Consider the following 65,539-nt stretch of genomic DNA (forward strand, 5'->3'; position numbering starts at 1 on the left):
CTGCTCCCAGTCTCTCCAGTAGCCCCCACAACCCCAATGGCCCCAGTACTGCTTATACTGGTCCCAGTGACCCGGTACCTACTCAAGACGCGCTCCCGGTACCCGCCGGACGCCGCTCGCAGCCCCACTCCCGGCGCAGGCAACGGTGGCCGCGCGCTGTGCCCGGGGGGCGGAGCAGAGCCAGCCCGGCGTCGGGGGTGGGGGACGACGACGACGGACGACACCGGGACAGCCCCGCCCCGTCCGTCCGCCTGTCCCATCCCGGCCCGGCTCGGCATGGAGGAGCGGGCGCTGCCGCTGCCACTGCCGGTGCGGGCAGCGGAGGCGCTGCCGCTGCGGGCGCGGCTGAGCTTCGCGGCCGGGCACTTCCAGAATGACGCCTGCGCCGCGCTGTGGTTCACGTACCTGCTGCTGTTCCTGCACAGCGCGCTCGGCTTCGGGCACCGCGCCGCGGGCGCGCTGCTGCTGGCGGGGCAGCTCGCGGACGGGCTCTGCACGCCGCTGCTCGGCTACGAGACAGACCGCTCCGCCGGCTGCGGCCGCTACGGCAGGAGGAAGTCCTGGCACCTCGCCGGTGGGTGCCGGGGCGCGCTGGGGGTGCCCCGCCGGGGATGCGCTGGGTGGAGATGGGTGGCCCTAGGGAGCATTTTGGGATCAGCCCTGGAGGTGCCTTTCTGGGGTGCGCTGGGGGGTCGGAACTGAAGGTGCCTATCCAGGGTGCTCTGATTGGAGGTGGGTGGCCGCAGGGGAGCTTTTCTGGGTGCAGAAACATCGGGTGCCTTTTGGGGTGTCCTGATTGGAGATGGGTGGCCCTAGGAACCTTTCTGGGTTGCCCTGGGTGGAAATGGGCACCCTTGGGGAACATTTCTTGGGTGGGGGAACTGAGGGTGAGATCGGTGGCCCCAGGGGAGCTTTTCTGGGGCGTCCTGGGTGGGGGACATCGGGGAGCCTTTCTGGGATGCTCTGAGTGCAGATGGGTGGCCCCAGGGAGATTTTCTGGGGTGACCCTGGGTTGGGGAACAGAAGAGGCCCATCCAGGGTGCCTTGTGTGGAGATGATGGCCCAGGGGGAGCCTTTCTGGGGTGCACGATCAGCCTCTGTTACCTTTCTGGGGTGCCTGGTGAGAGGGGCAGACATCAAAGGTGCTCTTTAGAGATGCTGAGTGGAGAGGGATCCCTCAGGCACAGCTGGGGAAGGGACACTGTGGTGTCCCCATCCTGCCTGTGGGCACCATCCCCATCCCAGTAGGCTGTGACACAGTGGCTGGTGCTGCCCTGGGCTTCCACTGTCCCTCAGGCCATGCACTGAGTGTCCCTGTGCCCCCACGTGTGGGTGTCACTGAGTCAGGGTCAGAGCTTTGTGCTCAGTGAGTCGATTCTGTGGCAGTAACAAGACTGTTAACATCTGGGCTTCCCTATGAGCCCGAGGGTTCATCAGGGCCTTGCCTGTGGCCTGGCACCGCTGGGTTGTCCCTGTGGGTGGCCCTGGGGCCCTTGTCTGCACTGGGGAAGGCAACCAGCACATGGGGAGAGAGAGCCCTGTGGGAACACAGAGGAGTCACCAGTGGCTTGGTGTTGAGTTATTGACATCCTGCACCATGCCTTGGGGTCAAACAAACTGCGAGGAGGTGCAGGGGCTCATCGGGACGCTCGTGGTGGGGTCACTGTGACCTGGAGTAGGGTCCTTGGTATGCAGGAGCCTGCTCCAGCCCTGCAGAGCAGTTGTTGGGTAGCTGGCTTGAAGAAACATACATCCACAGGCAGAGATAAACCCCCTTAATGGTAACACCAGAGTGGATGCACACAGAGAGGACAGTTGTAGCATGGGGTGGTCTTATCTTAATCCCAGACTTATCTCAGCCAACCACTCTGTGCAGCCCAGTGATAGCCCGATAAGGTGCCTGATGTCCCCGGGGTACTGCTGGGTGAGTCAGGGAGGGTGTTGAAGCTTCACCTCTGCCAGGGCTCAGCTCAGAGCTGTCCCCTAGATTTAGGGAAGTGGCTGATGTTGTGCTTGCCCCCTCCCCGGGCAGCTCCGCTTCTTGCTGCTCCCAAAGGGAAGTCCTGGATCACCCTTCCCAGCTCCAGCAGCATGGCTGGAGGCTGCTTCCCTGGCCAGAGCAGGGGTTGTTGTCCCCAGAAGTGGGGTGATGGCAGTGAGGTCCAGCAGACCTGGAGCAGTGCTGCACTCCTCACACTGTGGCAGAGATGCTCCGTGTGGGAGTGCCCTGGCAACCCGCACTCCCAGCAGAGGAAACTTGTGAAACCACAGCCCGGGGGGTGGTTGTGGCGCAGACACCACGAGTTGCTATCGGTGGCATCTCCCCAACGCGGCACTGGGCTCCCGGTGCTGGTGGTGCTGATGGCTCAGCACCACACCGGCTCTTCCTGGGGGACAGTTTCCAGCCATAGCAGTCTGGGAAGGACGAATGTCTTTGCTGCCTCTCTAAGCCAGTCTGGTGGTGCTGTTCCAGATTCCCTGCCCAGGGAAGCCTGGTATTCCTGTGATCCTGCTTCTTTCAGTCCTCCCCCACAGGGCTGGTTGCTGGAAGCGGGGGCCAGGGGTGGGAAAAGGGGGTGCTTTGGGGGCTCCCATGGCCTGCCTTGGGCAGTGTGGGCTCCTCAGCATCCCTTTGGCTCTTGGCAAAGCCGTGTTCACTTGGGTAGATCCAGGGTATGTGGGTGCAGATGCATGGCAGTGGAGCCCAGCTCCATGTGGGTGGCCCTGGTGTTTGATGGTGGTGATGGGCCAGGGGTGGACATGGAGGCTGGAGCAGCCTGGGTGTGCAGCTGCTGCCCCAGCGTTCCCCTAGGGATGTCCTTAGGGGATGCAGAGCTCGATCCTTGCAGGGCTTGGTTCAAAAGGAGCCAAGGAGGTCTGGTGCAGTTGGAACCCTCTCAGACCCTTCCTGTCCCAGGGGTTCTCTGGGGCAGACACCGTGGTGTGGCCAAGTCCTCTGTGCCTCTGGGAGCTCCTGGAGCGCCAGAGCTGGGTGTGAGCTCTGGAGCAGTGCAGCAGATGTGCTCTGTAACCTTGTAGAAGAGGAAGGAGAAGCCATCCTGTCCCTGCCTGCTCCACGCAGGCGTCCCCCCGCCGTCACGCTGCTGCTGAGGGAGGAGCTTGGCTCCGCGGCCCCTGGCTAAGCTGGAACCGTCTGTGGTGGCTAAGAGCCATGGGTCACATCTGCTCCTGCCCTCCCAGTGCTGCCCGGAGGTGTCCCTGGTGCTGCGGGGCCTTGGTGTGAGTGTGGGGGGAGACCCCCGGGAGCAGGGAAGGGGGAACCCAGAGCCTTGCAGCCCCTTGGGGTGGCCCTGGCTCTGGTTATCGTGTGCGGAAGGTGAGAGAAGCTCCTGGTGCCTGCAAGGTGTGACCGTGTGTGAGGGTCTTGTCCTCTGGACAGAGCGGATGGGAGGTGGCTGAAGCACACTGTCAGAGGTGCTGGCTCGCTCTGTTTCTGTGTCTGAGCTGGCTGCGGCTGTTGGTGTCCCAAGGAAACAGGGCTTGCAGCCTCTCACTGCTCTGCTCTCTTCCCAGGCACCACATGCGTCCTTGTGTCCTTCCCCTTCATCTTCAACCCCTGCCTGGCCTGCAAGGAGAACACGCCACAGTGGGCAGCCTTCATCTACTACCTCCCCTTCATCATCATCTTCCAGTTTGGCTGGGCAGCCACACAGGTCTCCCACCTCTCCCTCATCCCTGAGCTGGTGACCAGTGACCATGAGAAGGTGGAGCTCACAGCTTTCCGGTGAGCACAGCTTTCGCCTCTGCTATGTCCCTTTGCATGGTGAGAGGTCCCCGGGTGCCATGGCACATGTGAGCCCTTGGTACGGCAGGACCAAGACTGGGCCATGTGGGTGTCCTGCAGAATGTGTCCAAGTGGCTCTGGTGCTCTGGGTTGGTGGCCCAAACCCTTTGCTGCCAGGAATGTTTTGGTGGCAGAGGTGTTGGAATGCTTCCTTGGGGGCACTTTTCCTTTGGCACTGGAGGGTGATACTCACAAGAACAGACACCCCCAGATGCCCCTGGCCTTGCACAAGCTGTGCCATAGTTAGGTATGGCCTCAGGGCCAGGCTGGGCATCATGTGCAGCTCTGTGCACAGAGCCGGCTCAGTGCTGCTTATCCAGAGGAATCTGGACAGGCTTGAGAGGTGGGACTGTGTGAACATCATGAAGTTCATTCACTCAAATGATTCTGTGATCTGTCAGGATCAGGCTGAGGGTTTATCAGATGGAGCAGGGGTGGGAGGAAGTCCCTTCTAGCAAGTGAGTGGGGACCAGCTGCAGTGCAGTGGGGCAGGGAGGATGTGGGGCAGTGCTGGGGTAACTGGGCTCCAGATCTGGGGGCACTGGTTCAGGTACCTTGGGGCGCCCTTGTGGCAGAGGTGAGCTGCGACTGGAGAGTGAGCAGGGTGGCTCAGAGGGATCATAGACTCACAGCTTGGTTTGAATTGGAAGAGACCTTAAAGCTCATCCAGCTCCAAGCCCCTGCCATGGGCAGGGACACCCTCCAGTAGAGCAGGTCCTGTCTCCCCTCAGGTATGCCTTCACCGTCATGGCCAATATCACTGTGTACGGCCTGGCCTGGCTCCTGCTGAACTTCCAGGTGGACCAGCCTGAACGCATAGAGCACTTAGGCCCCCAGGATATCCCTATATTCCGGGTAAGTGGCCTTGGAGTGCCCTCTTCCCTGGGTGGGACATGGCTGAAATGGGGAGGTACCAGTGGGAGTGAAATAGCAGCACCCTGAAACGTCACCCACTGCATGGGGCAGGGGTTGCACTGAGCTTCCCAGGGCTTTTGAGAACCTCTTTCTCCACCAGCTGGGGGTGGCTGATGGACAGGCAAAGGGCAGCCCCTGCCATGCTCACCCCCTCTGCCTCACCCAGAACCTGTCCCTCATTGTGGTGGGACTGGGGGCTGTGTTCTCCCTCATCTTCCACCTGGGCACCAAAGAGAAGCCGTACCCATGGGGCTCATCAGCCCAGCCAGAGGAGAGCACTCCCCTACTTCAGAAGGAGCCGAGCCCTCTGCGTCCGCTGCTGATCTGGAGGGACTGGCTGTGGGAACCTGCCTTCTATCAGGTACCTTCTGGGGGTTGGGAGTCCTCTGGCAGTGAGACGTCCTGTGGGGATAGAAAGATGAGAAAGAAACCTGGAGAGGGGCTTTGGACAAGGGCCTGTAGGGACAGGCCAAGGGGAATGGCTTTAACCTGCCAGAGGGGAGACTGAGATGAGCTCTTAGGCAGAAGCTCTCCCCTGTGAGGGTGCTGAGGCGCTGGCACAGGGTGCCCAGAGAAGCTGTGGTTGCCCCATCCCTGGCAGTGCTCAAGGCCAGGTTGGACACAGGGGCTTGGAGCAAGCTGCTCTAGTGGAAGGTGTCCCTGCCCGTGGCAGGGGTTGGAACTGGAGGAGGTCTAAGGTCCTTTCCAGCTCAAACCACTCTTTACTCTATGGGTGGTACTGGGCACCCACTACCACATCAGGGGCTGTCCCCTTCTCAGAGGACATCTGTGCCATGGCAGGGCTGGGCACAGGAGGTGCCAAGCCTCCTGTTTGCACGGGCTGAGCAGTGCTGCCCTGTCTGTCCCTCACAGGTCGCGGTGCTCTACATGTCCACCCGGCTCATCGTCAACCTCTCCCAGGCCTACATTGCCATGTACCTGACCAACTCGCTGATGCTGCCCAAGGTGGGCACTGGGCAGGTCCCTGCTCCTGTGTCAAGGTGCCGTGGGCAGGGGTCCTGTGCTGATGATGTGGAGCTTATCTCCTCCCTGTCCTCATTTCTTGCAGAAATATATCGCCACCATCCCCCTGGTGATGTATGTCAGTGGCTTCCTCTCCTCCTTCCTCATGAAGCCTGTGAATAAGTGGTTGGGTCGAAATGTGAGTCCTGGGGGCCTGGTGAGGCTTGAGTTTGACCAAAGGGAAAGGCCCATGGGCCAGATCCTGACCACACAAGTGTGCAGAGCACTTGGCACACCTCAGCCTGGCTGGAGAGCAGGAACCCCTCATGTATCTTTTGCCAATGATGCTCTGCTGCAGCATGGAGTAGCGGGCGGGGGGTGGGGGGGCATGGGTCTATCCTGTGCACTCTGGTCCGCAGTCACCTGTGGTCAGCCCCGTGGTGCCCGTGAGAGGCAGAGGGAGGGTTTGGCTGAACCACCCTGGGTAGGGATGGGGACACCCTGCTCCGTGCTGCAGCAGGCGCTGCTCCCCAGTACTCCACCTCTCCTGGTGACTGGGTGTCCCAGTGCCAGGCCCCACACCTGCAGCGCTGCGGGGCTTGGGCTGTAGAACACTCTGGAGCACCACAAGGCTCTTGCTGCCTGGAGGCTCCTTGCTTAGAACCAGCTGGAAAGGAGCCAGGGCTATCCCCTGGGTACCCATGTCCTCCCTGCTCCCCATGGCCGTGCTGGTGCGCGCTGGGCCGGGAGCTGAGCTCTCCCCTCTCCTTCTGCCTCTGCCCATGCTGGCCGGAGCAGCTGACCTACTTCGTGGGCATCCTGGTGATCCTCACCTTCGCCTCCTGGGTGACCCTGGTCAAGCAGATGGGAGCAGAGATCTACGGGGCGGCCGTGCTGCTTGGGGCTGGCTCTGCCACCATCCTGGTCACCTCCCTCTCCATGACCGCAGACCTCATCGGCACCAACACGGTACCTGCGCTTCTCCCGGCCGGCACGGACCCGGGGGATGGAGACCCCTGCCAGGGCGCTAAGGACGGGCTCTGCTGCAATACGAGCTGTGCCCATGAGAGGGCACAAGGCTCTCGCTGCGTTGTGCGGGGCCCATGAGCTTTCCTCTCCCGTTGCAGCACAGCAGCGCGTTCGTCTACGGCGCCATGAGCTTCACGGACAAGATGGCCAACGGCCTGGCCGTGATGGCTATCCAGAACCTGCACCCGTGCCCGTGAGTGTCCCTCACAGTGACGGCTCCAGCCGCATCGCCTGCATGCCAGGCAGCAAACACCCCTGCCTTGGAGCAAGGGACATGGGTGGAAACCTGCTCTGATTTGTCATAAATACCCCCCAACTTCTCCAGCCCCAGATGAGGGCTGCATCTCCAGACACACAAAGAGGGTGGGGATCTCAGTGGGGTACAGCCCCTTCTCCTTGCCTTGGACCTTTCCTTCACCTCCTAGTCCTAACACTGAGGACATGGGCCTGCTGTCAGGGCACTTTGATCAGCACTGGTCCAGCCCCTGCTCCTGCCTATGAGCCATATCCTTGCCCTGTCCCTGCAGGTCCGAGCTCTGCTGCTCTGAGTGTGCCAGCTTCTACCACTGGGTGATGGTGGGGGTCACCGGAGGTGTTGCCGTCGCCGCCATTGCCTCTCTCTGCTGCATCATGGTGTGGCCAATCCACATCCGCTACCGTGAGTGGGGCTGGGGGCTCCGGTAGTGCCATGTCCTGTGCCAGCCTAGGATGAAGTGTCCTTCCCGATGGGAAGCAGTGGGAGCCTGGCCCTGTGGCAAAGCTGGTGGTGGCCTTGCCGCATATGACTGCCATTGGGCAGGCAGGACCACCATCCTGCGCCCTGGCACTGGGAGCTGTCCCTGCTGTGTTTTGCCCTCCTGGAGGGCAGGACCCAGCACTGCCCGCTGGCCCCCTCAGGCCATCACTGAGGGGTGGTGGCGGTCATACGTGGGGTCAGAAGTGCCCCTTGCCAGGCTGGAGATGCCCACACCAGCACTCGGTGCTTCTATGACCTGCATCTTGCTGCGGGAGGGGGGAGAGCGTGAACCTCCCTGCACTGCCTTGGGAAGCAGCAGCGGCTCCTGACTTGTCCCCTCGCTCCCAATCATGCAGATGCCGTCTGCCTGCGGGGGCTGAGCAGAGCGGGGACCTCCTGCAGCGGGACTGAGAGCGCAGAGGGCGGGGGCCGCACCACCAGCATCAACTGAACCAGGGCCGTGTCCTGCACCGTGAGCTCTGCTGAGGCGACCCCGCTGCGACGGGGGCTGAGCCCCTCGGGGAGGGGGGGGTGACCCCGGCCCCGCCTCGTGTCCCCTGCACTGGACTTGTGGGTACCCCCCGCTCGGCCGGGCGCTCCCGGAGCAGCCGCCAGTGCTGGCACCGCCCTGGGGCGCGCTGCGGGGGGGCAGCGCTATGGTATAACCCCTGTGTGAGGGCAGTCCGGACACGGCCCCTGGGAGAGGAGTTAAAACCCACAAACACAGCCGAGCGCCCTGACCGTCACTGCGCGCCCGGGGCAGGACCTGCGGGGTGCCCCGCGCCCCCAGCATTGGCCTCCCGCGAGGGGGGGTCACCGGCACCGCAAGATGGCCGCCCTCAACAGCCATGGCGGCAGCGCCCGCAAACAAAATGGCTGCCGAGGAGGAGCGCTGGAGCGTGATGATTGGGTGCTGCGCGGATGTTCCGCCCCCCGGGATAGCCAATGAGGGTCTCCTCTGCAGCCGAGTGGAGCTCGGGGCAGAGGCGGCGGGGGAGGGGGCGGGGCCGGGCTGCCTGGACCCTCACGGGTCACGTGTGTGCGGCGGGTCCGGGCAGGCACAGCGTGTGTGTGCGCATGCGTGCGCGCGGGCTGGGCGGGAGGTCCTGGCTGCGCCCCAACATGCCATGGAGGCGGCGCGAGGCCGGAGTTGCGGGCCGGCGTCACCGTGTGGTGGTTGGCGGTCTGGAGGAGCGCTCCCTTGCAGTCCCCCAAGCTCATCGCGGGCTTGCTGCTGCCCAAGACGGGTCCCTGGGGATGGTGGGGTCCCACCAGAAAGCCCTTGAGGTCCGTCAACCTCCGCCTGCTCTGGTTGAGGGGCTCCCCAGGGAGGGTGGAAACTGAACCCCCAAGAGCTCCTCACCGCAGATGCGCCAGCTCCGCCCAGACCTGAGGCACAGGCTTCCACTCCCCCTCCATGGGGCAGACCCGTGGCTGGTGTCCAGGGAGTACTGGGGGTTCTCAGCCTCTTCATCATCACTCCTGACCAGCTCTGCCCTGCAGCAGATCAGTCTTCCAGGCGAGGGCCTGCTTGAGCACGGGAGCAGGTTTTGTGTCCCCACCAGCAGCATGTCAGGGCTCAGGCAGGGGGCACTCATGGGCCTGTCCCCACCACTTGGGGGGTGCCCTTGGAGGCACTGGGATGTGAGGAGGCTCGAAGGAGGGGGCAAGACCCCAACTGGTGGGACTGAGCAAGCAGAAGAGCTGCCCCATCTCCCCCCAGCCAGATTCCCACTGCTTCCCCCCCCCCTTCCTTCTCCTCCAGCCACAGCCAAAGCCCTTGCTCCCCTAACCTCATCCTGGAAAAGCAGAAGCAGAGCCACCCTGAGCCATAAATCCACACCTTGTTTAATGCCAGTTAGATTGTTTTACACAGACAAGTCACAACGTGCTTGCTGTGGGGTTTGTCCCCACCTTATATATAACAATGCCCCATGGCCAAGACTTTACAACCCAGACTCGGGGAGGCCCTTCTGCTCTGCCCTCTGCCTGTGCTCACATAGAACACACATAGCAGCATCGAACCCCCAGGGAGCACCTCTGGGAACACCACTGCTGGGAAGGAGGTTGTGCCAGGTCCATAGGAAGAGCTCATTCACTCCATCACCAGAAGGAGAGAAGCCAACCTGCTCCCAGTGCAACTCCAGGATGAGATGTGGGAGTCCCTGGGAAGAGAAGACCCTGATGCTTGGACAGACACACAAGTGGCCATTCCCAGTCAGCAGCATCCCCCTGGGCTCAGCTCCCTCCTGCTCCAGAACATACAAAGCCACCTGAATTTTGGGATTTCAGCAGAAGGGAACCCACAACAGACAGGAAAATCCACAGCAACAGCTACAACCATCTCCAGCCTGGGTGAAAACACCCACCCTGGGCCCAACTGCTGCCCAATATGGTGGTTAGCAGACAGGACAGAAGCCTTGGAAAGCCAGTGTCTTGCTGCAGGTGGCCTTTGACTTCAAACCTGCTCTCACCAACTTAATGATCCAAGTTAATTTTAATTCCTCCTCAGTGCTTTGAGTGCTCCTTCCACACACTGGAAGTTTAACAGCGCCTGTGAATGTACCTCACAAGAAGAGAAGGGCTGCGAGGCCATGGGGTGGTTTTTAAACCAAACTCCATGCCCCTGCACTACACTAAAGTCATTGTGTTGAAAAGGTGGGTCAGAAATCCCTTTGACATGACATTTTGGAAGCAGGTGAGGCTGTAAGACCACAGTGGGCTGCCAGGCTGGGCTGTGGAGCCTGGGTGCTGCTAGCCTGGCACAGGAGGGCCTCATACATCCCCGTGACATGCAAAGGGAGCAAGCACCAAAAGCCTGATCCAGGCACTGGTGAATGGCACCCATAGTCAAGGCTGCAGTGAACAGAGCAGCACCTCGCTGCCCTTCTCCGTGTGGAGCTTCCTACACATCCTTCCTACACCACGGGTACTGGTGGCACTGGGGAAGAGGCAATCATATCCCTATTACAGCCCAGTGCAGGGAAAGAAGGAAAAGGAAGAGAGAAACATTATCACTTATGCAATCTACAGAGAACAGATCAAGGTCTATATACACAGCCAGGAAAATCCAACTGGGAAGACGAAACAGCACTTGCATCCATTCTGGTGTGGCAGGGAGAGCATTGGCATATGGGCAGAGTGAGAGGGGAACAGCCTGCACAACAGCTTCTCTTTAAATTAAAAGCAACACAGACACATGAGCACTTCACAGCTCAGGCCATGGCTCACCCCAAGGTCATGAGCAGGCACTCTCTTCTCATTCAATTTAAACCCCCACAACAACCCCCCAAAACCCCCACAACAGGTCCCTGGCTTTGACCTGGGGGGTTAGAAAATAAAGCAACGCTTCTTGCTTTCAAAAAAGAACCCCTGTTCTCGTCCAGACGTGGGGTTATTCCCCTCTTCCAGCCAGAAGAGGCCATTGCTCTCTCCAAAACCACCCAGATCCACATGAGTGGTTTTGTTTCAGACACATCTCAACTGCTTTTGTCCTCAGGAAGACTCCAGTGCAACGAGCCCACCACAAACACCACTGTGGGGAGCTCCACCTGCACAGTGGTTGCTGGTTGGGTTTCTTCAAGCCATTGGTTTTCCTCTCTGTTAACTAAAAGGATCAGCCCAGAACATGCAACAGCAATTTCAGCACTTTCTGAATGTGCTCCCTCCATGATGGAGCCTCAAGTCTCCTCCAAAGCTGAGCTCCCCAAAATGGATTAGAAGGCAGATGTCAAGCATGCCTAAACCAAAGCAAAACTCAAGCTGGAATGACTGTATCGAGTCACAGCACCCCTGGAGAGCACAAGGAAAGAAACAGTTCTCCAGGTTCTTTCTCTAAGGGGGGTGCCAGGCAACAAGCCTGGAATCCAGCCCCCATGCATGAGTGATGTTGAACTGGTCTGGCTGGCTCCTACCTCCACCGATGGCATCCAAGGACAGCAGGACTCAGAGCAGCACATTAAAGTTGTTCCTACAGAGGCAAAGATGGTCTGGTCTCTCCCAGGAGGGGACAACGCAGCAGCTGGTCCCATCTCAGAGGTCCATGTCACACGTGGTTTCTCCAGTACACAACATGAGGGTTGGAAGATGCAGGTTTAACATTTCTCTTGTACCCTTTTATGAAGGATGAATCCATAAACCTTTGGCAGTTCCCTCCCCTCCCCAACCCTACCCCAAATACTGCCCAGCATGTTCACAAGCACGTATTTAATGATCATCTCTTGGGTCCGTCCTCCAGGCCCAATGGCACTCCCTCCCCTTCTGGTGAATCACTTGGGGGTCCATGCACACCAAGGTAGTGGTTTCATCCTGGTATGGCAGCCTGCAGTCTCCTCGGTCTCAGCACAAGGGTTTATCGTATCCTGGTGAAGAGGTTGAGAACGGATACTGACTCCTGAGAAGAGAAGACGAGGCAGGGGCTAAGTACTGCAGCACTACTCCATCTGCCCTTTGGGGTCTGCATTGAAACAACTGCTAGTCTGTGAGCTCCCCAGAATGGTGCTGTGTGCAGCACCCCTGTAGCAGCCAGGAGAAGGATGTCCTGTCCCACTGCCTTGGGCACACAGAGGCAACCTTCATATCTCTGCAAAGTTTAACCCTTCACTGCATCCAGCCCTCAATCTGCAGGATCTGGTGACAAGATCAGAAGCAAGGCAGTGGAAAAGAGCAAGCTTGGACTCACTTGACCCCCCAGGGCAGAACAGAGCTGCAGCCATGCAAACAACACACACATCTTTACCTTTGTTGAGCGAGTTTTGCTGAAGACATTCCAGAAACGCAGGGTTTCGTCTCCAGCTCCTGTGACTATGGCCTCCCCATCAGGGGACATTGCCTAAGGCCAAGAGAGAGCAACCTTTAGCATCTCTTTCATTTCTGAGGTTGAAAACGAATCTTCATTGGAATGAAAGAGAGATTTAACTCTCCTTCCTACTTGGTGAGAAACCAAGCAGCTACCTCTGCTTTCGTGTGCAGCGTTCAGTCTCAGTAGGTGCCAATTCAAGCACTTGCATATTATTTACGCAGCTATGGAACACATGGGTAGAATTATCATAAAAAGGATTATTGTATTAGGAACTCCAACCCATTTGTAATTGAGGCAACTCCTCCCCACACTATAAATATGTGTTAAGGCAGGAAGTGTGATAGGGCTGGCATTTGCCAGCTCTATTAGTCACTTTGGTTGGAATCCACTTCACAAAACAGTATTTGCCTATTTATCATCTCCGTTATGAATCCACCACTGAAAGCCCTGTGTAGCAGTAACAAAGCAGGTATGCGATCGATGGGGATTAACTACACCAAGCATTTTAATGGCAAATTAGGAAGACTGAAAGCATCAAATTCTTCCCCTGCTGGCAGTCACCAGTGAAAAAGCGTTCGAGTCTTAAGGGAACAAAAAGAGATGCTTCTGCTTCCTTAGAAATGTTTTGGCAGGCTTTGCTATTCATTAATAAAACCTCACATTTCCATAGCAGCAAATGAAAGGTAACCCTTGCAGGCAAGGAAACTAGATCCAGAGCATTTTCCGTTGCTCACAGGGCAGCATTCATATCTCCATCTATACTACAGGCAGCTTACAGTGCCACTGGCACTGTGGCTTTGGGCCTCATCTTCAGCACAGAAGAGGAGCTCCAACGAGATGCTTTATCTGCAGCCAGATAAAGCAGCTACAGAAGTTACAGAGGTTTTCAGAGACAAGGCCATCACTCACCAGATACAAGACTCTGTATGAATGCCCTGTGAGCTTTGCTACTTGAGTTAAGGAGGGATATTTCCAGACGAGGATCTGGTTCTGCGAGTAGCCATGGGTACTCACCTGGAAGGGGAGAGGGAAACATGCATTAAGCTTCTGAACAGGAGACAGCTCAGCAGTAGGACTGCACAGGAAGGAACTTACCAGCTCATTGGCATGTTTGGACCAGGCCAGGTTGCACACTTGTGACCCGGTGTCAATGCACTGCAAGGGCTGCCCCGTGAGCGTGTTCCAGAAGCGTATGCAGCGGTCAGCGGTGCCACCACCAGAGGCGAGGAGCCCGTGCTGGTGTGGAGACCAGGCAATAGCTTTCACTGCTGCCAAATGCTCGGTGTACTGTTGGACAGGACTCAGGCTGGAGTGATTCCAGACAAGGAGCTGGCAGAGGAGAGACGTGATCAGACTTGTGCTGCAGTGGGTGTTACGGGCACACAACAAACCACGATGTTGCACTGGGACTGATGAGGGCAGTTGGGCAACAAGGTCGTTTCCCACAGCCTTGCCCAAGCACATGCATCTCCACTCTGCACTTGGCAGCCCTGAAACCAGTCCTACCCTGCCACCACTTCAGCTGAGAAGCCATTCTGAGGGCCACAGTCATAGAATCCCAGACTGGTTTGGGTTGAAGCGACCTTAAAGATCATCCAGCTCCAAACCCAACATGGTAGGTCTATCTCTCAGGATGAGTGCTGAGTTTCAGGTAAGCTTAGGAAGCCAAAACCATGCCATCACTAAACATGACTCAAAACCTTCTTTTCCCTTTATGGCTGAATTATTCCAGAACACATTTAGAAATATGCTCAGGTTCATTAGAAGTTATTCTGAGCAGGAGGAACTGGGTACAACCACGCTGTCACACAGGCACTGGGCAAATTCACTACCTAGCAACCCGCTCCGAAGTGCTGAGCACTGCTTCTCCACAACAGATGCTTCTTCCATATGGTGCTCAGTGAACTACAAGCCTGCATTATAGGTATTAAAACTTCTAAAGCTCTAAACTTAGTTTCCTTCTGCATAGATAAACATTACTGCAATAAGCTACTATATTCCACCTAAATAAAGTCAGGAAGCACAGCTTACCAGTAGCTTTGTTGCACTCAAACCCCTGAGTCAAGCTCTAGATTTAATTAGCCAAATACAGAAGCAAAATTAAATTTGCGTTGTTAATTTCATTAGAGAGAGGAGTTTGAGGAGAGGCTCAGCATGGTTTGTTTGGACACGGTTCAACAACTGGAACAAAAGACCCTTTCAGAAAGGACATATATCCTTGAAGGAAGGGGGTCTGCTGTTTCTTGGTGAAGATGCAGAGACCCTGAGGCTCACCTGGCTCCTAGGCAGTACCATACCTTGTTGTCATTGCCTCCAGAGGCCAGGAGCTGGTGGTCTGTAGACCATTTAAGCCCACAGACCTCCTGCCTGTGGCCCTGGAGCCGCCGCTCAGACTGCAATGGGGGTGTGCGGATGTCCCTCTGAAGGATCATCCGGTCTCGACTCCCAGAAGATAGCTGGTCAGCATTCCATGCTAAGGCACCTTGAATGCAGAGAGAGCAGAAGAGCACATTGTGGGAGTCCTGCAGGAGTGGGGAGGCAGAACAGACCCCACAGTTGGCAAGGTTTTAAAAAGATAAAGAAAAATCAGTGCTGATGGATCTCCCTTATATCCCTCTGAAGTCCCTAGAGTAGTGTACAAAGGAAGATTAACCTGCATAACCTTACTGAATGTATCACTAATCCCATTTCACAGTGCAATAAAGCACGGAAACTTGGAGAGTGCCTTGACTTCCCAAATCTCACTCCAGCTTTTGGATTCATAGCACCTCTGAGCAAAGAAAAGAGTCCCCACAGAACAGGGGAACTGGAAATCTCAGTGTAAAGCTGCCTGCCTGCAGGGCTGACACAGGAAGCCAGGGGCAGTGAGAAAAGATGTTGTAACCAAACCTAAAATGCCTCAGAGATGGCAGAAACACCAGCTGCAAGACTCCACCACCACCACCACACCCAGGGTCAGAACACCGCAGTGATGGTATTTCGAAGATTACTGAAGACATAGCACTATCAATTCTGGTACTTTGAGTTCTGTTATTTCAAGCAAATCCCTCACACAGGAGAAAGTTCAATCATGAAGAAACAAAACATGTGAAACCTCTTCCTCCCACCTCCTTACCAACTCTGGCTGTGTGCCCCTCCAGCATGGAGAGCTTTTTTCCTGCAGCTGCATCCCAGATCTGTACAAAACCCTTGTGAGTGCCAACAGCTACCAAGTTCCCCTAGAGAAGCAGAAGACCACAATCAGTAAAGCCAATAAGTGCAGACAGACATAAAACAAAAGCTAAAAGCTGAGAAAAAGACTTGTGATAAATCCCACAAAAGGGAAAGCATACCAAGTTCTTCCATCTTACATCTTTTCCCTCCTGAGAGTGCCAAGCAGCCTGGCTGGAATATATTTATTGTAGCATTTTACTGTCAAGAACTGGAGAAGCCAACTGGCTTTTTCTCCCTCCCACACCTCTTTGCAAATACCTCGACAACCTCAAGATCCAAGAGGCTGCCTTCTATCCCCTCTCACTTAGCAAGAAAACCAGCGAGAACAGCAAACCGCATTTGATTTGTAATGCATACATGGAGTTTGGGAAAATACAGGAAAAACAATCTAAGAAATGAAACCTATAAGGAAGAGCTACCAGAAGAGTGTCTAAATGAAGTTTCACAGCTAATGATATTGACAATGTTGTACTGACCCGTTCTGACCAGCCCACAGATGTTACAGAATCTCCTTCCACAGAGAGATCACACAGCCGGGTTACCTTGGGAGTAGGACAGAATGGAGTTAAGGAACATTTGCTGTTGTCAAACTACACTATTAACTGTCTCACTGACTAGTACCTAGTCTGGGGCAGAGCATTGCGAGTGCTAGATCCCTAACACAGCATCTACTGTAGCTCTGGAAAATGCTACAGCAATGGGTGCCTCACTCTCTTGATATGGATGATCATTTACCTGGCTCGTACAAGCGCTCCACAAGTACACACAAGTCCCAAGGCCAACACTGAGGACGTTCAGAGAGGACCAGTCCACCAGGTTCAGGTAGAAGTCATCCTGCAGCTCTGGGGCATCCAGCACTTTGAAAGGAATCTTGGAGATTTTCCGAGTAGGTTTTCGAGGTGATCTGAGCAGTTTCTGGCTGTTTACAAAAATACAAAAACAAGGACAGGATCTTACACCTGGCAGCAGATGGTAGACACAAATGTAGCCACTCTTCAAAGCATACCGCATGGCTATAGAAACACATACAGAGGTTGCAACATTCTTTCCAAACTGGAAAGAATTAGGTTGTGCTGCTATAAAGGAGCTGGAGATCAAAGAGGTAAACTGACTACCGGAAGTTGGCCAAGACAGATCGAAGCATGATGGGCACCTGCACAAAATTCTCACAATTTTACTGTCCCTACTTATTATCTCCACAGATTCCTAAACCCACCTCACATAGCAACTGTTGGTGCCTTAATAAAAAGCCCTGGAGAACACAGTGAATCCTCTGTCCCAGCCCTTCCCTTCTTGCTGTCTGTGGAGAATCAGCATTACCTTTTGTTGCTGACAGGAGACAGGGAATACGGTGAGACCTCATTGCCATCATCTGGGCTAGAACGTTTTGTGCTGAGTGAATACTGTATAAAGAAAACATATCCAGTAAGAGCCCCAGCACAACCAGGACTTTGGCAGAACACATGCTGGTGCCCAATGCTAACTCTAACACTCACAGCCAGATTTTCCAGACTTTCCAGTTCCTCCCTTTCCCGTGTGCTCCAGAGTCACACAAAAAAAACCCTCATCTCCACTGAAATCCTCAAGTTTGATTTGGTCATTTACCACACTGCCCCAAAAAACTTGGTTCCGACTCAGCTTCCCTGCCAGCACAGAAATAGGAAGTATGTAGCTTGCTGCAGATCCCTCTGTTCACCTTGCAGGCCACCCAATTTTGTTATCAACAGGTTATCTCAGTCAAGGAACAGCACTACCTCACTGGCCCCAGGAGCCTGGCAGAACGAGGTGCTTTGTTCCAGTGACACACATGTGAAACCTCTGCTGGTTTTAATGTCAGGTAACCCACTTACAGTGAAGAGAGACTTCTTCTCTGGGGTGGATGGCTGCAGCCTCCTGTCTTCTGTCTGTGGGTCTTGCACCTTCTCGATCCCTGCTCCTAAAAGTTCGTTCTTCAACAAGGCAGAGTAGGCAAGGCCATCTGTGAACCCAAATGTGTGCTTAGGCAGGGAGCGCGGCAGCAGCAGACAGCTCCACAGGGAGCTGCAGGATCACACTTAACATTCACAGGGCCTCTTAATAAGCCTGGAGCCACAGTTTGGAATCAAGATTTGCAGCAAGCTTCCCCTCCCCACAGTCCATCGGAAAAGGACTTCCAAGGCACAACAAGAGATAGAAATAGCCTCATGCTTCCCACATGCTTGTCAGGAGCCCATTGAGGTTGACCCAGGACTCACTCTCATGATGAGGGCATTTCCTAACACGCCAGCATGTGTTTTTGCATAAGCATTGAAGTATCAGTGCTCCCTCCATTTCCAAACTTGCCAACAGAGCTTGGAGCAAAAGCTGTAGCTTTGGCACAAGCGGTAGGAGTGTGGCCTCACCTTTGCCGTTGTCTGAGGTAGCATCCTTTGCTTTTCTGTTTTGACTTGGTGATTTTTCATTTTCCTAAAGGGAGAAACACGCTTTCACCAACAGAAACATCATGACATGTGGTAAAATAACAAGTGAAGAAGTCTCCTGGACGACAGGGGCAGCCTGTTTGAAGACATGCCCTCAAAGGAACTCTTCTGAGGCAGCAGAAGACAAGCAGAGCAATTCTGCCAGCCCCTTCCTCACTTCCAAGACTGCAGGAGAGGGGAGAAAAACTTACATTTATTCTGTGGAAGTTGATGCTCCAGTTGGCCCCAGCTCTTGAGGGAATGAATCTGTCACCATGCTTACTGGGAGAAGACATGGGAGAATTGGAAGGCGTCAGGGTTCTTCTCATCTCTGCTACCTGAATTAAAAAGACACATACAAGAATGAGTGTTGATCATGGCAGGGGTCTGAAAAACATCAACAGGGTCTTGTCAAAGCTGACTAGGCCAAAGGAGAAGAGCCAAACACTAGTTTATCCTCTTCACAGAGCCAGTGAGCACATCAGAGTCCAACTGTCATGGAAACATCTCCCAAAAGAAGCAATTAAACAGCTTCTTCCTGAGTGCTCCCTCTCAAAGTGACCCTGTCAAGGCAGATCCAAGGCAGGCGGAATGGTACAGACTGCTGCAGGGTGAGCAGCACACTCCTTACCTTCAGCCACATGCTTTGGCATAGAATTATTTCTGTTGGAAGGGACCCCCAGCTCAGAAAAGGGCTGATTTCAACCATCCTGGTGGCCCCCACTGGACTTTTCTACCTTGTCAAGCCCTGCAGTTGGTTGGTTTGTTAGTTAGCCCCCAGCTTTTCATTTTCCACATGTGCTTACCGAGATCATTTATTTAGAAGGCAATACTAAGCTACATTAAAATATCTTAACTCCTTGTTGTTGAAGTTGCTCAGTTATTCTGGAACAGCTCAGGAACTCACAGTTGCTCACAGCCCAAGGGAACATTAAGGTTTGCTTCAAAGAGATCCCGTGTCTTTTAAAAGCTCAAGGGAAAACAGTCACAAGAAAACTTAACAGTCAGACCAAGAGCACTCAGCAGAGCCCATGTGTACTCACACAAGGCATTGTGTTCTCATTCTGTATGTTGATTTGGCGTAGAAGACGTCTCTCATAATCCTGGTCCATGCTGGGAAGCAGAAAGGTTGAGAGTCCAGCAGGCTCAGGATTTTGCGTGCATTAAGTCCAATCAGTAATTAGTCTGCTGCAACAGACAGGCCAAGAAAACCACCAGATTATTCCACCATTTCATATAGAAGCAGCCTCTTCCCAACCTCTTCTGTCTGTTCTTTCAACCTAAAACCACTTTTCCTATCCACAGCAGTGCACACTACGGTGCTGACACTGCCTGGGGTAACTTTTAGCTGTGTCAAAAGTCCTGCAGACTCTTAGTACCACACACTGCTATGGACTAGGCAGCCCCTTGGGTTAACATCCAATGGCTGATGCCCATGCTCTCCCAATTTCTCTTGGCTAGCTCCAAGCTCTGAAGGGCACAGAGCAGCAATGTTGCTGCCCAACTCACACACATCTCATGCTTTGCCACTAGGTTATGCTGACACAAATGCCAGAAGAGAGGTGCCAAGTTGGTCTTTAAACCCAAGACATCTCCAAAGGGAAAGGTGGAACCTAACACAGGCCTCAGCCCCCTCTGCAGTGGGAGAGGTTTGCTGCAGGGAGCTTTACCTCGAAGAAAAAAACAGCCACCCAGGGTCTGCATCTGGAAACTGGCACCAAGCTCAGAGGGGTTCAGTGAGGCATGACCGAACTATTGCAATATTCTCTGTAATTAGTTTGAAAGCTAAAGCACATGAAACCTAGAGCATGGCCTGGAGCAGAGATACCTTCCCTTTAGCTGAACTATTTCTTAGTGCTTAAACTTGGACTTCTTACAGATGCTGAAATGCAGAGGTCTTTTCCTCCCTGCCATTAAGCATCCCAATGCTTTTGCTGGAGCATCCCTGGGGTATCTCATGCCAACCTGATCAGCTTCCCCAGGTGAAGAGTCAGAGACTCCATTACTGCGAGGGAGAAATTAGAGAAGTCTGTGATGCTATTAACAAAGGAGGTTAAAAAAAAATGAATGCATCGCATGTCAAGCACTCCCCCTCCTTTTGTAATTCACTCATCACCAACCTGACCTACCCTTGATCTATGAAATCTGCATTAAAGGCTAACAGGGCCTCTCAAATCACAAAAAATGCCATGGGTCATCATCCCCTCCTCTTTCTTTTGTGACTTAACACCGTGAATCATCAAATTACAGAATCCCAGACAGCTTTGGGTTGGAAGGGACCTTAAAGCTCACCCAGTCTCACCCCCTGCCACGGGCAGGGACACCTTCCACTAGAGCAGCTTGCTCCAAGCCTGTGTCCAACCTGGCCTTGAGCACTGCCAGGGATGGGGCAGCCACAGCTTCTCTGGGCACCCTGTGCCAGTGCCTCAGCACCCTCACAGGGAAGAGCTTCTGCTTAAGAGCTCATCTCAATCTCCCCTCAGGCAGGTTAAACCCATTCCCCTTGTCCTGTCCCTACAGACCCTTGTCCAGAGCCCTTCTCCAGGTTTCTTGCAGCCCCTTTAGGCACTGGGAGCTGCTCTAAGGTTTCCCCTTAAGGAGCTTCATTTATACCTTTCCAAAGCAACCTACAGCCCTAGAGAGGTGACAAAGGAATGCTGACCAGCAACCACACAGCAACAGCACTAATTTAGGACACTCAGGTCATGGAGTGCTGCAGGGAACTGTGTGAGCCAAGGATGACAGACAGCTCTGCACGTGGTGTGAACTTTCACACCCAACACTCAGGGTTGTGAGAGCTTCAGGAAATAGGAAAATCTCTGTCTAGGGAGAAGCCTTCAGTAAATAATGCCCCTCCCTCCAATATTCAAACTTCCAGCACACCAGGACAAGACCAGAGGGTTTCCAAACATAAAACAGTTGCTCTCAGATGCAAACCCTTGCCCAAAGGAAACACTGCAGGAAGCCTACCAAGAACACTGCTACTGCTGCCTCTTAGATTGGCAATATTCAGGTACAGCCACTGCTTTCAGCGCAGATGTTTTCCCTAACCCTCCCCCTCTTTTCCCCATAACTGGAAAAGAAGGGAAGCCAGAGTCACGCCTGCTGGGCTGTACTCAAAGGACAAGCACATTTTCAACTGCTCAAGTCAAGGCTCAAATACAAGCATGACCATCAACCCCATGCAGCAGCCAGACCCCAGATGAGAGGGTTCCACATTTGCTCCAGCCAGCTTTTAGTAAGTTAGGAGAAGAAGTTTGGAGAACTGGAGGTTTGTTACTTCCTAGAGCACATTTTCATTCACCACACACCTCGCTGCAGCGGAGAGCAGCCTGTCAGAAGCACACAGTTTATCTAAGCAGACATGACAACAGTGTACCCAGCAGAGGATTTCTCAGGTTGTCACCATTATGATCATCACCCTTTTCATGGCCTGCAGGGAGGGATTATTTCCTCTTTCACTTCTCCACAAACAAGAGGGACACACCTGTTCCCAGGAAACCCAGAATGAAGTACAAAGTCTTCAGCAGGGCAAGAGAAACAGGAGCATGAACACACAATACACACTCACCGTGGGGTCACCTCTTGCCTCTGGGACAAAAGGCAACCTCTGCATTTGATTAACAGAACATCTCCCAGGAGGTTCATCTATTATCAAAGAAAACCAAATAAGAGACATCGGAAATACAACTCCAGTTTGAGAGATGCAATCATTAGCAGGTACCTATGTTAAACAGTGTTTGAACACCTCCTCTTTTCTCTCTGGCTGTTCCAGAGGCTCAAGCACAGCTCTGAAGGCTGAGTGCAGGATCAGGTTCAGCTCTGGCAGCTCATGTTTAAGAAACATCAAGTGCTGAACAAGTTTTGCTGCTCCTATGGATGTCAGGAACGGGTTCCCGCTGTGCTCAACACTATCCCTTTCTGCAGGTGCCAGAGGTTAGGACACACACTGGGGAAGGAGCTGGGTACTATTCCCTTGAGCTCCTACTTGACAAAGAGAGGAGAGGCATCGACCTCGTGTTCTGCTTTGACTTCACCTAACCACCAAATGGCCCCCGAAGACAAGAGCTGAGCCACGTGCAGCCACTGCACAGTCAAGAGAGGCTAAACTGCAGCCACTGCACCTTGGCTTCCATTGTCACCTGATGGCAGCTTTTGCCACATAAACACACATTTTGGACAAGCTGATGGATAGACAGGAGAAACGCAGGTTCTGATGTCAGCTGCTCACCAACCAGCATACAACAGCATTCCTTTTGGCTGTTACCTACAAGATATTTACTTCTTTTGCACAGAATCATTTAGGCTGGAAAAGACCTTTAAGATCATTGAGCTCTACCATTAACCCAACACTGTTGTGTTCACCAGTAACCAATGTCTCTGAGCACCGCTTCCTTTAAATACCCCCTGTGATGGAGACTCTACCACTTCCCTGCACACCAAGAGCTGATAATAAAGGAGTGGGGATGGATGAAGTGCCTGGATTTCAGCCTTTATACAGGTGTAGTTTTTCCATGTTACGCATTCCAGACTCAGAGGACTTTCTTAGGATCAGAAGGGATCACAAGAAAGGTCACTCACTGTATGTGTTTTGAAACGTTTTGTAGGACCTTCAGGCTCTTTTGCTTGGTGGGGTTTTAGCAGTTTATATACTAAAAGCCAAGATTAAGAACTGCCAAGAAGCCTTGGCCGTGGAGCTATTTCAAAGTCTGCTTCCTCATAACATCTAACCTGCTGGGGCTGCAATGGCCAACAACAGAAAGAGGATTCAGACAACAGAACAGCTTCAACTGGGGCTTCAGTCAACAGTCCCAGAAAACTCTGCTTCTGAGTCAATAATAAAGTAAATCAGGCTTTAGTATCTGATGCTGTTGCCAGCAAAGGGGTTGCACTGTGAAGAACCTCAGGAACAAAACATTCTGCAGGCATCATGGCTCAAAAGTCCTCATGAGCTTTAACAACTCTTCTTCCCCTCCAGCACCCCAGACGATGTTCAGGTTGGACTTTCAAGACCTCAAACCTGTAACCTGCTGAACATGTGACATCCCCACCACATTAACAAGACCCTAATGGAGGATGTGGTGACATTCTCCCTCAGACACCTCAGAAGCCATAGGGTGGACAACGGCACATCATGAACTTGTTCTGGGCACGAACAATCCACTGTTGACCCAAGTTTCTGTCACTGTTTGGGTGCTCTTCTACTAGAGCCCACACCAGACACACTCAACCACTGCTCATGGTGTCACTTTGGTCAAGAAGCCAAGAAAGGGTGAAGCCACAGTAGCGAAGCCAGCTCCGGTGTCAGCTCACCTGGAGCAGGGCCGGGTAAAGGCTCTACAGCCAGAAGTCTGAACCACCGGGCCTGGACACTGGCCCCCGCTGCCCCTGGCTCCAGCGCACCACTGTTAGCAGATGGGCCCGGTGCACGAAGGCCCGCAGCCTCCAGGCGCTGCAGCAGAGCCCTCACGCAGCATCGGCTCGAGCCGGAGGCAGCGCCGGCCCCGTCCTGCCCGGGCATCGCGGGCACAAGCGAGGAAGGAGCCGTTGGGGCGCCGGCACCACCCGCCAACCGCCCGCCCACCGGCACTGCCCCGGAAGAATGACACCCGGGCCGCGCTCCGCTCCCGCCGCGCCAGCCGCGCACCGGGCCCGCCCGGTCCGTCCTCAAGCCCGGCGGCCCACGGATGGGGACGGGCCGCACCCCGCGCCGCCGTGACACCAGCCCAGGCTGCAGCCCCACCGCCCGCCGAACCTGCCGGCCCCCCCCACCTACCTGTGGGCCCTGCCCGCCCGGCCCGGCCCCGCTCCGCCTCCTCCCGGCAGGCTCTGCCAGCCCGAGCCCTCTGCAATATGGCGGCCAACCCCACAGCGCTGACCCCGCCCCCCGCGCGCGGGGCACGACGGGAGCGCCCCCGTCGCCTCCTTTCGAATCAATACAGGAAGTGGCGCTATGGGCGGCGTGTCCGGGCGGCGGAGCCAGGGCCCGGCGTGGGAGAGAGCCGGCCGCACTGCGCCCATCCCGTCCCCGGTGCCGCCGTGACCCCGCCGCCGGTCGCCTCTCGCACGGCCCCTGGTCCCGGTTTGACCATGCGGGAGCGGCTCGTGGTGCTGCTGTGCGCGCTGGCGCGGCGGCGGACGGGCGGGCGGCGCGCCATGCCCGGCACCGGCGCCGGCGCCTGGGACGGGCCGCAGCGGCGGGCCTGGCTCCGGCACTACTACAGCCAGCGGCAGAAGCGGCTCATGACGGTGACAGCGGAGGGCGCGACCGGCGCGGGGGGAGGACACGGGGACACGGCCCGCGGGGCCCGGGAGCAGGGGAAGAGTGGGGCAGAGACACGGGGGGGGAAGCCTAGGGACAAGGAGGATGCGGGGGGGGGGGGGGCACACAGAACATGGAGGTGGGGGGAGCGCAGGGCAAGGGGGTGGGATGGGGAGGATGTGGGACATAGAGGTGACTAGGACACAAAGGGTGAGGGACGTGAGAATTGCAACAGGGAAGCAAAGGATGTGGCACACGAAGGACACGTGGGGACACAGAGGTTGGAAATGATAGGTAATGTGGTGTATGGCGATGAGGACATGAGGGGGTTGTAACCGGATGAGCTTTAAGGTGCCTTCCAACCCAAACTGTTTTATGAGTCTCTGAAGCACCGCCTCATTCCCCTCTTGTCTCCCCTCTGCACTGCAGCTCCTGATTGCTCGCCGGAGGAGAACCAGCTGCTACTTCTACCCCCGTGCTTGGCCCGGTGTCACGGGGGCAGACTGGTGGGAGCGGGTGGTGCTGAAGGAGTTTAGTCCCCGGGACTGGCTGGAGAAGTTCCGGATGTCCAAGGAGACCTTCTTCTACATCTGCAACCAGCTGCGTCCTGGGCTGGCTCCGCACAGCGCCCACTTCCACCCCACCCTGCCCCTGGAGAAGAGGGTGGCTGTGGCCCTGTGGCACTTGGCCACCAATGTGGAGTACCAAACTCTGAGCCCTCTCTTTGGTGTGGGGCCCTCCACAGTGCAGATGTGTGTGCGGGAGGTGAGCTATGCTGTTGTCTTGCTGCTGAAGCCCCTCTACCTCCGGCTCCCCAATGAGAAGGAGCTGGAGAACATGGTGCGCATCTTCCGTACCCGCTGGGGCTTTCCGCACTGCATTGGTGCCCTGGACAGCCTTCACATCCCCATCCACCCTCCCCTGCGCCTCAGTGCTGACTACTGCAATGGCCAGGGCTGGCATTCCATCCTTACACAGGCCACTGTGGATGGGCTGGGCCAGTTTTGGGATGTCTCCACTGCTTTCCCTGGCAGCATGGAGAACAGCGCGGTACTGGAGAGCTCCAGCCTGTGGGTGCTGGCCAAGGAGGGCCGGCTGTGCCCCAACCCTCCCAAGCACTTCATGGGGAAGGCACAGAAGTACGTGCTGCTGGGTGATGCCACCTATCCCTTGCAAGACTGGATTCTCAAGCCCTACCAGGAGGATGAGACCCTCACTCAGCGGCAGCTACAGTTCAACTACCGCCTGAAGCGGGCGCACAGCGTGATTGAGAATGCATTCCTGCGCCTGAAGGCACGCTGGCAGATCCTCCTCAAGTGTGATGACTGCAGCCTGGAGCTGCTGCCCACCCTCGTCCTTGCCTGCTGCATCCTGCACAACGTTTGCGAAGCCCACGACAACCCCTTCAACCAGGAGTGGCTGGAGGGCACTGAGCCCACTGAGCTGCCCAAGCCCTGCCAGCCTGCACCCACTGCCATGGAGGATGGACGAGCTGAGCAAGTGCGGGAGCTCATGTGCCAGTACTTCGAGAGCTGCGGGGAGGGAAGATCTGGGGAGGGATGATGGGACTGGGGTGGGAAGGAGCAGCCCTGCACATCCCTGCTTGTGGACTTCCTCCAGCAGACATTGGTCAAGTGGTACCATGCTGCTCGGCAAAGGACTGTGTCCTCCCATGTCCAGTAAGGGCTGCTGACTGCATTGGCCATTCCCAGGATGGGGAAAGGGGGTGGCTGCATTGTCCTCATCCTGTTTTTGCCACTTGTTTCAGGCAATGGAATGTATTTTGTGCCCTTTACTCTCTTCCAGGCATAGAGCAGTCTGGCGGTGTGTGGTGAGAGGAAAAGGTGGGGAGCGGGGCTGGGTGGGTGGGTGCTGCCTGGGTTTTCTGGGGAGCATGGCTCTGTCCAAAGGCCGTTCTGTCAGGCTGAAACCAGGAGGAGCCCTTGAAAACACTCCAGGCTTGGGGAAAAGCAGCTGGAAACTGCTCACGGAGAAGGATCTGGAGGTGCCAAGTGATGGAGCTGAACTTGAGCAGCTTGTGCCCAGGCAGCCAAAAAGATACCAGCATCCTGGCCTGTATGAGCACCAGTGTGGCAGCAGGGACAGGGCAGTGGTTGTGCCCCTGCACTGGGCATTGGTGAGGCCGTGCCTCGAATCCTGTGTTCAGTTCTGGGCTCCTCACTACAACAGAGACATTGAGGTGCTGGAGCGGGGCCAGAGAAAGGCAACGGGGTTGCTGCAGGGCCTGGAGCACAAGTGTGATAGGAAACAGCTGAGGGACCTGGGGGGTTCAGTCTGGAGAGAAGGCTCGGGGGTACCTTACTGCTCCCTGCAAGTGCCTGACAGGAGGGTGGAGCCAGGAGGGGCTGGGCTCTGCTCCAAGGAACAAGGCTTCAAGCTACACTAGGGGAGGTTTAGATGGAGACTGGAACGATCCCTTCTCCCGCAGCCCGAGTCCCTCCCCGGAGCCGTTCGCCTCAAGCTCATGGTCCCGGGGCCCCGCTCACGCCCGGGCTGCGGCCGAAGCCCTCCGCGGCTCCCGGCAGCTCCGCCGCGGTGGGGCTGGGCGCAGCCGCAGGCGGGCACGGGGACCCCGCTGCCTGCGCTCGCTGCCACCGCGCATGCGCCAGCCCCACTGCTCTGCGGCCAGAACCACTCGGGGGGGAGGGAGGGCCCCATGGGCGGTCCCGGAAGTGCGGAGGTAGGAGCTGTGGCGCAGTCACGTGGCTGAGCAGCATGGCGGACCTCGGTGAGTGCGGGACCGGTTTCGTGTGACCCCCCCCCCTTCCCAGGCTCGTCCGGTCCCATCCCCGCTCTGCGGGGCGTCCGGTGGAACCGGGTCCCGCCGGTACAGGCGCGGGGTCTCCCCTCCCCCAGCTGACCCGCCGGCGGCCTAAGGCCTCCCTCACTTCCCGTGTGCAGGACCGTGACCGGAGCCCCGCGTGCCACAGGCCCCGCTCCCCTCCGGTGTGATGGTGATGGAGGCGGAAGTGAACGCCGTGGGCCGGGCCCTGGTGGACACGGCCCAGCCGCTGCCCTCCCGGTTCCGGGCCCTCTTCACCTTGCGCAACTTGGGCGGCCCCACGGCCGTGGCCTGGATCGGCAGCGCCTTCGGGGACGACTCTGCGCTACTGAAGCACGAGCTGGCCTATTGCCTGGGGCAGATGCAGGACGAAGCAGCCATCCCAGTGCTCGTCCGTGTGCTGCAGGACACCAGCCAGGAGCCCATGGTCAGGCACGAGGCCGGTACGATGGCTGCGGGTGCAGGGAGGGGGTAGCTCGTAAGTGGGACTTTTGGGTGCTGCTGTCGGCACCAAACAGCTCCTGATGTGGAGCTGCTTGGGTTACTCCAGAGGAGGCCATGGAGCTGCTGCGGGGGCTGGAGCAGCTCTGCTCTGGAGCCAGGCTGAGAGAGCTGGGCTGGGTCAGCCTGGAGAAGAGAAGGCTCCTGAAGGGGAGACCTGAGAGCAGCTCCAGTGCCTGAAGGGGCTGCAGGAAACCTGGAGAGGGGCTTTGGACAAGGGCCTGTAGGGACAGGCCAAGGGGAATGGCTTTAACCTGCCAGAGGGGAGACGGAGATGAGCTCTCAGGCAGAAGCTCTTCCCTGGGAGGGTGCTGAGGCGCTGGCACAGGCTGCCCAGAGAAGCTGTGGCTGCCCCATCCCTGGCAGTGCTCAAGGCCAGGTTGGAAACGGGCTTGGAGCAAGGTGCTCTAGGAGAAGGTGTTCTTTAAGGTCCCTTCCAACTCCAACCATTCTATGATGGCCTCATCAAGCTTGGGTGTAAGGGCTGGGAGGATCCTGAGGAATGCAGCCACTTCACCACATGGCACTGGCTGGACTGGTTGGTGAGCCTCCCCATTCCCACTGGCCAGGTTCCTGCTGTGGTGGTTCCTGCTGTGGTGATTTCTCTGGCTGTGTCTTTTAGCACCGGTCAGTCAGGGCCATGTCCTCACTTCAGAGCAGGGCGAGGCTTTGCTGGAGAGCAGAGAAGATACCCTGCTAGTGCACTGACACATCATTCCTTCAGGTGAAGCCCTGGGTGCTATTGGGAATCCTGATGTGCTGGATATCCTGAAACACTATTCAGAGGACCCTGTGGTTGAGGTGAGGCTCTTGGGTGGGGGGCTGGAGGGGGTTTCATTTCCCTGGTGATGGGTACACAGGGAACAACCTGCTCCAGTGGAAGGTGTCCCTGCCTGTGGCAGGGGGGTGGAGCTGGAGGAGCTTTAAGCTCTCTTCAACCCAAACCAGGCTGGGATTTCATGATTCTATGAAAAACTTCCTCCTGCATGCTGACTCCTTGCTGTCTTAGTGAAGCCCATTCCCATCCATCCCACAAGGGCTCTGTCCTCATCCCTGCAGGTGGCTGAGACATGTCAGTTGGCAGTGAGGAGACTGGAGTGGCTGCAGGAGAACAAGCAGAATCTAGGCAGCAGCCCCTACCTCTCTGTGGATCCTGCGCCCCCTGCGGAGGAGACGGATGTCACCAAACTCCGTGAGACCCTCCTGGACGAGTCCCAGCCACTGTTCGACCGCTACAGAGCCATGTTTGCCCTGCGGAACGTGGGGGGACGTGCTGCTGTGCTGGCACTGGCGGATGGTGAGGGCAGGCTCTGTGCTGTAACACTCTATAGGTTAATCCAGGATTAGCCTTTCCCAAATCCAGAGCTTTGAGGCTCCTTTTGGGCTCTTCACCTGTGTGGTTCCAGAGCTGCTGCCTGCTGCTTGCTGCAGGAGCCACATTGCAAAGCACTTGGTGCTCTCTTGTGTTTCACAGCCCCTGTAATGTCCTCCCTTGCTCCGTGGGTCCGAGTGAGAGAGAGCACAGGCTGTAATATTGGCCAGGGACCAACCAGTCTTACCTGATGTTTCTTGGTATGACCTGGGCCCTGCTCTCAAGCTGGAAGCTGCCAACCTCCTCTTGGGGTTTGGGAATAGCTTTAGAGAGGGGAGTAAATGTCCCCTGGGTGGGGAAAGGGTGAACCACAGCCCAGGAACTGTCTGGGTGCACAACCCAGCATGAGGGAAGCATTTGAGGCTCTCCAGCAGTCTGTGACAAATAGGTAGTTCCTGCTGCAGCTCTTCAGCCCCACAGCATGGCAGGACTTGAGATGCCAGTACCCCCAGGCACCTTTTGCTGGTGGAGCAGGGTCCATGGGCAGTGCAGTCTCCCCAGGGCAGGCAGAGGTGACAGCAGCTCCATCACAAGAGAGTCTTTCTGTGCCAGAGCTGCTGTGGCCATGCAGGCTCGGAGCAGGTGGGATACCCCTTCCCATAGGTATTTTGTCCCTTCCCCTGTGGTCTGTGGCAGCGACTGCCAGCTCTAACCCACCAGGTGTGCTCCCCATGGCTTTGGGGTTGGGTGTGGGGCTCTGACCACACACACCGTGCCCTTCGGGGCCGTGGCAGCTCACTCTATGCTCTCCCCACAGGACTGCGCTGTGGTAGTGCCCTGTTCCGCCACGAGATTGGTTATGTGCTGGGCCAAATGCAGGACGAGGCCTGTGTCCCACAGCTGACGGCTGCGCTGTGCAGCCTCACCGAGAGCCCCATGGTGCGCCATGAGTGCGCCGAAGCGCTGGGCTCTATAGCCCACCCCTCCTGCCTGCAGACCCTGCGCACCTTCGCCTGCGACGCAGAGCGCGTGGTGCGCGAGAGCTGCGAGGTGGCCCTGGACATGTTCGAGTACCAGAGTGGGGACCAGTTCCAGTATGCTGATGGGCTTTGCAGGCTGCAGGCCTCAGCCTGAGCCCCAGCTCTGGAAGGTGCAGGATGGGGATGCTGCTTTCTCCCCACCCCAGCAGCACTGTCACAGCCCTTTCCACAGATGTGGATCCATGCCTTGCTGCGGCAGAGGTGGAGGATGAACTGGATTCACTCTCTGGCACAATTACAGCTGCATTCTCCCTCCAAATCCAGGCTGAGCTGGTACTTGCCCTTCTCCCACCACCTTCAGTTTCCTGGATCTGCCTTTTTTTCCCTGCTTACCTGCAGCCTGGCTCAGAGCTGGGACCACGTGAGCTCTGTTCAGCACATCAGAGCCTGTTGTGGCCTTATGGGACCTTGGAGCTGCTTTGGGCTTGTGCTGCCATCGTGGCTCCATGTGGAAAAGCTCTGCTTTCTCTGGGGAGCTTTGCTGGAAGGCCGGGGCTGGCTTTGGGCACTCACTCTGGAGGCTGTAGGGATGTGATGCCTCAAAATCACCACTGGTGCTCGTGCTGAGCCGCATCCCTCCTTGCCTCTGCAGTGGAGGAGCTGTGTGTGTTTGGCCTGACCTGTCAGGGCAGGCCAGGGCTGTGCTTGCCACAGCCTTTGCCCTGGGATGGGCGTTGTTTCATGGCAGTTTGGAAGCCTTGGCTGCGCTTTGCTCTCTGCAGGGAGCGCCACTGCCATCGGGGCTACAGGGTGAGGCAGAGCCTGCCTGGACTTCCCCCACATTGAACCAGACCTGGAGGGGGCTGAGGTTAGGGTTTGCTGCTGTCACTCAGCACCCCCAGGCACCTGCTGCGGGTACAGGGCTTGGCTGACAGGCAGCTAAGTGCTGGCAGCAGGAGCTCCAGCAGGAATCCAGCGCAGTGCTATAGCCTGTGCCCTGGAGTGGGAAGCTCCTCCGGTTCCAGCCCCCTGCCACAGACAGGGACACCTTCCATTAGAGCAGGTTGCTCCAAGCCCCATCCCTTGAACACTGCCAGGGATGGGGCATCATCTACAACTTCTGTAGGTAACCCGTGTGCTCATTGCAAGTCAGACCTGCGTGTCCCAGTGCTGTGGATGGGGTCACCTGTGTGTGTCATGGAGCGTGAAGCCCACCAAACCTCTCTGTTTCTCAGCACTACAAAAACGTGACATTATTATACTGTTTTGGAGTCAGCAGCTCCCACCCTTTGCTCTCCACCATTCCCTGTCCAGGTTCACTTGGGCCACGCAGGGTTGTTTCTAAATCTGCACTGCCATTTGCCTCTGCTCCCCACAAGGGCCTTTTAAACCCAAGCTGGAACAAACCTGGCATTTTTGCAGCCAGGATCTGGCCAGGGGTGAGCTGGGTGCAGCAGAGCCAGGCTACAGTTCAGCAGCCCATCCCAGTACAGCCCAGTGCACCCCAGTGTGCCAGGGCAGAGCAGGACCTGGGTATTGAGCCTGGACTTGGAGCTGAACCTCATGGACACCTTCACCCCCCCTGGCCAGTGCTGGGTGCTGCTGCCACGTGCGGGGCTGACATAAAGCCCTGTGAAGGCAAGAGCAGAGCAAAGGGTCCCCATGGGCCCCCTTGGTGTCGGGATGTGGTGCCCATCACCCTGCCCATCTCCGCCTGGCATAGAGGTTGTCGCATCCTGTGCCTGCTCCCAGCATCTTGCACAATCTGCCCGTGGGACCTAACCAAGCCCAGGGGACTGGGAGAGGCTTTGGGCTGTGTCTGTTGTCCCTGCCATCCCTGCTTTTGGGGGTTCTCCAGCTGTGGGGGATTCCCCACTTCTGGGGAGATGGAGGGACCTGTGGAGCTGCCAGGGGGGCATATTCTGGATACCCTGGGCCATGTCACAGCTCCCCAGCCCCCCTCAGGTGGAGCCCGCCAGTGCTGTGCCTGGATTAGCGGGCGCTAAGCTCCTTCCCATGGATGCTCTGTCCCTTGGTGACTGGGGGGAGCTGCTGATGGCCCTGCCGGGGGGAACCCCACTCCCCAGCCCCAGGGAGGCCTGGGGGCCGCGGAACTTGCTGCAGTCTCCCCCCGAGGAGGACGGGGTGCTCTATGTGGAGTACAAACCCCCTGCACTGGACAGCATCCGCCTGCCCCGCTATGTGCTCTACCTGATGATGGCGTCCACCCTGGTGCTGCTGGTGGCCTACGCCATTGTCGGCCACCTCATCAAGGACCTGGTGCATGATTTTGCTGGTGAGTGCTACCTGCAGCGAGGGCGGATGAGGGGCTGCATGAGGTGGGTCACCCAGAGCCTTTGCTATGGGGCTGTGCTGCTGACAGCTCCATTTCTGCCCCCCCAGATTGGGCGTTCGGGCCCAAAGCGGAGGAGGAGAAGGTGGTGATGGCCAAGGGGACGGTGCCGGAGGTGGTGTGGCTGGAGGAGGATGGGACCCTGGGAGAGAGGGAGCTGGAGGGTGAAGGCGCAGGAGTGGTGCCGGGCACGGACATCGTGCTGCGACTGCTCCCATCCACCCCGCGCAGCTCCATCTCCTTTGCCGACTCCCACAAGAAGAGGCTGTTCTAGAGCTGGGGGATGCCCCATTCCTGCCACCACCAGCACCCCGGAGCCCTCCCTGCAGCCAGGTCCTCCTGCAGCCCTACAGCACTATCTCAGGGCTGCCATCGCTGCCCCCAATAAAGGCTCCTGCCCTGTCGCTGCTCGCTTGCCCCTTTGTTGTGCGCATGGGGAGGGGGCAGTCCTGGGACACCCTGACCTGGGGACAGCAGGGACATTCCCTGTGCTGGGCACAGGCACGTGGGGAGAGGCGCGTGTGTTACACACGTGTGGGGGTGTGAAGGGGATGCAAAACCCTGGCATGGGCGCAGGGGCATGGGTACACACACATGATCATGGACACGTGGGGATGTGCACTCGCAGGGAGGCCGATGTCAGCGTGACTGTACGTGCAGAGGGACAGACAGACACTGAGGCTGGGTTTGTTCCCGCTGGCACCCTGGTGCCCTGACCCTGCCAGGCTATGCCCTTTCCTCATGGGGCAGAGCTCAGGGGCACCCACAGGTGACACCCAAAGCTGGTCTTGGGGGTGCAAAGCTGCAGGTGGGGGCACTGGAGATGGGCTGCCTTGTCCAGATGCCCCCCCCCCCCCCTTAGACCCAGGCTGGGGCTCCACCCCCCTACCTCACACCCCCCCCCTTCAGCAGGGGCCCTCTCCCCAGGTCCCTGCAGGGGTTGCCATGGGCAGGGTACCCTCAGTCCATCCCCGAGGTGCTCCCGGGCATCCCATGCCTCCATGTTTCCATGTCCTGGTGGGTTGGGGCTGCACCCTGCCAAGGTCTCCTGATAACACCGTTAATGTTTAGCTCCCCACAGTACTGGGCGCTCCCCAGGGACATGACTGAGTCCTTCCAGCACTAGCCAATGCATCTGGGGCATAGATAGGCCTGAGGGCAGCTGCGGCTGGACTGGCACTACCCGTGCGTGTCCCCCTGTTCTGCTCTGTCCCCACAGCATGGCAGGTTGGGGGCTGTGTCTGTGGGGATGGAGCAGTGGCCTGGATCTGCCCCAGCACTGCCAGCTGGGACAGGGTGTGTAGCACCCCATGGGCAGAGGTGATAGACTGGATGGGGCACTGGGCCTTCCTTCCTTCCATCCATCCCTATCTCTATCCACCCGTACTGGACCCCAGCACCCACAGACCCGTGTCTGAACCAGTGCCGGTGCCACCTCCCAAGGAGCACGTTGCTGTGGTGTTGGTGGCACTTGTCCTCTCAAGTGCAATAAAAGCTGCTCCTTGGCCCCGGGTGCACAGAGCAGCACCCACACTTGCCCGTCACTGGCTTTGGGACAGGACCCACGTTGGGGTGCAGGATCCAGAGTGCTGCAGTCCTTTGCTGACCTCCCACCAAAGATGCTGAGGGCCTGGCAGCCCCTCTCGCTCCTGGTCCTGCTCATGCTCGCCACCACTGCCTGGGGACAGGACGGTAGGTGCCCCCATGCTGCCCATCTCCAGCAGGACCAGTCTGTCCCAGTGCCCTGGCAGTGACCACTTTGGGGGCAGAGCAGAGAGATGTGAGGGCACCCACCTGCTGCCCCCTGTGCTCCCTGCTGTCCCTGTGCTCTCCTGGGGACAGGTTGGCTGTGGAGGGTGGCACGGGACAGATGGTGGGGAGTGGGTGGTGAATGTCTGGGACCCTGTGCTGTGGGATGCGGAGTCCATCCCCTTCAGGATGGGGCTCCTCTGAAGCTGTCCCCATCCCTGGCTGTGCAGGCACTGGCCCCAAGGAGCTGCAGCCCTGGCTCGTCGGCCTCACAGCCGTCGTTGTCTTCCTCTTCATCGTCTTCATCCTCCTCCTCGTCAACCGGCTCTGGAAGCTCCGGATGCGCAGGTTGGGGGTGTTGGGCCGGGACGGGGGGGCGGCCATGCCCGAGGCCGAGCGCGGGAGCTGCAGGGAAGGGACAGGGCGTCCCGGAGCTCCGCTCACTCCTCTATCTCCTCTCAGGAAGCAGGGCGGCCTTCAGGACACCCCGCGGACCAGCAGGTACCACGGGCCGGGCTCTGCGGGGCTGCCACGGGACTTTCGCTGGGGGCCTCGCTGACACGGCCACATGCCCGGCGTGCCCTGAGCACGGCCAGAGAACACGGTGGCGGCCTCGTGCACCGTTTACCGTCCCTCCCGGCAGGCTGGAGCGCACCGGCTGCGTCAACCTGGCGGCTGAGAAGGGCAGCGGCGAGGAGAGCGACGGCGAAGGGCATAAGAAAGCTACGCCGCTGTGAGCCGGGGCCGGGGCCGGGGCCGGGGCCGGGGCCGGGACCCCCCCCCCGGCCATCGCGCCCCCACCCCAGTCTGCGGGCGCGAATCCGCGCCGGGTTTTGCGGCTGCGGCCGCGGAACGGGAGGTGTCGTGGGGCGGCTCCGGCTGCAGCCGCAATCCGGCGTGGATCCCCCGCAGGAGTGGATCCGGGAAGGCAGCGCAGGGACCCCCCGCACCCTCCATCCCTGCATCTGGCGGGTCCCCCCGTAGCGGGGGGGAGATGAACCCTAGTAAAAGTCCCCAATGTCAACCGTCTGGTGTCACTGCGCCGGGACGGGGCCTGTGGGGGTGTCGCAGGGACACCGGGGACCCCCTGGGTGGGGCGGGGCCAGTGGGGACCCCCAATTTGGGCCAACGCCGTCCTACGGGTGAGGGCAACGACGTCACACCGGTGAGGCGATGACGTCATTTGAGCAAGGCGGTGGCAGTGGGACCCCGCAGCTGCACCCCCCTGTGTCCCCTATAGACTGAGCGGGAGGGGGTGATGGGCACCCATTGCCCGCCATGACTCTGCTCCAGTGAACTCCAGTGCTCCCAGTGCACCCCAATCCACTCCAGTACAGCTCAGTGCACCCCAGTACATCCCAACAGAGCCCAGCACAGCTCAGTGCATCCCAGTACAGCCCAGTGCACCCCAATCCACCCCAGTACATCCCAGAGCTCCCCAGTACATCCCAATACATCCCAGCACAGCCCAGTACACCCCAGCGCACCGCAGCGGTGCCTTGGTGCCGGTGGCAAAGGAAGGCCGGAGGCGGGCGGGAGTTGAAGCAGAGCTCGTTTAATGTTTGTACATTTTCTGGCTTTTGTATTTTTTTAATGATTTTTATTTTTTCCTTTTTTTTTTGTTTTGTTTTGTTTTGTTCTTCCCCGTGTCAGTTTTTGTTTTGTTTTGTTTTGTTTTCTTCTTTTCTGTCTCTTTTTTTTTTATTTGCATAGGGGGAGGGTGGGAAACAACCGAAAAAAAACAAAACCCAACAAAAAAAAAGAAAAAAAAAGAAAAAAAAAGAAACAAAACAAACAGAACCCCCAACCGCCCCCCCCCTCCCCCCCCGCCCCGCGGCGGGGATCGGCAGCGGCTGCGCGGCGGGAGAACCGAGTATCGTGATGAAACGGGGGGGGGTCCGAGGGGTCCCGGGGGGTCAGTAACGGCTGCGGTGAAGCAAGAAGCGAGAATCCGGCTGCTCGAGGGGTACAAAGTGGGGGAGACCGGGGGGTGGGGAGGTTGGGGTGCAGGGGAGGAACGGAGGGGGTGCGGAGGGTAGGATCCCCCCAAAAGGCGGTGGAGCAGCCGGTAGCGCGGAGGCACTGCGGCAGGTTTTTGGTTTGTGAGGGGGCCCCGGCTGCCCCCCGAAAGGCGCCTTTTGGGAGGGTCCCTCCTTCTGCCGCTATTTGGGGGGGGGGGATGTTCCTCCCCCCATTACACACACACGCACCCTCCCGGGCTCCACCTCCGCTCCCGCCTGCCTGCTGGCACTGCTGGTGCCACAGGGGGGTTACCCCAGGGTGCTGCATGGGGGCATCCCCGGGTGCTGCTGCACGGGGTACCCGTGGGTGTTGCAAGGGGGCATCCATGGGTGCTGTAGGGAAGACACCCATAGGTGCTGCAGAGGGGTATTCCCGGGTGCTGCAAAGTGGCATCCATGGGTGCTCCCCACACCCGCAGCAGCAGCGCTTATAAACTCAAGAATACGTGAAAAACAAACCCAAACCAGAAACAAACCGACGACGGACACGCCATATATATATAGCGGGGTATGTATATATATATATATATATATAGTGATATTTATATATATATATTTCTTTGCGCTTTAAAGTACCTTTAGGTGCGTGCAGCCCGCAGGGCCCCCCTGTCCCGCAGCCCCATATATATATATGTGTGTGTGCGGTGGGGAGCTCCTATGTACAGCGTTATTTATAGGGCACGAGGACTATTAATTAACCGTTGAAGCCGACGAGCCTAAAAAACCCTCGAGGAGAGGCTGTAGTGCACGAAGCCCCCCGGGGGGGGCCTGGTGATTGTCGAGCGGACCCCTCCCCTTCATCCCCCCATCTTATGGGATCCCTTCCCATAAGCAGCCCCAGTGATGGGGGGATCATATGTGGATCCTCCCCCACCTCGCTTTGCGCCCACCCCCGCAGCGAGGTGGGGGCTTGGAGGGGGTTAAAAACTAAAAGGGAAAACAATTAAAATAGAAATAATAATAAAAATTAGTGGTGCCTCCCCCCTCCTGCCTCCCCCACTCCGAGAGCTCTGGGGGGGGGTGCATATTCCCTTTGCGGGGGTGGGGGAGCAGTGCAAAGTCCCCGGGGCGTGGGGGATGGGGGCTCCCGGACCCCCCCATAGGAAGCCTCATCCATCCCCCCCCGCTGGGGGGTGTGTGTCAAGGTGATGATTTTTTGCCTTAACATGTTTAAGGTGCTTTTCTTGCCGAGGGAGGGTTCTGGGGGGCCGCAGCCGCTGGGCTGGCCCCAGGCAAAGGCAGCAAAAGAGGAGAGCCGGGGGCTTCCGGGGGGGGGGCAGGCCCGAGGGGCGCCAGCGCTCCTCACCTCCTCCCCAGGGCCCGCACATGCCGGGGGGGGCTGCCCTGGGGGAGTTTCCCCCTCCCTCCTGTCACCCCTGCAAAAAACACTAATTTTTGTATTTTCTGATCCTTTTTCGAGCCTTAAAACCCTCCTTTTGTCTCTTTTCTTTTTTCCTTCCCCCCCCCCTTTTTTTTTTTGTTTGGTTTTTCTTTTTTACTTTCCCCTAAATTCCATTATTTCAACATCTCTCTCCCCGCTGGACGCTGATCCCCCCCACCGCGTTACATTGTCCCTGCAGACATCAACACTGCACCTTGCATCAGAAAGTGTCTCCCACGGACGTCTCCATTGGTGGGACCCCCAACAAACCACACCGGTGGCGGGAAGACCCCCCCTAATTTTCCCCTTTCGTCCCCCACTAATACTTTTGGACACACACATACACAAAAAAACCACCAAACTATCAAAAATGTAAAAAAAAAGCCCCAAAATGTTCACGTTTCTTCATCACGAAGCAGCGCCGCCGCGCGGTGCCGCCCGCCCATCGGTGTCACAACCCGCGTCAGGCCTCAGCCTCAGCAGGGCTGGGGGAAGGGAGTGTCTCTCCGGCCGGCGGGACGGTGGGTTTTAAGGCAAAATCTGGATTTTTTGGGGGTGTCAAGCCCCCGCTCTGTGGTTTTGCACAGGCAAGAGGAGACCTCTTGGCCCGTTCCCTCCTGACCCCCCAAGATGAGGCCAATGGAGATAGATAGGGGGGCCTATGACCTGTGACCCTCCCCCGACACCAGCCCTTTATTTGGGGGGGAGGGGAGGGGCACAGCTACATTCACACGGTTCCATTCCTGTCACAAGAGCTGCTGGGCTCAGCCCTCTTGGCCCTGCACCCCATTAAAAACCAGTTCAAAAGGGGGAGGTCAGGATGCTGGCCCCCCCACCTCACGAGGGCTCAGCCATGAGGGACCCCAACTGCACCCTCATCCACCTTGCCATGTCCAGACCCAGAGCACTGGCAGGGTCCAGGCCTGGGAGGGGTAGGGGGGCGCTGCCTCCCACCTTGCTGCCTTTGGTTGCTGGAAGCCAAAAACCAAAAGACCCCCCCCAAAAGGGAAGGAACCCCCCTCAAAAAGAGGCAAAGCGGGGGGGGGGGGGGGCGGCAATTGCATATTCTGGTGTGTTGGCGCAGAGGGTGCATCAACTGGAAGACGTTTCCAAAGGGGAGGAAAATGGGTTAAAAAAAATAATAACAATATAATAATAATAATAGTAAAAGAGAGAAAAAGGGGATTTTTCCGGCCAAGAAGCCATGCAGGAGGCGGGGGGGGGGGCCCCGGGCATGCAGTGGCTCCCGCTCCCCGGCACCGGGCCCGGTAATACTGAGGCTCCGAAGGCAAAGGCACATCTTGTGGTAGAAAACTTCGTGCAAATTAGGAAAACATGGATTTGTTGTGGTTTTTTTTTTTTTTCTTGCTTTTTTTTCGGGTTTTCGCCCCCTTTTTTTTTTTTCTTTTATACAGATTTTTTTTTGTTTGTTTTTTTTTTTTTTTTTTCCTCTTTTTCTCTGTTGCTGAGGGGAAGGTCGAGCTGGTTACACTCTGCCATGCACAGCATCGCCGGCACGGCGGGGCCGAGCCGGGTCGCCAGGTCCTGGTAAAGCACCATGCACTTATAAACAGGGGGTTTTGTCCGTTTTTTTTTTTCTTTTTTTTTTTCTCCTCTTTTTCGCTGTTTTTTTTTTTTTTCCCTTGGGTTTTTTTTTTTAATGCTTTTCTCAGGTCTATAAAAAATAACCCCAAACGAAAGAGGGCTCCGTTGCCGCCAAGTGCTTCTTTTGCTGTTTTCTCTTGTTCTCTTGCGGGTTTTCTTTTTCTTCTCGTGTTGGATGTCTTCTCCTCTCCAGGGATTTCCTCCATCCAGCCCTTTTCCTTCCCGCGGGAGGCGGGGGAGGGTTTGGCGGTGCCCTCGCTGCCATCCCGCACATCCCACAGTGGCTTCTCTCCATCACCCCCGTGAGCTGTCCCCTGCGGCGCCGGGGGGAAACACCAGTCTGCTCCGGGGGAACACCGGGGGTCTTCCTCATCTTCTTCCTCCCCTGCGCGGGATGGGGACTTCCTCCAGCGCTTCCCCCTCAGTGGGGGGGGATCCTTAAGGGGGTTCTCCGGGTCTGTGTCCCTTCCACCGCAGCGGTTCAGGCACTTGGCGCAGGGTGGTGGGTGCGGAGGGGGCTTTGGGGTTCAGGGGGGTTTGGGGGGTGGGGGGTGCTTTGGGGGGTGCGGGGGGGCTCTGCCCTTGGCGTTAAAAAAAGAAAAAAATCCCAAAAAACCCCAAAGCAGCCAAAGGCCAGGCCGGGGGCTCTGTTTCTTCCTCCTCTTCGTCCTCCTCCTCCTCTTCCTTTTCCTCCTTTTTTGTAATATTTTCTTTTCTTTCTTTTTTTTTTTTTTTTTTTACCAATCCCTCTTCAAAGTGCATTTCCTACAAATGTGCAACACAATCGCGCCCCCCCCCCCCCCGTACCTGTCCACAGGAATGCATAGCTCAGACACACGGAGTGTCCCCTCATCACAGCTCCCCCCGCCCAACCCCCGGGGTGGGGACACGTGTGGGGGACACGGGGACACGGTAGGGGGGGACGGGAACCCCCAGCCCCCTTCCTCCTGTGAAAGTCATGACAAGCCAAGCCCCGGCCACTGCAGCACCATGTCACCGTGTCACACCCCGGGCTCCCCTGACAGTCTGTGTGTGGCCGGGTGGGGGGACGCCCAAAGGGGGTTTGATCTTTTCTACTCACATGGAGGCAGGACCGAGGGAGTCGGCAGCCGCTGGGGGTCAGGCGCTGCAGGAGCATTGCTGGCACGAGTTGTGTCAGGTCTCAGCGTAGCGCTGTCCAACGGGGGCAAATAATAGTGTTTTTTTCTCTTTCGTGTGTGTGTGTTTCTTTGTTCTCCTGGGGGGAGGGGGGGGGTGGGATCCTCCTGGGTTGGAGGGGGGTGTTGTTTGTGTGGGTTTTTTTGTTTTGAAAAAGTTTGACCCTTTTCCTTCTTCCTTTCCCTCGCTCTTTCCTTCGGGTGTGGGTTTTGCTTGTCGTCGTCGTTGTCGTCGTCGTCGTCATCGTGAGTCCACGCTCTCCGTCGTCACCACAAGGCTGGGCCTGGTGCTCAGGGATGTTCCTCTGGGGGTGCCTAAAGCAGAGAAGGGAGGCGAAGGGGCGGCACGGCGGCGGTTATCCCAGGTACCAGGACTGCCGGGAGAGAGGAGAAAGCCTGGCGTTACCCTGTGTCCCCACGCTGTCCCCATGCTACCCTCACTGCCCCACTCCTGCACCGAGTTCACTCAGTGCCCCCCATCCTCCTCAGTGGCCAAGGCGATGCTCTGCAGGGAAAGCGTCCTGCTTGGGGACAAGCAGAGGGGTGGCAGAACTGGGGACCCCGCGGGGTGGCCCCTACCACCCTCCCGTTGTCTCTCCCCCCCATCTCCAGCCCCAAGTTCAAGTTCATTCACGATTACCTCATGTCTGGTTTCCGTTGGCAACGAGACAGCTCGGAGCCGTTGCTTCCCTTAACCCTTCCCAGCCCCACCACACATGACCAGAGAGCAGCCTGTCTCAGCCACCACGCCCGGGAGCATGGGACACTCATTTTGTCCCCACTTGTCCTCATTTTGTGCCTCAGTTTCCCAAGGCAGAGCATCCTTCTGCCCTGGGGAAGCTCCTGGAGTGCATCCAAACACACATGCACAGTGACAGGGACAGTGACCCACACAGGATTTGGGGTGCAGGGACCCTAGCACCCCGTGTCTCCTCTTTAGGGACGCAAAAGCCTCAGGGTGCCCACCCCACTCTGTCCTTTGGAGAAACTGAGGCAGGGCACTCTGGTCAGAGCCAGACCCCAGTGTTTGCCACCAGCAACTGCACAGCATGCCTGGGGTGCCCTAGCTCATGGGCCCTGAGCATTGTGTCACAGCACAGCACCCTTGGGTACCCCATGGACCGGCTCAGCCCCCCAGCTTCTCACTCCCGCCACGGCGCCATCTGTACTCCATCCCACTGCATCCCGACAATGCCCCTGAGGAGACCACTGAGGTTGTGCAACTTGTAGCACAAGTGAGGCACAAGGTGCTAGCGCTGGCCCATGGCACTGCCCACGGTGCCTCACCCACGGCTGGTTCAACACACCCAGCACCAGTGAAGATTCCTGGGAAAGGCGCGTGCCACATCCCACCATGGCTGGAGTGGGAAGGTCAGGGTGTCTGTGTCTGCCTGAGGAAGGGGCACACGGCCCCAGTGCCCCGCATGCAGGGATGCTGTGCATGGTGCTAGCTGTGAGCATGGCAGGGACCTCCTGCTGCCATGGGGGACATTTGGTGGCCACAAGTCACCAGGAGCACCTGTGGCCTTGGCTTGGGCACCAGCTGGGGATTCTCATGGTGGCAGTCCCAAGGTGGGGATGCCATGGTGGCAATACCCATGGTGGGGATACCCATGGTGACAATGCCCATAATGGAAATACCCATACTGGGGACACCCACAGCAGCGATGTCAAGCCAGCAATGCCCAAAGCAGCAGTGCCCACAGTGGCAATGCCATGCTGGTGATGCCCATGGCAGCAATGCCCACAGCAGCGATGCCCACCACTGCAGCAATGCCATAGTGGAGACACCCACGGTGGTGACGCCCGCAACGGCTGTGCCCACAACAGCGATGCCCACAACGGTGATGCTATGACGGCAGTGCCCAGGGTGAAGGCAGGAGGGTCCCCCCAGCAGCATCCCAGCTCTCACCTGTGCCTGATAGATACTCCCAGGATCCCTTGGTCCTAATCCCACGAAGGAACGGTTCGCAGGGGGCGTGCCTGGTGCAGAGTAGGCTGGGGAACAAATGAGAGCTCATTAACGGGGCTGCCGGTGGCATCGCCATTGTCCCACTGCTGCCTGGCACTGCTGGGACAGGCGTCCCAGACACATGGAGCTAGCACCAGGGCAGTGTCCCTGGTGGTGTCCTGGCAGCACATGGAGGTGAGGGATGCTGTGCCTTCTGTGCCTGTGCCCTCTGGAGGGGTGGCTTTGTGGTGATGACTGGCTGGGGGCACCTTTGGGGTGCCAGTGCAGTGCTGTGGGGCAAGCGCAACAGGAGCCACCAGCTCCACTCAGCCACATCGCCCCATTAAGACCTCCACCCCCAGCTAGGTAGGGGTCCAGCAGTGGGACCCCCAGCCCTGCTGAGCTCCTGAGACCCATCAGGAGGGGGGGAGCGCTCAGAGCCAGCTGGCCCCAGGGCTCCTTGGGGACACACAGTGTGCATCCTTCCCTGAACCAAGGGGAGACTGGCACTGCCCAGTCCCTCCCTGCGGACATGGTCCCATCACTGGCTGGGCCACACCACCCCACAGCTCTCCCCTCCACGTCATGCCATGTGACCTCCATACCAATGGCATCCAGCTGTGGCCTGTCTCCAGGGACGTGGCAGCCTCTCTGGGTACCAGGAGTCCCATGGATACAGCAGGATGGGGACAGGGATGATCTCGTCGATCATGGTGATGGCACACCATGGTGATGGTAGCAGTGTCCCACCACTACAGCACACGCCCTGATGCCAGGCTGGGGGTGACACCAGCGTCTCCCCTTTGTGACCCCAAACTCCTCCTGGCCAAGGCACTGAGGCCATCTAAAGGATGAGCTTGTCAGCGACCACTGCTAATGAAGGGTACCCCAGGGGATCTTCAGGTGCCCTGCACCCAAGTTGCTTCACAGCCCCTGATCAAATGAGGGACCCCATGCTGGGGACCCTGGTGGCAGAGTGAGGACGGCAGCCCCACGCAGCACACACAGCCCGGCACCCTTCCACCACCGCAGCCATTCAGCCGGCCCCTGCCTCACCAGCAGCACCACCGCGTTCTGAGGCACGGAGAGGCAACTGCGTCCCTTGGCAAGCCCTTCCTGTATTGGGGGGGGGGGGGTGTTTGGGCAAGGCGTCGGCTCAGAATGACACGGGGCTCCATCCGGTCCCTGGGACCAGTGCAGGGCGCCCCCCCACCCCCAGCTTGGTGGGGACACACAAGAGCCTCCTGCCCAAACCCTGCCTGCTCCGACCTGCCTGAGACCCAGCAAACTCATGGCGTGCCAGCTGCCGCCCTCTCACCGGCTGCGGGGAGCCCACCTCCGCCAACGTCCCCCCCAGCAGCACCGGGGACAAGGGGGGAAGACGCTTTGGGGGGGCTGCAAGAGGAGGGGGCCAGCCGGGCCGGGGAGAGGGGTGGGCGCCGCGGGGTGCTTACTGGGTGATGTCGGCGAGGTCGTCCCTCCCTCGGTAGTTGTCGTAGTGGGTTTGGTGTCAGGAGAGACGGCCAAGCGGGGCATGCCAGGGGGAGGTGGCGGCGCCAGCATCTGCGGGGGCAAGTAGTGGCTGGGCACTTTCACTTGACCACTTCCATTTAACTGGGGACACAACACAGACAGAAAAACAAACAGCACAAGCCATTAGGAAGCATGGGCAGCACCAGCAAAAGCCGGCCTGGGAGCGCCTGGTGCCGGTTGGCACCCGCACAGAGCATCCCTCACTGCTGGCACAAGTTTGATGGGTCTCAGAGCAGCCCTGAACAGTCGGCACCAGCCACTGGGGAATCATGAAGGGGTGAGAAGCAGGGGGGTCAAGGTGGGCTTTGGGGGGGGGGGGGGGGCACGTCCCCCACCCCATAGCGGCGCATGCCGGAGGCAGGGTGCTGTGAGAGGATGGGGCACCCTGTAGTGGCATCGAAGGCTCCTGTACCAGCTCCCCCCCTGCTCCTGACCCAGTCTCTGCTAGCCCCGGCACTGACCTGCTGCATGGGGAGAAGATCAGACATGCCCCTCACCCTGTCATCAGGTCTCACCGGGTGCTGGGCAGAGCTCAGACAAGCTCCCCCAGACTGTCTGTGGCTGTGGGGCAGAATGGGGCACAGGAGGGCAGGGCATGGGGATGTAGCCACTCCTAGGCCCTGGCTGCAGGCACAAAGGGAGCACAGGGTGGGTGTGCGGGGTGCAGGGTGCATGAGGTGCATGGCATGTTGGGGGCACTGGGTACTAGGTGTGCAGGGTAGTGCATCTGCTGGGTGCTGGGTGTGTGGGGTGCTAGGTGCACTGGGTGCTGCAGGCACTGGGTGCTGCAGGCACTGGCTGCTGAGTGCACTTTGTGCTTTCTGGGGGTGCTGGATATGTGGCATGGGGGGTGCATGGGGTGCTGGATGTGCTGAGTGCTGGGTGTGCGGGGTACTGGGATGAGGGACAGCACACAACAGCTTAGTGTGGCCCTGCCACCCGATGGGGACATGGCACAGTGGGGACAGGGCTGATGGGTCACCAGCCAGAACCGGGGCACACAGGGCCCATCAGTCTCCTGGCATGCTGGCAGATGGTGGCTCTTTGGCAATGGTCACATGTCCCCTGCTCCCACAGACAACCCCACACCCAGCCAATGGCTCAGCCCCAGCACTCACTGCCCTATCTCTGCTCCATCACCAGAGAACCAAGCTATCAACACCGACCAGCTGCAGCCGCGCTCCCAAACCAATGCATGGCTGCCCAGCCCTGTCCAACACCCTACCAGGCTGGGTCCTGGCACCGAAGTGCCACCAGAGTGCCCTGACCCCCAACTGTGGTGGTGGTGACGGCAACAGTGGCAGACAATCATAAAATCATGGAATGGTTTGTGTTGGAACGGACCTTAAAGCTCAACCAGATCCAGCCCCCCCGACACGTAGGGACACCTTCCGCTAGAGCAGGCTGCTCCACGCCCTGTCCAACCTGGCATTGAACACTACCAGAGATGGGGCATTCACACATCACCCCAGTCAAGGGGATGCAGCAGACCCCAGTGCCCCACTGCGAGCTCAGTGATGGGATGCAAGGATGGGGTGGCATCCTTACCGGTCCGGGCTGCTGGTTGGACGGGTCACAGGCCAGTGAGACGAGATCTTTCAGTGGGTCCTGTGGGTTGAGATGAGGCGGGTACCGAATGGCCGTGTGGGGGAAGTAGGTGGAGGCCGTTTGTGGGAGGATGGAGGTGGTGGGGAAATGCAGTGCAGATGATGGGTGTGGGCTTCGAGTGATACCTGCAGGCGACAACGGGAAGAGGGGGACACCCCAGTGTCACCAGAAGCCAGCTACTGGCCCAGCCCCACACTGCTCACCCACTGGCTCCATGCCTTGGTTTCCCTGTTAGGCCACTCACCGCTGTGCACTGCGATGACGGGACGGTGGTGCTGCGTGAAGCTGCTCAGACGGGGCGAGGAGTCCTGGGGTGACGGGCTGTTGAAGGGGGACTTGTCCATCTCTGTCTTCTTCACAGTGGGGGAGATGCCTGAGGCAAAGCAGGGTGCAGTGTCAGAGCCCGGCACCCAGCTTGATCCTGGGGTTAGGGGGTCCCTGAGGACAGGCTCGGCACGAGTGCACGTGTGTGCACATGAGTGAGGGTGTACATGGATGTGGGCAGCTCTATGGGCCTACCACAGGTGTGCACATAAACACATGTAGCATGTGCAGGCACGTGTTCACTCATAGGCATTTGTGTACCTCTATGCTTGTGTGCACACGTGTGTTTGCATGTGTGGGTGCCTACCCAGGGGCCAAAACTGGGGGTTCCCATGGGTGCACCACTGGACCCCTGGGGCTGGGGTTCTGGCAGTGCAGGAAGCTGGGGCAGAGAGGGAGGGGTCAGTGGTGCCTCCCACCCTCCTCCATCACCATGGCTTTAGCTCTGGCCATTCGGCCAAGGCCTGGTAATGGGTTTAGCGTCTTCTCAGCTGGTGTTTAGGAGGATTTCCTGGAACATCCCATATGGGATTGCTGCCCCCTTCCCTCCTGCCCCGGATCAGGCCACCAACAGGGGACAGGAGCACCCCTGCATAGTCCAACCTGCCATGCATACCCACAGGCAATGCTTTGGGCAGGGCGTGACATTTCTCTGAGGACTCACCTGGCCCATGGGCACAGTGGTGGTAGAGGATGGGTCACTATCCCCAGCACCTATGGGGCACCCTCCTGGGGCAGGACTCGCTTTCCCCAAATTGCCTCCAGTCCCCCAAAGCCAGACACCCTCCAGGCTCTGCCAGCACTGGGGGGTGGGGGGGATGGATGGATTCTGCCCCACTGTTTGGGGTGCAGGGAAGCAGGATAAGAGCTGAAGAGGGGGGAAGATGAGCAGTCCCTGGCCTGCAAAGGCACCCCGGGGTGTGGGAGCCGCCTTGCCAGCCCCGCAGCACCGCTTTAATTAGCCCAGCCCCCCCCCCCCTTTTCTTAATGAACAGCTAATTGGGGCTGTCTAGACAGGAAAGGGAAAAAAAAAAACCAACAGAAAAAATGCCAAGAAAGCAACAGAGCTGCTGCCCGCAGCAGAAGCATCCGCTGTGGGGCTGGGAGAGGCTGGTGTGGGGCTGGGGCACTGGGCTGACCCTACAGAGAGCCTGTGTCTTGGTGGGGGGGTCTACAGCAACCTCACGGCCCCTCCAGCCAGCTCATGCTTTGACCTGAGCATCCTAAAGCAACCCCAGGCTCTCAAAGGGGAGGACAGACAGTAGTGACCTGGCTGGGGGGCCCCGTAGCAGTAGAGGGGCACCTATAGGGAGGCACCTGTAAGGAAGCACTTACCCCCTTCCATGTCTTCTGTCCAGTTGCGGCTGCTGCTGGTGGGGGAATTGGAGGAGGTGTAGTACTCGCCCCCCGGGCTGGTGTCGATGTCGTCCTCCATGGACCCCGACTTGTGCCGTTTGCTCCTGGGTGGGTAGGGGAGGAATCAGCTCCAGCCTGCGGCAGGACACAACCTGTCCTGTGCCTCCACCACAGTGAGATGGTCAGTGGCCCATGGCCAGGCTCGGGTTCACCCTGACATCACCCCCAGAATCACCCCATCATTGCCCCAGCATCACCCAGTACCATGCCAGCATGGTCCCAGGATCACGTACCCGCTGGAAGAGGTGCTGGGCAGTGTCCTCCGCATGCCAGTGCTGGAGGGGTTCAGGTCATAGGCCAGGTGGCCCTGGAGCTCCCCAAGAGAGAAGTTTGGACCCGTGCCTGTCACCACCGGTGCTGCAGGGAGAGAGAGGGATCAGGGGATTGGGGGAGGGGGGTCAGCCCATATCTGGGATGGGGAACAGCTGGGATGCTTCCAGTCCCAGGCAGCTTGGGGGGCGTTGGTGGCATGATGGTGGCACTCACTTCGGGACACCTGGATGAGCTCGGTGACACTGAACACCCCCGAGGTAACAAAGCTTTCCTGGAAGTCTGTGGAATCTGTGCAGGAAGAGAGAAGGGAGCGCTGTGGATGGGGGGCCAGATGGGATGGAAGCACCCCTCCTGCTCCACACTGTCTTGTGGTAAAGCTTGAGAGCACCCCAACATCCCCAAAGCCACTGTAATGCTGCCCCTTGAACCCTGCTCTCACCCAGCGTGATGGGTTTGCTGTCCTCCTGGTCCGAGCCAATGCCTGTCCGGGGGCTGCTGCTCTGCTCTGCATCTGCAAGAGGGAAAAATACCACCAGGATGAGGCACCAGTGCAAACCTGGGATACACACTGGTTCCCTGCCGCAGCAGCCCCCCTCACTAATCTGCGGCTTGGGAAAACTGAGGCACGGTCTGGCAGAAGTTCCAGGGCCAAGTTGGCACATCCCCAGCCATCAGGAAGAGCCACCATAGGCATCCCTCGTTATGGGCAGGAACAGGGACAGGAACAGGGACACCCTTGTGCTGCCATGTGAGGGGAACCCACAGCCCTTGTCCTGCCCTGAGGCAGTCACAGCTGCTGGGCCTTGCTCCTGCCTCTCCTACTCCCTCCTGCTGCTGCCACCCAGCTCGGGCAGTGCTGCCACTGCCAGGCATCGCTTCTGTCACTGCACAGCACCTAGTTCTGCCTCCTCCAAGCCCCTCAGAGGGCAGTGGGACATGGGGCAGTGCCTGTTCCTACTCCTTCAACACCATTTTAGCTTTAGATATAAAAACCTCTCTCAGACGCTGATATCAGCGGCGCTGGCACACCCCGGCATGACACAGAATAGCACGGTGCAGCACCGCATGGCCAGTGGGCCCTCTGGTTCCCTCTGCCTTACTGTGAGCATCCTTCCTTCACAGGGCAGGGCACCCACCAGCCCCCAGATCCCTTTCATAACTTTCTGCCACACATTTCCCCCTCTCCTCATCCTCCATCCTGCCTCCCCATCCTCCTCCTCCTCCTCCCACCCACTGGCCTCCAGCTTTCCTCTTCCCCAGCTTTGGCTGATGCCGGGAAAGAGCCACGACACCACCAAAACAGCGTGGCCGCAGCTGCCAGCCCTCCTGCTGTGGCTTGGCTGGCCTTTGCCCAGTTTGCCCTTTTCTTCCCCGGTTTTCCCTGCCTCTCTCACCCCATGCCCCCCAGCCCCTCACACACACACACACTGCACTCCCACCCCACATCCCGGGGGCTGCTGGACACCAATGCCAAGTGCTGCCATTTTGTCTCCCTCCCTGGTTCCCGAGGTTCCTCCGCCACTGCTGCCCATGCCAGCCTGGCAGCCCCTTCCCCACTGGCAGCCATACCACACTAGCGCCACGGCCCAGTGCCAGCCAGCCCTGTGACCGCCATTGCGTACGCCTGCAGCTTCCCCAGGGCAGCCATTTTAGGGAGCAGCGATTTCCGCGGCAGTGCATCGGGAGGGGTTTCCTCCCAATTCCTTCTCTCCATTTTCCTTCCGCCCCCCTTGTTCTGAAGGCCAATGCACACCCAAGTGTATGGGGGGCACAGGCTTGGGGTGGCCAGGCGTCCCCCCCCCGCACTCATGGGCACCATGCGGCCGGACATGGCCCCTCCTCGCCTCTTACAACAACAACCGTCGCGGCAGCTCTGGAAGCCGTTAGCCATGGAGCCGGGCCAAGGCGCGGGGCGGCAGCTGCAGCCCCGTGACCTCCCCGACACTGCCTTGGGGCGCCCCAGTCCCTCCCCGAGGGGGGATTGGGCGTTAGAATCCCACCAAAGCTGGTGGCCTCCACATGGCCCATGGGACCTCCCATGACTGCTTGAGCTGGGATGGACCCTGCTTGCCCCAAATGCCCCACGTGGACCTTTGTTCTCCCCCACATACCCCACACGGCCCCTGCTTACCCCATGATGCTCCACACAGACCTTTCCTCACCCCCAGTTGCCCCACATGGACCTTTGCTCTCCCATGACGGTCGGCACAGCCTTTTTCTCCCCCCAGAGCCACCCCAGCGTGTCCTCTGTAGCCCCCAGGCACCCATCAGGGCCACTCGCTTGCCCTGGGTACCCCTCTGGGTGTCCCCCACATCCTTCCACCAGCATCATCCCCTGACCCTGATCCCAAGGGAGCATCCCCCAAGCCGACACCCCTGATTCCAGCCATGGCAGCCCAGGAGCACCTGGGGTCTCTCAGTACCTCTGAGGTCTGCCAGCAGGGCTGTCCCCTCCTGGCACCCCTCATGTCCCTGCAGATGGAGGGCTGTGGGTGCCAGGATAGGGGCTGTGGCCTCAGGACCCCCCGTGGTGGGGCTGGGTGATCTTGCCAGCACATTTCTGGCTGCCTCCTCCAAACTCTGCTCTTGCCGCCATGTGAGGGCTGCCTGGGGCCTGCTGGCCCACTCTAAAATGGCGGCCTCTTTCCTCCCATCTCCACAGGATGTGTTTTTCGGGGAGACACCCCAAATCCACCACCCAGCAAGTGCTTCAGTTGCATTGGGAGGGTGAAAGGCTGGGAGCCCCCCAGCCTCATGGGTGGGGGACAACCTCGTACTCTCTGCATGCCCAAATGATGGGCTGGGGGATGATGAGACTGATACGAGACTGTGGGGTTTAGTGCATGGAGGGGCCCAAACAGGTCGATCCCATCTCTGCTGGAAAGAGCAAAGTCTGTATCCTGAGGCAGGGTGAGGGCTGTCCGTATTCTCAGCCCCTGGACCAGTGCCACCCATTGAATTATGGATCCTGGCACAGTGCCACCAGCCCCACAGAGACTCTCCCTGGGGCCTCAGCACATGGGAGCAGCTCCTGGGCAGGATCTGGGGGTTCAATGCAGGCTGGGTGCCCCCAGGGCTGCTGAAGAGCCCTGGCTCTGTGCCACAGCACTGATGGGCACAGGGACTGCTGTAGGGTGCACGTGCAGCAGCTGGAGGGTACTGGAGGCTGGTGGGAACCCCCCCTCCACCCCAGGGAGGGCAGCAGGTTTCCTCCTCCAGCTCTGTTAGCGAGGGGCCAGGAGATAGGAGAGGGCTGGGCCCCACTGCCTCAGTTATCCCTGGGGCTGGGGTGGGACCCTGTGGTGGTGTTAACCCAGGACAGCTCCCCCTCTCCATGCCTCTGCCTGGTCCTTCCCTACAGGGAGCATCAGTAGGGCCCAGAATGATGCTCCTACTCCTGGTCTCCGAGTGTCTCCAGTCCTGGTCAAGGACTGGAGACACTTGGAGACCTGAGGGAGCCCGAGTGCTGCGTGGCAGCAGCTGCAGGGAGGCGGGGGGGGGGTGTCTGTGATTCGCAGTCTCTCCCTACAAGACCCCCAGCACCCCCCACCCCACAGTGGCCCCATGCCCCTTATGTAAAACCCGCACCAGCACCGCTTGTGTAACCTCCTTTAGATAATCCCCAGAGAAACACTCTGTGTTCCAGCTAAATCCCAGCTCAGCCAGCACGCCGGGAGCACCAGACCCCTCTGCCACGCTCCCTACAACCCCCACTTCCCCTTCCACCCCCCCTCCTTCCCCAGACATCAGCAGTGCTACAAGGGCCTGAGATGAGTTTGCTGGGTCTCAGCCCACTTTCAGCCAGCTCCTCCTTCCCACGCTGAGCCCCGGGAAGGTCCTGGCTGCAGATGTCCCCCAGGGTGGCGGGGGGGGTCACACCATGCACCCGCTGCCACGTCCCAGCCTGCAGCCGGCCCGGGAGGCTGAGCCAGAGCATTTGTCCTTGGCTGACCCTGCAGCAGTGGCCGGGGGGGGGACGGGGGACACGGGGCCTGGTCACCCCCTCGCTCAGCCCTGCCAGGCCTGGGCCTCATCCAGGGCTACCAGCGCCTGCAGAGCACAGATGGCAGCGGATAAAGGGATGGCTGAGACCCCCACATCCTCTGTGAGACATCCCCTCTGGGGTGCTGGCACTTTGTGCCTCTGCCATGGAGAGGGGGGACCTAGGGGTGCAGATGCAGGAGGGGATGAGGGACAGGAAAGAGGGAGAGAAAGGGAGGGAGGGAGGGAAGGGTGAGGAGGGTAACTAGAAAGGGAGGAAGAAATGAAAGCGGAGAGAAAGGGAAAGGGAAAAGGATAAAAAGAGAAGAAATGAGGAAGAGAAAGAAAGAAAAAGAACAAAAGAAAGAAGAAAATTAAACCAAGGAAAGAGAGAAAGAGCTGACAGGGAGGGAGGGAAGGAAATGGAAGGTAAGGCAGGAGTAAGGCAGGGGGCAGGAGGAAGGAGAAGTGATGCGGGGGACACCCCAGCTCTTCAGGTGCAGTCAGAGGGTTCCAGGCCTGGCCCTGTGCTGCTGGAACCACTGTCCCTGCCCTGCCCCATGGCACAGCACAGCCCCATGGCATGGCAGGGTCCTACAGCATTCCATTACATGGCTCCACGGCACAGCCCCACGACGCAGCCCTGTGTCATGGCATAGTCCAATGCCACTGCACAGTCCAATGCCACTGCCCCATAGCACAGCCAGCCCCACCGCAGAGTCCCACAGACTCCCCTCTCTGCCCCTACTGACCGCAGGTATCCATCCCCAGCACATGGTGGGAATCTCCCTCCCCATGGCCAAGCTCTGAGGCTGCACAAGCCTGAGGGAGAGGGGAAGAGCAGGTTGAGGGACCCCAATCTCCCAAGCCAGCTTGGGGGCACATTGTCCTGCCAGGGGGGTTTGGCAGCACAGGTCCTGCAGTGGCATCTGCCACCCCAGCTGTCCCCTGCCAGCATGGCAGGAGCTGGCTGCCTGGCCAGGACAGCAACTGTGGCCATGGGCAGGCAGCCGGTGGCGGGGGGGGGGGGGGAATGGCGGGTGCTGGCACAATGGAGCTCCCTTGTGTTTTATCCACTGGGTCCAGGGACTGCTTTGCCCCCCCAGCCCTAGCACTGTGGACGTGGCACCCTGGCTGGGGCCACAGGGCTAAGACATGAAGAACTCGCTTCACTGGTGGCACTGCGGGAAAGCTGCCTGGCTCTGGCACGGCTCCGGCACACTGCCGGCTCAGCGCACTGCGGGAGAGCCGGGGAAGCCCTGACCTCCCCAAGGTCACCGGCACACCATCCACAGAGCTACAGTGTGCCAAAACCAGCCCAGTTGCAGCCACCTCCGGGACACAAGAGATGCTGCAGGGGATGGGGATGGCTGTGGTCACAGCACCCTGGTGAGCCCCTTTCCAGCCCACCTCTCAAGGGCAGGGATGCAGCCCCTGTGGATTCCCTGTGGATAACCTTGTGTGTATTGCTTTTGGGCCCTGCCTGTAGAGTGGAAATATACAAGAAACCTGGAGAGGGGCTTTGGACAAGGGCCTTTAGGGACAGGCCAAGGGAAATGGCTTTAACCTTCCAGAGGGGAGACTGAGATGAGCTCTCAGGCAGAAGCTCTTCCCTGTGAGGGTGCTGAGGTGCTGGCACAGGGTGCCCAGAGAAGCTGTGGTTGCCCCATCCCTGGCAGTGTTCAAGGCTGGGTTGGAAATGGGCTTGGAGCAAGCTGCTCTAGTGGAAGGTGTCCCTGCCCATGGCAAGGGCTTGTGACTTGAATGATCTTTAAGGTCCCTTCCAACCAAATACCGTGCACCCCATAATCTCTTTGCGCTCTTGCCCATAAATACTGTCCTGGGGGGCTGGCAGAACAGTGCTGCCGGAGGGAATTCCTGCTCTTCCATCTGGAGGGACCACGCAGACGCTTGGCACGTCCGGACCCAAAGCCCTGGCACAGGCTTCCCGGCAGATTGGTGCCATCTGCCTCAGCAAGGCTGGTGAGGGGAGATAAGGGGCTGCCAAGGCAGGGGGATGCAGATGCTGGCAGCATGGTGGAGGTCCCTGCCTCCCCCTGGTGCCATCCACGCAGCGTCAGGGCCAGCAGCGATGCCACCCTGGGACCTGCTGCCTGCTCACCCCTAGTACCCATCTGCTCCCACTCCAGGCACTACCAGGGGGAGCTCACTTCAGGGCAGAGCCTTGTCCCCAAACCCCCGTCAGCTGCAGGGTCCCTGCCAGCTCTAGAGCACCCCAAAGAGTGTGAGGGGACAACACTGAGCCCAGCCAGCCTCTTTACAGCTCCTGCTGCCCCCCAGCTGGATCAGCATCAGGATGCAAGGATGGAGATGCAGGGCTGGAGATGCAGGGCTGTGGGATGCAGGGATGGGTGTCTAGGGATGGGGTGCTGGGATAGGCGCACAAGGGTGCAGGGAGGGGGGCACTGGACCCCCAGCTTGGCTCTGCTCGCTGGGAGGGATGTGCTGCTCCCGAGGTCCCGGCACATGGAGCGACTCCATCGATCCCCGGTTACTGCAGTGACTTTCACCAGCGACCTCCGAGCTCCCCCCGCAACCCCCCACTGCAGCGCCTGCCCCGCCCCCACTGCGGTGTGCACAGCACAGCCCCGCACTGGCCCCGCACCAGCCTGCACCTATCCTGCACCCAGCCCCAGCCCCGCACCGTCTGCACCCATTCTGCTCCCATCTTGCACCCAGCCCCGCACTGTCTGCACCTATCCTGCACCCATCTTGCACTATGCTGCATCATCCTGCATCGAGCCTGTACCATCCTGCTCCCAGCCTGCACCCACCTTGCACTGTCCTGCACCATCCTGAATCCAGCCTGCACCCATCTTTCACTGTCCTGCACCATCCTGCTCCTAGCTTGCATCATCCTGCTCCCAGCCCGCACCATCCTGCTCCCATCCTGCACCCATCTTGCACCATCCTGCTCCCAGCCCGCACCATTCTGCTTCCAGCCTGCTCCATCCTGCTCCCAGCCTACACCATCCTGCACCATCCTGCTCCCAGCCTGCACCATCCTGCTTCCAACCTGCACCATCCTGCTCCCAGCCTGCACTATCCTGCTCCCAGCCTGTACCACCCTGCTCCCAGCCTGCACCGTCCTGCACCATCCTGCTTCCAGCCTGCACCCATCCCGCACTCAGCGCCCCGGAGCCTTTCCCCAACCAGGCTCTCCTCATTTCTTACTTTCCCCCGTGGGTCTTTCCCCCAGACGAGCGGGGGAAGCAGAACGAGAGCTCCCCCCCGCCCCGGCGCTGCCAAAGCAGCAGCAGGGAATTTGTGCTGACCTCAGCAGAAGGCGCCTGGCCCAAAACCACGTGTGCAGCCGCATCAGGGGGGGCGTGGGGAGCTCGAGCGGCCCGGCCGGGGGGGCCCACATCCCCTCAGTCATCCCCTGTCACACCCCTGGACCTGGGGATGCTTGGGGGGGAGGAAGCTGCAGGGTGTGATGTGCAAAGGGGAGAAAGCAGGATGGGAGCAGGACGGGTGCTGCTGCCTGGTCCTGGGCTCCCTTAACCGGGACCCGGAGCGACCTTAACAGGGCAGCAGGAGCCTTATCGGAGTATTTACAGCCCCATGTTCCCAACTAGAACTCAGGTGACCGCAGGCGCTGGGGACAAGGTCGCTGCTAGGGGGTGGCAGAGGAGTACCCACCTCCCTGGGGACACCCATCGGCAATGGCATCCCAATGCAGTGTGGGGGACCTCAGCGTGGCTGCCATGGGGGTCCTGATCCCTGCTGCCAGCACAGCCACGGCAGGGCTCCCACTTCAGCCCAGTCTAGTCCAGGATGCCCCCACGCCAGCCCAGTGTGCAGCACCCCATCCCAGCCAATATGGGGTGCCCTCAGCATAGCATACGGCATCTCAGTTATGCCCTGGGGCTTAACTGGATGGATCCCAAACCCAGTTCAGCCCAGCACATGCCAGAAGGTGTGGCTGGGCAGGCAGATCCTGGTGGCACACACGGCTCTATCTGAGGGGACTCCCAGGCAGGTGAAGGCCATGGGAGCAGCAATCCCTTGGTGCACAGCAGGAGCTGCTGGTGTTTGGGTTTTGCCCCAGCTGGCGTTATCATTGCTCCTGTCCCCACCTTGGTCACCCACTGGGTGAGGGACTGTTACCACAACCCACAGCAACCTGGCAGTGCTGGATGCTTCCAGCTCCAGCTCTTGGGCACACCAGGAACAGGCTGTTACTGGGCTGCTGGCACAGGCAGCGTGGGATGTGGGATAAACCCCCCAGATCCCCCTCTGGGGATGCCCAGAGCCAGGAGCATCCTTGGGGGCCACTCACTCCCCTTCCTGGCACATGAACCTCCCCCTGGGGGCTGGCTCCATGGGGACTCATCCTGACTCTGACCCACAGGCAGACGAGCACCCACCTCTCTCACGGACGAAGTAAGCCAGGTAGAGGTCCAGCTCCTTGACAGAGACACTAATGTGGTGGGGCTGGACGCAGAGGATGGGGTTGGTGCACTGGCCTGACTTGACCAGGCGCTCACCGTCGGTGCTCTCCAGTGGGATCCCTTTGAAGAGGATGACCATGACCAGGTCCAGCCGCCACACCTTGTCTGCCTGCCGCAGGCAGTCGATGCGGCGCATCTTCCCCTTCTGGTCAGGGTTGGAGAGGACGCAGCATGAGGGCTTCTTGCCGGTGATGGAGAGCACAAAATCCTCACGGCACTCGGGCCGGATGTCCTTGCGCAGCTTGGCCAGAAGGCGCGAGGCCCATTTCTGTTTCACCTCTGGCTTCTCACTCAGCAGCTCATCTTTCACCGCCCTCTCCTCGTCCTTCGTCATCCTCTTCTCATGCTTCTTGAAGTACTTGCGCTTGCGGGCTTGCAGGTTGAACCATGTGTAGGCGAAGGCCCGGACATGGGGGAGCAGCGCCTCAATGAAGGGGTGGAACTCATCCTGTGGGGCAGAGGGATGGGTGGTCACTGGAGAGGGGCTTTGGATAAGGGCATATAGGGACAGGTTAAGGGGAATGGCTTTAACCTGCCAGAGGGGAGACTGAGATGAGCTCTTAGGCAGCAGTTCTTCCCTGTGAGGGTGCTGAGGCTCTGGCACAGGGTGCCCAGAGAAGCTGTGGCTGCCCCATCCCTGGCAGTGTTCAAGGCCGGGTTGACACAGGGGCTTGGAGCAAGCTGCTCTAGTGGAAGGGGTCCCTTCCTGTGACAGGGGGTTGTGACTGAATGAGCTTTAAGGTCCCTTCCAACACAAACCAGTCTGGGATTCTACGATCTGATCCTGACAGACACAGCAACCCTACCTGCCATTGTGCCTGCTGGAGCCACCACTCCAGCAATGGTCAGACACTGCCAGCCCACAGCATCCAAGGCACACATGTCCCACACCCCAGCTTCCCCTGCACCAGTGGAACGCTCCCTCAGTTTGCCCCAGTTGCAGCCATGCTCCAACTGCCTTTCTCATGTGTGAGTGCTGCAGTATGGGTCCAGCCCCGGGAGAAAACAAGAAATTGCATCCCCAAGGTGTCCATGTGCTGCAGCCAGGGGAAGACCCAGAGCCCAGCAGGGGATGGGGCAAACAGCTCTGGACACCGCACTGGTCCCACTCGTCCTAGGGCAGCGATGCCATTCCCTGGCTGAAGCAGCTGTGTCCCAAAGTGACCCTGCTTGGAGGGAACAGTGTCCCCTGAAGCAGGCTCCCTGCACGGATTAACCCCATATGGACCCTGATAACTGCTACTTGGTCCCAAGTCCAGCACAGACCCACTAACCCCAAACCAGCTCCTGCACAGCCTCAGACCTGCTTCCTTGGCACAGACCTTGCTGTGACCTGGCACAGACACCCCAGCACAGCCCCCACTGTCCCCTGAACCCAGCACAGACACCAAGAACTGCATCACCAGTCACCAGCATGGCCTCCTCAAACCCACCAAAAGTCCCCCAAGCACAGACCTGCTGACAGCCCCTGCTCTGGACCCAGTCTCACCAGAGCTGTGACCCCATGGGTGTCCCCCCATAGCCCACCAGAGACCCCTCTTGCTGGAGAGCCCATCCCACCCATGGAAACCCAACTCTGCTGGGAGATGCAGAGCCCTCCTGACCCTGGGGACCCATCCCAGCCTGGGGGACCCATCCTGCTAGGGGATCGCATCACCAGTGGCTGCTCACAAGGCAGCTACAGCCCACCCCCCCCAGGTCTGGTTCCCTCCCCAGCAGAAGCCACTAATTCAGTGCAGCTGGGCAAGGGCTGGGCATGTGGCTTAAATTAGGGAAGAAGGTCAAACAAAAGTAAGACAGGAGCTGAAAAAAGCAGCAGCCAGTTCCAAAGCCAGCCCCTGGCCAGGGCAGTGGGCAGCTCATCATCCTTGGTGGCCACTTATTCCAAAGAGCCCAACAAATTGCTGCCATGCCCCAAAAGCCTGCTGTGTGCAGAAGCCCCATCAAGCCCTTAGTGCCTGCTGAGTCCTCCCTGTACCCAGGGTCACAGCAAGACAGGAGCTGCCCCAAAGCCCATCAGCCTGTTGGCAACTTTCCCTCCAGCTTATCCTGCTCTCCAAGTTAAGCTGCTCGAGAGGGGTTAGGGGCAGGCAGCCAGGGGCACTGGGTGGGTGGGATGGCTGCAGCTGAGAGGGACAAACTGAAAGACCTGGGGTCCATCCCCATGCTCTGCACACAGCACAGAGCACCGACAAAGGGCCAAAGGGCTGGTTAAGTGCTTCTCCTGCTGTTTTTCCTTTGCAGGACTGGAAAGCAGAGATGTGCTGCAATACCCCAGACAAGGCTGGTCCTGGGGCATTTCCGGATGGGAATCTGGCATCAGAGCCTGTGCTTGGGCCTCATCCAGCCTGGGCTTGTAAGAAAGACCATGCCCACGTTGGGGTGTTGCCAGCCCCAGCACAGGAACCCCTTGTTTCCCCCTTCCACGGAGAGCACTGGCTTTCTGCACCAGATGCAGTGAAGGGAAACTGAGGCACGAGTCAAGCCTGGCTGTTAGTGTCGGTCTTGCCGTGGAGCTGGGCATGCTGTGCCAGGACTAACTGGGCTTTAGCAGCAACACAGAGCTGGTGTGAACCTCTCTCCATGCCCATCACTGCCGCCTCTGACTCCAGCTGCTCGGCAGGTGCCTTCCACCCTGTCATGGTGGGGGATGCTCTGTGCCGCACAGGGACACTGCAGCATAGGCTTGATCGGGCCCTGAGCATCCTCAACTTGAGCACCGTGTCCAAACAAGTCAGGCTTGGCAAAACAGCCTGAATTTTCCAATGAAAAAACCAAAACACTTCCTCAGGAAATTCCCGAGCAGATTTCACTGGAGGAGGGGAGGAGGACGGGAGGGGTCACTTACTTTGTCAGCAGGTTTTGGTCTCCACCACATGGCTGTGGGGAAGAGCAGGACGGTGTCTCTGCGGCACGCAGGGAGCAGTACAGGGCCCTGTGCGATGAAGGGGTGTGGAGGGGCCCCGCCAGGCTCCACACACCCCAGCACCACTGCCAGCTCCTGCTCCCTGTGGCCACACCAACCCGGGCAGGGGCCGGCACCCTCAGCACCAGGCACTGTGCCCCCATGGGAAGCTTTGGCATGGTGGCAGAGGGGGGGATGCTGCTGGAGAGATTCCAGTAATCCCCAAAATCCTCAAATCCTGGTGCCCAAAAGGCGCACGTTGAGGATTTGCTCCTTGCCCCAACCTCAGTTTCCCTTCACCAAAGGCTTCGGGTGCCTTTGGCATGGATGAAACTCTGGTATGGCCCCTGCAAAGCCTCCAGGAGCCACTTCTTAACCGTCTGCCAAAACGGCTCTGGGTAATAAGTTAACCTGGGAATAAGACCTGTTGCTGAGACAGATGCCAATGATTGGGAAGTGCTCATTAGAGGGGATGGAAGGAGGCACTTAGGCCCTGAAAAGCACCCAGCCCTTCCCGGGGCCAGCCTGCACTCTATTAGAGCCCATTTTAAAATAATTGCTCCAGAGGAGGAAATCTCTTTGGATTCATCATAAAGTATTTATTAACAAGAGCTGCAGCCAGGCTTCCTGGCCAGCTCAGCACATCCCCAAGAGGCTTCCCCAGCCCTGGAGAGCAGCACTGACATGCTGGTAGAGGGGGAAACTGTGGCACAGGGCAACAGGAGGGACCCCAGGAACATAGCTGCGGATGGGACAAGCCTCTGCACACCCAACCCTATAGCGGGGCTGCTGTGAGGTAGAACACGTTGTTGTGGTGTGGAGGTGAAGGCAGGACATGATGCAACCATGCCATGGCTCCTCTCCCCGAACCACAGAGTTTTTTGTGCCCCCCTCTCCCCTGAAGAAGACAGCATCCTCCAGCCACACATCCATGTGGGGCTCTAGGCTGGACCATACCCACAGCATGCTCTGGATGCAGCCACCCTGTTGTCAGGAGGGTCAACCAGGATGGATGCAAGCCCTTGTGCTTCATTTACTGCCTTGATCCTCAGCCCCATGCAGGATCAGACTGCGATGGGCTTATAATAAAGTACCTTGCTTGCCACGTGTCTGGGTCCCTGGTGGTCCTGGGACCCTGGGAGCCTTTTGGGCTCCCCATTCCTGGTGCTGCCCACAACCACCCCACCAGGTCCTGTGGGCGCCACGAGCACCAGGTGCTGGGGCGGTGCCGACATGCTGACGCTTGGAAGTAGGGAGCATGCCGAAGCCACAGGTCACGGAAGGCCATCCAGGCAGTTTGCTTAGAAAACAGCAGGAAGAAAAGCAGCTCTCTTCAGGTGCCAAGCACTGCCTGGGCCTGCAACAGCCAGCACAGCCTCTCCTCTCCTGGGGGAGGCAAGCTCTGCCCCCATCATCCCACCTCTGGTCTGTACCCTCACCTCCAACAAGCAGTGTCGCTGGTCCCACCCTGTCTTTGCCAAATACACCCCAAACTAGGGAGTGCTGTACCCGGGGTATGGGATGCCCCAGTGGTGGTACCCTGTGGAGGAAGGGATGGATGGATGGATGCATGGATGGATGGATGGAGCTGGGAGGGTGGTGATGGGAGCACCGCTTTCCGGCAGATCCCTCTGGTGCCTCACTTATCCCATGTGCTGTCCTTGCTCATCCCCCTCTGAATGCAGGAGCCAACAGCTCAGCCACTCCCCCAGGGTGCCCCCAAGATTTGCTTTCAAAGATGGGGAAACTGAGGCATGGCACCGCTGCAGGAGAACAGGGATATGACAGCAGCAGATAGGATCTGAGAAAAGCCTCACAAGCAGCACAAAAGGAGCATGGAGGGGACCTAGCCCATGGCCAAGGAGACATTCCCTCCACCCCGGGAAGGATCCCATGGTCTGCAGCGCTGGGGCCACGTGGCTTCCCAGCCGACCCCCCCCCCCCCCCCCCCCCCCCGGGTCTCCAAAGAAGGGAAATGTTTCATGGAACTGGAAAAAAAAAGCAGCTTTGCCAACAGTACCCAGCGCTGCCAGCTCCTCCACCCAGCCCTATGTCAGCATGGGGCTGAGGGTGCCCCACTGCCCCCCACCCTGCACAATGTGGCTATGGGGGTACCCCACACCCATCCCAGCCTGGGAGCTGCCCCCAGGATGTGGCGCCAGGGTCGGTGACATATGCAACCCCAGGAGCACAGAGAGAAACTGAGGCAGGAGAGACCCTGCCTCAGCATCACTCCCCAGCACTGAGGGAGCCCTCAGGCCCCGCAAGGCCGAGCCCAGGGCTCTAAGCCCAGCTTTAGCCCCTGACACAGGAGGTTTTATTTCCCTCCCAATGTATTTTTAGCCCTGTCTGCTTGTCCTGGCCTTTCCAAGGGGGGAGTAATTCCTCCAACACACCTCCATCACACACCATTAAAGGTGTGGTGGTGCAAACAGGGGTCCCCAGTTCCCTCATGGGGGGGGCCACCAGGGGAAGGGGAAGACCCGGGGGGGTGCCTCTGCACCCTGTGATGGGCTCCCCGTGCTCACCCCACTGCAAATCCAATCCCTGGCAGATTGGATCAAGTCACCAGTTAAAAATAACCCCGGCCTTTCCCTGAGGAGCCGACAACCTTGCAGGAGGATTGTCCACCCCGGGGCCTGTGCCAAAACCATGGACATGTCCGAGGGCCAGCTTCTGCTCCAGCATCCCAAAGGCTCCCTGGGGGCTGGGGACAGGCCATCAGAACCCTGCATGTAGGCATGGGGAAACTGAGGCACAGAACAGCAACAGGGAACAAAGAGAGATGAGTATTGGCACTGCCCCGAGCACAGCTGCATTACTGCACCCTGAGTGCTGAGGGACGGGGGTACTCTAATGGGGGCAAACAGGGGTTCAGCTGTGGTTGGCAGCTCTGTAGAACCTTCCTCCGGAGGCTCAAAGGCTGAGTCCAGCTGGGTCCGATTTCGGGAGGGACTTGGATGCCTCCCAAGCAGCAGGAATGGGGCCAGCTCGCACAAAGGGGCTCTGTTTGGGACGCTGGCAGTGCCCAGAGCAGAGGTTGGTGGCCAGCTCCCTTGTTGCCCCTCTCCCATGCCAGGTGCTGCTCCCCAGCCAAAACAGAGCCAAGGGATGGATCAAGACTGTCTTTACCTCCTGGGATACCACTGTAACCACTAAGTGCCACTGCCACACCACGAAGCCTGCCATGCCAACCTGCCTCATGACGTGGAGGCCACTAGCCACCCACCCTGGGCTACTTGCCCAGGCTGGCCCAGAGCCATCCCCTGGGGGAGTCCAAGGTCCCCGAACTGGGCCGGGTGTTCTGGGAGCAAATATCTCAGCCAGTATCCCCGTGGAGCAGAAGGAAACCCTCCCACCAGCTCGATGCCACCATGGGATGTAGTGGGATGCAGTGCTGTCTCCCACTGCCTACCCCAGGGCTTGGGGACTGTACCCGTGCAGCACCCGTGTGCACACCCTCAGTGACACCAGGCAAGCTTCAGCCAGGGTCTCTCTGTCCCCATCCCCACACAGGACACAGCAAGGACTTCATTCTCCAACCAATTCCCTACCACTAGGCAAGGAGGCTGCCGAGTGCGTCCTGGTTCCCTCCGGCGGCACCTCAGGATGCAATGCAGTCATTGCTAATGCATCTGGACTCATTTATGGGGATGAGAAAATGTTTCCAGGTTTCCCACAAAGTCCCATTAAGATCCCAGTCCCACTCTATTTTTAGTGCCCTCATCAACAACGCCTTCCCCAGCCACCCCGGCGCTCTGGGGCCCCACGGGGCTGGTGGGGGCACCCTGCCATGTGGGGAGCTGAGCTGCACCATGACCAGAGAGCTGGAGGGGGGGAACCCCAGCCCCACACGCCCCAACCCAGTCTCTTTGCATACATGGGTGCACCCCGGTGGTGGGGATGCTGCAGCCTGGAAGGAGACCTGGTAAGAAACAACGTCAGAAGCCACCCATGGGTATGGCATTGGCCACGGAGCCAACAGAGCTGTGGAACCCTGCTCACTGCTGAGGATGGAAAGGGATGATCATGGATGGAGAGGGGATGGTGATGCCACGCAGCGCAATCCTGCAAGTGCAGAGTCACAGCATGCAGCAACAGTGGCTGGTGACTGGCCCAGCCAATCTCCTCCTGCCACCAGCATGCCCTGAGCGTCGGCAGTGGCTCCCCCCAAGGCCATGGGTGCCCATGGGACTAAAAGGGGCTTGTGTGGATCCTGCCCTCGGCCCTGCGCCCTCCCGGGCTATCTATAGCCATGACCTCAGCAGGAGCCGAGGCAGGCGCCTGGCCATGCATCCTCCCTTCTTGGCAGAGCTCTGGCCACAGCCCCCACCCGGTACAGAGCTGCCGCCAAGCCGAGGCTTTTATCCCATATGTTCACTAATCTGACAGGATTCGGTGGCGGGGGCTGTCCACAGGAGGCTCACAAAGGCCGTTTCCAGGGGGGAGAAACGTCCAAGAGACAGCAAACACTGGTGGTCGAGGTGCCGGGTGTCAGCACATCCGGTGACAGGGTCCAACCCTGGAGGCTGGAGCAGAAGGGCCATGGGTGACCTGGCTCTAAGGAGGTGGAGTGCAGGCAGGAGTGACCTGAGACACCCTGCAGCTGCTCCCCGCAAGCGCCGGGGTGCTGCAGAGCCAGGGGGAGACCTGGCTGCTCCCCTACAGCACCGCAGGGGAAGCGGGGAAGAGGTGGCCCAGGGGAGGGGAATTTCCCGGCTTTTTTCTCCACCAAACTCCTGGGCTTGTGCAATTAAGAAAAATTTGTTTAACAAACTCCCGGGGGAGTGGAGCGGGGTGGTGGGGTGGCGGGCGGCCAGGGGTGCTGCTCGCACAGGCCTGCGCTCTCCCGCCTGTGCCTTTGATCAGCAGCGCGCCTGGCCGGGGCAGGCGAGCGCTTCCCTGCAGCCAGTCAGCAGGAAAGCCGAGCCGAGCCACGCTGGCCTTGACCGCAGTGGATGTGCCTCCGTGCCCTGGCCATGAGCCCCACAACTCATCCCACCACTCTCACACTCGCTGGAGCACCCTAATGCCCCCCCAGTACCTCCCAGCACGCAGCCCCCCAACCACCCAGCCCTTGGAGCGCTGGCTCCAGGCGCGCGCTCCTGCTCACTCCCTTCCTCACGCGGTGCCATTTCCATGGAAAACCCTTGACTCGGCACTTTTCGCCCCGCACCACCTCATTGGTATTCGCAGCGTGCCTGTCCTGGTGCATGGGTTACTAAAGGAGATTTTGTGTGGCGCAGCGTGGCGAGGTCACACGACAGCCCCAGTTACTGGGAAGGAGCCGGGGGACAGCAAGATGGGGGTGCACAATCCAGCACATCCCAGCTCCCACAAAGCAACCATAGGATGGAGCAGCTTCATGGTCCATCATAGCGGGGCAAGGCAGGCAGGCAGTGGGGAGCTCTGCAGCAAACACCATGGTGGTGGCTCCCCAGGGTCACTGCCATTCTCCATCTTCCCTGGCAGCACTCTACGAGATGCGAGCAGCCGGAAAACGGGGGTTCTGAGAAGAAAGCAGGGTGCTCAGCACTGCCAGGGGCTGGATGAACCCTGGGTGGCATCCCTGGTGGGATGATGCCCCTGGGATGGTGTCCTGGGATAAGGTGGGAGTGATGGTGCCCCTCATTCTGGGGCAGTTTTGGGGAAAGGGGAAATGACTGGGTGGAAAATCAACATTTCTCTCTGGGTTAGGGTTTTGGTTTTTTGTTGTTTTTTTTTTTTGAAAGCAAAAATATTCCTGGATTTTTCGTGATCAGAAACACATTGGGGGTTTTTTTTGGACAAGAGCCGGTCAAATACCATTTCCCCGCAAAGAGAATGCAGGGGCCCTTTGCAAGGAGAGCAAAAGACTTCTCAAAAAAAACAAGATAAAAATCCAGGTTTTAAAACAAATCCACCTGGCTGCAGATCTGTACAAATTCCTGAGAAGTGGAGGGAGGGGTGTCAGCAGGATGGCTGGATCGTGGCCTTCCCGTGCCAGGCGGGGCTGCCTAGGGGAGAACTGTGCCCATGGTGGGTAGCCCGAAGCCCAGACCTGAGGATTTCACCCAAAATGCTGCTCCAAGCTGGCTGCTGGCCAGGGAAGTAGGATGGATGTGCTTTCCAAGCAGTGGCAAGTTAACCGGGAAATCAGTCCTTGGCAGGGGCTGGCCTGTGGGTCCCCTGGCGCAGGAGCACTGTCTCACCTGGGCCATGGGATCCTTTCCCAGCTCCTCTCCAGGACTTGGGAAGCGCCGAGCCTTGGCGGCCAGCACTGGGTCCGGGCCAAGCTGGCACAGTGCAGTGCAGCCGTGGGGATGCCTGCCTGGGGCCCACATGACAGACAGGCAGGCCCTGGGATACCCTGCGCAGGGGTCTCTGTCTGCTTCCAGAGGGTGACACCATCTCATCAGGTGACACTCAAAGAGCCAGGGAGGGAAGCTGAGTTCTTGCCTGTGCCAATCTGGCGCACCCAAAGCTTCCAACGATTCTTTGGTACCAGAGTTTGGCACTAGGCAGTGCCCCTCTGGGGCTCAGCCCCACGGTGCTGTGGGGACATCACTGGCAATGCCATGTGGCAGAGACAGGCACCCATTGATGCTCCAGCCACTCCCCATCACTTTCACCACCCTGCGCCAACTGGCCCAGCACAGCCCAAGGTGCCACTGGAGGAAGCACTTCCTTGGGGGTCCCCAAGGAACAGATGGTGTCCTGGGCACCCCAAAGCCCTGCCTGCAGCACCCAGCTCAGCTGCAGGGACTGAGGGGCATGGGAGCCCCCTGGCCTCCTCCCACCAGCACTCAGCCCCTTGGTAGCGCTCGGTGATGATGCTGCCACCCTGGTGCACCAAGAGCCATGGCACGGACAGGATTCCAGCCTCACAGGGAGATATTTTATCTCCTTCCAAGCCCTCCTTCTTCCCCTCCAACTCCATGTCAGTGCCACCACCATTCTTATCCTACCATCCAGAGCTTGGCTTGCCCTACGACAAGCACAGCCATGACGTGGAAGACAGGGGACAATGGGTAGCCCTTGGAGCGCAGGGAAGCGTCCAGAGACCGGGC

The 65,539-nt window shown here is 58.6% G+C and overlaps 7 protein-coding genes across 11 annotated transcripts; 5 read left to right on the plus strand and 2 right to left on the minus strand.

Moving 5' to 3' along the window:
* The first annotated feature begins 240 nt into the window (after positions 1–240).
* Positions 241–7,949, plus strand: MFSD12 (major facilitator superfamily domain containing 12). 3 transcript variants are annotated; one of them, XM_062636584.1, is made up of 10 exons: positions 241–574; positions 3,535–3,745; positions 4,537–4,660; positions 4,887–5,081; positions 5,594–5,686; positions 5,790–5,882; positions 6,482–6,652; positions 6,811–6,905; positions 7,240–7,370; positions 7,805–7,949. In XM_062636584.1, the coding sequence occupies exons 1-10, from the start codon at positions 277–279 to the stop codon at positions 7,897–7,899; spliced, it is 1,506 nt and encodes a 501-aa protein (XP_062492568.1). In that variant the 5' UTR covers positions 241–276; the 3' UTR covers positions 7,900–7,949. The 3 variants fall into 3 exon arrangements, with proteins under 3 accessions (XP_062492568.1, XP_062492569.1, XP_062492570.1); XM_062636585.1 differs by having other exon boundaries at positions 6,548–6,652; XM_062636586.1 differs by lacking the exon at positions 6,482–6,652.
* Positions 7,950–9,273: 1,324 nt separating this feature from the next.
* Positions 9,274–23,460, minus strand: FZR1 (fizzy and cell division cycle 20 related 1). The gene is made up of 14 exons (XM_062636583.1): positions 23,304–23,460; positions 18,944–19,088; positions 18,113–18,238; positions 17,844–17,907; positions 17,313–17,440; positions 16,783–16,865; positions 16,198–16,381; positions 15,939–16,004; positions 15,365–15,467; positions 14,547–14,731; positions 13,345–13,578; positions 13,159–13,263; positions 12,187–12,279; positions 9,274–11,841 (listed from the first exon to the last, which is right to left on the minus strand). Exons 2-14 carry the CDS (start codon positions 19,010–19,012, stop codon positions 11,800–11,802), a joined length of 1,482 nt encoding a protein of 493 aa, XP_062492567.1. The 5' UTR covers positions 19,013–19,088; positions 23,304–23,460; the 3' UTR covers positions 9,274–11,799.
* On the plus strand, positions 23,316–25,971 carry LOC134172951 (uncharacterized). Its single transcript, XM_062636591.1, has 2 exons — positions 23,316–24,149; positions 24,592–25,971. Exons 1-2 carry the CDS (start codon positions 23,316–23,318, stop codon positions 25,723–25,725), a joined length of 1,968 nt encoding a protein of 655 aa, XP_062492575.1. The 3' UTR covers positions 25,726–25,971.
* Positions 25,972–26,886: 915 nt separating this feature from the next.
* Positions 26,887–30,077, plus strand: DOHH (deoxyhypusine hydroxylase). Its single transcript, XM_062636587.1, has 5 exons — positions 26,887–26,911; positions 27,085–27,408; positions 28,191–28,267; positions 28,526–28,763; positions 29,596–30,077. The coding sequence occupies exons 2-5, from the start codon at positions 27,135–27,137 to the stop codon at positions 29,910–29,912; spliced, it is 906 nt and encodes a 301-aa protein (XP_062492571.1). The 5' UTR covers positions 26,887–26,911; positions 27,085–27,134; the 3' UTR covers positions 29,913–30,077.
* A 134-nt stretch (positions 30,078–30,211) lies between these two features.
* Positions 30,212–32,515, plus strand: SMIM44 (small integral membrane protein 44). Its single transcript, XM_062636588.1, has 2 exons — positions 30,212–32,054; positions 32,162–32,515. The coding sequence occupies exons 1-2, from the start codon at positions 31,697–31,699 to the stop codon at positions 32,383–32,385; spliced, it is 582 nt and encodes a 193-aa protein (XP_062492572.1). The 5' UTR covers positions 30,212–31,696; the 3' UTR covers positions 32,386–32,515.
* A 1,056-nt stretch (positions 32,516–33,571) lies between these two features.
* On the plus strand, positions 33,572–34,614 carry SMIM24 (small integral membrane protein 24). Of its 2 annotated transcripts, XM_062636581.1 has the most exons (4): positions 33,589–33,803; positions 34,091–34,208; positions 34,323–34,361; positions 34,504–34,614. In XM_062636581.1, the coding sequence occupies exons 1-4, from the start codon at positions 33,731–33,733 to the stop codon at positions 34,595–34,597; spliced, it is 324 nt and encodes a 107-aa protein (XP_062492565.1). In that variant the 5' UTR covers positions 33,589–33,730; the 3' UTR covers positions 34,598–34,614. The 2 variants fall into 2 exon arrangements, with proteins under 2 accessions (XP_062492566.1, XP_062492565.1); XM_062636582.1 differs by lacking the exon at positions 34,323–34,361 and having other exon boundaries at positions 33,572–33,803.
* A 3,351-nt stretch (positions 34,615–37,965) lies between these two features.
* NFIC (nuclear factor I C) lies at positions 37,966–56,057 on the minus strand. Of its 2 annotated transcripts, XM_062636589.1 has the most exons (10): positions 55,502–56,057; positions 47,569–47,640; positions 47,343–47,417; positions 47,090–47,213; positions 46,776–46,900; positions 45,361–45,489; positions 45,057–45,241; positions 43,430–43,589; positions 41,937–42,022; positions 37,966–40,398 (listed from the first exon to the last, which is right to left on the minus strand). In XM_062636589.1, exons 1-10 carry the CDS (start codon positions 55,917–55,919, stop codon positions 40,381–40,383), a joined length of 1,392 nt encoding a protein of 463 aa, XP_062492573.1. In that variant the 5' UTR covers positions 55,920–56,057; the 3' UTR covers positions 37,966–40,380. The 2 variants fall into 2 exon arrangements, with proteins under 2 accessions (XP_062492573.1, XP_062492574.1); XM_062636590.1 differs by lacking the exon at positions 43,430–43,589 and having other exon boundaries at positions 55,502–56,056.
* Positions 56,058–65,539: the final 9,482 nt, after the last annotated feature.

Source organism: Pezoporus occidentalis, unplaced genomic scaffold (genome assembly GCF_034315485.1).
Source record: "Pezoporus occidentalis ecotype Australia unplaced genomic scaffold, CSIRO_AGI_Poc_V1 ctg483, whole genome shotgun sequence".
NCBI lineage: Eukaryota > Metazoa > Chordata > Aves > Psittaciformes > Psittacidae > Pezoporus > Pezoporus occidentalis.

What these genes read in the sequence shown, in the direction of transcription:
- MFSD12 (XM_062636584.1), top strand. Translation starts at nt 277, where the DNA reads ATGGAGGAGCGGGCGCTGCCGCTGCCACTGCCGGTGCGGGCAGCGGAG. An exon ending in GAAGTCCTGGCACCTCGCCG is followed by an intron (nt 575 to 3,534) that starts GTGGGTGCCGGG and finishes CTCTCTTCCCAG; the next exon opens with GCACCACATGCGTCCTTGTG. An exon ending in ACTCGCTGATGCTGCCCAAG is followed by an intron (nt 5,687 to 5,789) that starts GTGGGCACTGGG and finishes CATTTCTTGCAG; the next exon opens with AAATATATCGCCACCATCCC.
- FZR1 (XM_062636583.1), bottom strand. Translation starts at nt 19,012, where the DNA reads ATGGACCAGGATTATGAGAGACGTCTTCTACGCCAAATCAACATACAG. An exon ending in TCTCCTGTCAGCAACAAAAG is followed by an intron (nt 16,382 to 16,782) that starts GTAATGCTGATT and finishes TTTTGTAAACAG; the next exon opens with CCAGAAACTGCTCAGATCAC. An exon ending in CTGTGGGCTGGTCAGAACGG is followed by an intron (nt 15,468 to 15,938) that starts GTCAGTACAACA and finishes CTGCTTCTCTAG; the next exon opens with GGGAACTTGGTAGCTGTTGG.
- LOC134172951 (XM_062636591.1), top strand. Translation starts at nt 23,316, where the DNA reads ATGGGCCCGGTGCACGAAGGCCCGCAGCCTCCAGGCGCTGCAGCAGAG. An exon ending in GGCAGAAGCGGCTCATGACG is followed by an intron (nt 24,150 to 24,591) that starts GTGACAGCGGAG and finishes TCTGCACTGCAG; the next exon opens with CTCCTGATTGCTCGCCGGAG.
- DOHH (XM_062636587.1), top strand. Translation starts at nt 27,135, where the DNA reads ATGGTGATGGAGGCGGAAGTGAACGCCGTGGGCCGGGCCCTGGTGGAC. An exon ending in CATGGTCAGGCACGAGGCCG is followed by an intron (nt 27,409 to 28,190) that starts GTACGATGGCTG and finishes TCATTCCTTCAG; the next exon opens with GTGAAGCCCTGGGTGCTATT. An exon ending in CAGAGGACCCTGTGGTTGAG is followed by an intron (nt 28,268 to 28,525) that starts GTGAGGCTCTTG and finishes TCATCCCTGCAG; the next exon opens with GTGGCTGAGACATGTCAGTT.
- SMIM44 (XM_062636588.1), top strand. Translation starts at nt 31,697, where the DNA reads ATGTCACAGCTCCCCAGCCCCCCTCAGGTGGAGCCCGCCAGTGCTGTG. An exon ending in CCTGGTGCATGATTTTGCTG is followed by an intron (nt 32,055 to 32,161) that starts GTGAGTGCTACC and finishes CTGCCCCCCCAG; the next exon opens with ATTGGGCGTTCGGGCCCAAA.
- SMIM24 (XM_062636581.1), top strand. Translation starts at nt 33,731, where the DNA reads ATGCTGAGGGCCTGGCAGCCCCTCTCGCTCCTGGTCCTGCTCATGCTC. An exon ending in TGGAAGCTCCGGATGCGCAG is followed by an intron (nt 34,209 to 34,322) that starts GTTGGGGGTGTT and finishes ATCTCCTCTCAG; the next exon opens with GAAGCAGGGCGGCCTTCAGG. An exon ending in GACACCCCGCGGACCAGCAG is followed by an intron (nt 34,362 to 34,503) that starts GTACCACGGGCC and finishes CCCTCCCGGCAG; the next exon opens with GCTGGAGCGCACCGGCTGCG.
- NFIC (XM_062636589.1), bottom strand. Translation starts at nt 55,919, where the DNA reads ATGACGAAGGACGAGGAGAGGGCGGTGAAAGATGAGCTGCTGAGTGAG. An exon ending in CAGCAAACCCATCACGCTGG is followed by an intron (nt 47,418 to 47,568) that starts GTGAGAGCAGGG and finishes CTTCCTGCACAG; the next exon opens with ATTCCACAGACTTCCAGGAA. An exon ending in CGTCATCGCAGTGCACAGCG is followed by an intron (nt 45,242 to 45,360) that starts GTGAGTGGCCTA and finishes TGTCGCCTGCAG; the next exon opens with GTATCACTCGAAGCCCACAC.